At 36.1% G+C, this 72,089-nt stretch overlaps 2 protein-coding genes across 4 annotated transcripts; both read right to left on the reverse strand.

Moving 5' to 3' along the window:
• Window positions 1-38,659: 38,659 nt before the first annotated feature.
• Window positions 38,660-46,466, reverse strand: LOC149685506 (uncharacterized). Of its 3 annotated transcripts, XM_089871137.1 has the most exons (8): window positions 46,375-46,466; window positions 46,229-46,293; window positions 41,082-41,415; window positions 40,879-40,997; window positions 39,287-40,132; window positions 39,157-39,220; window positions 38,915-39,089; window positions 38,660-38,852 (listed from the first exon to the last, which is right to left on the reverse strand). In XM_089871137.1, exons 3-8 carry the CDS (start codon window positions 41,413-41,415, stop codon window positions 38,756-38,758), a joined length of 1,635 nt encoding a protein of 544 aa, XP_089727263.1. In that variant the 5' UTR covers window positions 46,229-46,293; window positions 46,375-46,466; the 3' UTR covers window positions 38,660-38,755. The 3 variants fall into 3 exon arrangements, with proteins under 3 accessions (XP_089727263.1, XP_089727262.1, XP_089727261.1); XM_089871136.1 differs by lacking the exons at window positions 46,229-46,293; window positions 46,375-46,466 and having other exon boundaries at window positions 39,287-39,921; window positions 39,979-40,132; window positions 41,082-41,595; XM_089871135.1 differs by lacking the exons at window positions 46,229-46,293; window positions 46,375-46,466 and having other exon boundaries at window positions 41,082-41,595.
• Window positions 41,954-44,329, reverse strand: LOC149685507 (uncharacterized). Its single transcript, XM_089871039.1, has one exon. It carries the CDS (start codon window positions 44,327-44,329, stop codon window positions 41,954-41,956), a length of 2,376 nt encoding a protein of 791 aa, XP_089727165.1.
• Window positions 46,467-72,089: the final 25,623 nt, after the last annotated feature.

Consider the following 72,089-nt stretch of genomic DNA (forward strand, 5'->3'; position numbering starts at 1 on the left):
CTGGAAAACCTTCGCTCCTGGTGATAAAATGGAAATTTTTTCCCCCAACTGGGCGAGTTTCAGAGCTTCGTCAGCCATATTTCCACCTATTCAAAAATTTTGGTGCCTTCGGTGGAGGCTTTAGCCTGTCGTAGGAACACTTCGTGGAGGGTGTAAGACATGCACATCACACTCTTCCATTGTTGGTGGAACTGGGATGTTTCGTCTTTTCTAGTGTACATTATTTTGTCTAATGTCGAAAAGCCTATAGGAAGAGTACGATAAGTTAGTCTCAACTTAGTAGCATTCGCACATCGTTAAAATTACAGTTTTCAGCTTGGGATGATGGTATTTCCCATGTTTTCCCTTGGTTGTAAACTTCAAAAGCCGTTGGCGCGTCCATTATCAGAACCGAGTATTTCTGCAGAAATACATATGATAAGTAGTTTTCCGGAAACAAAATCATATTTGGTGATCTTCTTATTCCACTTACTTCAGCCGTTTAAGTCCACTTTCTTCCAGTGTCTCTTTAATTTTCGCCCAATTGCTTTCAGACGAAAGTGCCTCCATTTCATCCACGTTTCAAAATCCAATCGCAATAGTGTGTTGCTGCCAATTTTCATCTATGAAATTGCATTTTAGTTCTACAATTTGGCCTCAACGAACGACAACAAAATGTTCTTCGTCCTCATTTGACTAGAATGACCAAAAATATTTAATGGTTATGAGAATAACTATATAAATATAAAAAACACATAAAAATATGAAAAGCACAAACCATTTTTGGTTGTCTGTTTTTCACCAATTTTTGGACTCCGGCTAGCAGTCACGACGAAGATGGTACGGTAACCTGAGGCCCTCCTCTGGCGATGACCTCTCGAAATCCCGGTAGGTCCACCGTGGAAAAGGGCCACCATTGTCATAAGTGCTCTTTCGAAGTTCATCTGATTCGGCAAGTCAGCCTTGAGCTTCACCACTTTCTTGACTGTAGCCAACAGCTGCTCGCCGGACCTTTTGGCCTTCTTTTCTCTCAAAATGCCTTGGTGAGTTTTCTTTTGGAATAGATAAATCAAAAATTTGTAGGAATTGGTAAATGTGAAAATATATTAACAATAGATAACTCATTACCTGGACATGACGCTCCAAGTTGCCTGCAGTGCTTTTCTGTACTTTGGTCCATCGACCACATTTTTCCCATTTGCACTGCACCACGATATATTTCGTCACAGCACCAGTATTGCCTAAAATATGTCACAGATACTCGTTACGACGTAGTGATCCTGTATATTGCGCACTCCCACACCAATCTCTTTGAATTTCAAAGCAAATGCTTTGACGATTCTCCAAGGTAAAGGTGCCTTCGCAAACGGCTGTACAGAAGCTCAAACTGATTTTACACTTTCTCCTTTGTGCTTCAGAATCAGAAATCCGTTTCTGATTGTTTCCTACAATTATCCACACTTAATTTTTTCCAAAGATATTAAAGTTTGCCGTCCAACGCACCATCTAGTTAAAGAACGTAGATTGTAAAGATGGCTAATGCAAGAGATAGGCCTTTGTTAATGTTAATGTTCCTTTTAAAAAGAAACGCACTGTAATAAAAACATTGAAAATTAGGATCAGTTCTCGTTGGTGGGTCTATCCCATTTGGCGAAATAGAAAGAAGAAGGGGATTTCCATATTATTTAGAATATTATTGGCTATGCAAGGTTTTGTAAATGCATATATATATATGTATGTACATATTACTTTCGTTTTGCTAGAAGCAATGAAGAAACACGATCCTTGCAATCACGCAAAGATGTGTCCCATACTATTTGACAAGCTTTTAGCAATGGTTCAGAATTCATTGAAAAAGTATCCCACATCACGGGAACCCATACCTCCTGCGCACAGATTGGCAATAACATTATGGTGCAATGACTATACTATGTTTGTCGTTGTACTCCAACTCTCATCTACAGCTTGGTTATCTTTAAGCTTTTTATCGAATTTATTCCATATACTATACTTGGAAATTGTGTAACCACCTCGATTAATTTTTCCCCATTTTCCACCACCCGTGGCAGAAAAATAGCTCTACTAACTAAATATAGACTAAAATGGAGAATAAACAGAACGACATGATAATAAAATGACGTAAATCGGATGTGGGTTTCCTAAATTAACTCTTAATTGGTCAAAATTAATCACGTGGCCCCAAGAGGAAACTAGAAAATCTAATTGAAACAGATATAAGCTAAAAATGGGATTCAGCGCCTGCTTGCGCAACCGTTTAAACAAATCCACGTTAGCCTAGTATGCGAAAAGCCACGCTGAAACTGAATACTTCAATCTGCTTCCGCTACCGCTTTCAGTTTTCACTTTACGCTCGTTGAAATTATGAGCAAGGCATCCGCCAAGATTTGTTTTGTTTTTATTTAGTTAGGTGTGTATTTTACTAACCCAGTTACTGGGTCACGAGTCCTTAGAGTACGACCTCCAATTTTAGATGGTACCGTAATATTACAATCATCGGCCTGTGATCTCTGTCACTATAATGTCCCATATCGCTATCTTTCAGTAAAAAGGTATTCCTTTTATTGTATGGTTTTAATTGGGAAACATGATAAGTACCACGAGGGCGTTTCTTATTCAATGTTTCCAACCTATACGTTAATTTCGATAACTTTTGGGCAATTTTAAAAGGACCGTCAAATTTCGGAGCAAGCTTTCGCGAAAATTTTTCAGTGGCATCTGAAAGTTAGTGAGTGGCCCGAAGGACCAAATCACCTTCTTCACATTCAAAATCTCTATGACCTTTGTTATAGTAATATTTTTTTTTGTAATCTGAGCTTCTTTAATGTTACTTTGCGCTTTTGCTATGGCTCGGTGCACCTTTGGAATTAACTGCAGAGCATATTGTTCAGGGGCCTGATAGGCATATGGCATTTTATCGGGTATTACACTAGTAGCAGTTCGGTTGATTCTTGTACCGCGGTGCGCATAGCCATCGCGTATTGTTGCAAGCCTAAGTCCCAATCTTGATGATCATCTTGTTTATAGTTTTATTAAAGTTTTCTGTTAAATTTCCCTGTGGACCATGTGAATCTTTGTTTTACTTTTAATTGTTCCATTGTTTATTTAAAATCTTACTGAAAAATTGTCCTCCGTTATCGGAGACAATGCAAGACGGTAACCCAAAACGAGTAAACACGTCGTCTATTAAATGTTTTATGATGGATTTAGTGGTTGCTTTACGTAACGGCAAAATTTTAGCCCATTTTGTTAAATAGTCGGAAACTACTAATATATAGCGGTAACCTCTTTTACTTCTGGGATATGGCCCCTTCAAATCTATTGAGATTACCTCAAAGGGTTCTCCAACATTACTGGATTTCATTAACCCTGCCGGCTTCTGGGGAGACTTCTTATGTCTTTGACATATCTCACATGATTTACAGTATTTTAATACATCAACTGTCATTCCAGGCCAGGTAAACTGACTCTCTATTCTTTTTAGAGTCTTTATCATCCCAAAATGCCCAGCAGATGGTATATCATGGCATATATGGAGAATTCTATCTAGTATAATTATTTTAAAACTATCCCAAACATGTTCCGACTTTCCGGTATCTTGGTATAATATGTTATTTCTAGCCTCACAAAGAGGGGTCATTTTGATCACGTATGATTTTATATTGGCATCTTTAATATCTTCAATTTGTAAATTCATATTTAGATACTCTATCAAAGGACCAAGTTGATTATCTTCAGTTTGATAATTTTCAATTTCCTCCTTCTCATAAATCAAACAGGTGAGGCGATCTACTGGGGTAGATCTTATTGTTGCTAAAACCCCTTCTGTCGCTTCATTTATATACCCTGGGTGTTGTTCTGATATTCGCAAAAGAATATCCGCGATTCGATTTTCTTTACCGGGTATAGGGGTGATTATCGTGTCAAATATCTGTAATTTTGTATTCCACCTAGCAGATTTACCGGTGGGATCTGGCGCGGTGTAAAGCCATCGCAAAGCACTATGGTCCGAATATACCTCAAACTTGGTTCCTTCGATATATGGTCGAAACCTTTCAACTGCCCATACTACCGCCTTACATTCTTTCTCTGAGCGATTTACTCGCGTATTGTACGTGTATTTTTCCTTTAATTCTTTGGGACAATACAGCACCGAGTCCAACGTTAGATAACTAAAAGCCCAGCCTTTCAAATAATCCTACAACCTTCGTCCAAGAAACCAATGCTGTACATGGTGCTGATGTTCCAGTTTGTGATTCTTCAGCCATGCAGCAACATTCCACTAAAAATTAAATCGAGAAAGCCAACTAGCCGGAAACCTCTATTGGGTCACCGATTCATTCAGGGATTTATTTCAAAAGAATTATTTGAGTCTCTAGTCAAGAAAGAAGTCATTCTTGAGGAAAAGGATATTTAAACCAAGCCTGAAAATGTTCCGGATCCCATAATTGATATAACCCTAAACAATGAGATAATGCAAGAAATAAGGACTCTTTTGGACGACGATGCTTGGCGGGTTATAATTGAAGTATTAGAAATAAAGAAGAAATTATGGTCCTGCAATAGATGTTAAAATAATTACAAAAAAATTAAACATGATTTCATGCGACACATGCCAAAAATGGTTTCATTGCATATGCCCAAATGTTTTAACTGAACCATACGAAGAAACCTGGGAGTGTAAAAAATGCTTAGTTCCTTAATTTTTAATTACAATGTCTTTCAAAGTTGTTACTACACCCAAAGAAAGAAACTTAGGAGTGCTAAACGTGATTAGTTCCTTTATTTTTAATTAATATATGAACGATTAACAAGTTTGTTACTGCACCCAAGGAAAGAAACTTGGGAGTGCCAAGCATGCTTAGTTCCTTCCTTTTTAATTAGTCAATAAATGTTTTACAAACTCGTTACATAATTAGTTCCTCTTGAAGAGAACAAGAATAAAAATTCTAAAATGCACGCACTTTGTTCCTTCATTTATAAATACACTCAATTATTTCTTAACACTTTTAAAATTGAGGCTAACGTTTATGATTACTTACCGTTTTTGGTACAATTGCATTATATCTATTTACTTGAAACAATTAACAATCTTAACTGACTAATTAGAGCACAGGGAATTGAAAACCTTAGTTAAAAAATATCCGTTTGCCGCAAGTTGGTGAAAAACTACTTTGAAATATCAAAAATCCCAATCTTTAACCTCTAATTATTGTCGGTTTAGGCACAGAATAGGATAGGTTAGGTTCAGGTAAGGTTGTATTAGGTGATTTCAAAATTGTTTTTAATTAACTTGCCGCAGACGAATACCTTTTAGGGAGTGTGTGGGAATAGCCTCTGCACTGCTGCCACACAATGTCTGGCAATAGCCAATCAACAATTCCCACACAGTTCCCTTGGACAAGTTAGTTACATTTTCAAATTAAAATATGTCACATTTTGTGTGTGTCAATAGTGATGAGCCTATCAGTACGGTGGCCCGCCTATCGAGGTTAATTGAATCAGGGACGAAAATGAGCAAACACTTTTATTGGAATTTCCTAATCAGCCTTGAAAATAGTGACCCCAGACATTTGAAATAATTATACAGGATCGTAGAACCTATGAACTTTTATCTAAATGGAAAAATTTGATTAACTAATTGTCATAGGTACAAATATGTGTGTCAATAGTCCCCGCGCTTGTATTTTATGTTCCAATAGTATAGCACTGTTTGGACTGACATACTCTCTTACACATTTTCTGTGAGTGTTGTTCTGTTTTACCTATATGTCATTTTCTATCATTCAACTTTTCAGCCAAAACCATATCATTTTGTAACGCCACCTATGAAAACTCCCGAGCAGAATAATTACAGGCTAGAACTGGTCGTGACCAGCAATCACCTCATTCCCTCAATTGCACATTAAAGTTATTGTTTTCTTAATTAATCAACATGTGTTTTAATTTAGTATAGTTAGAAACATAAAATTGATGGCGGAGCTCTCTCTCGTTCCCGCGTGGAAAGCCCTTAGCAAAATTTATCCATTTTCTCACCATTTAACCGCCGATCAACAAAGGCTTATCGATTTTGGCTTTATCTCTACCAGCCATATTACCTTTCACGCTCCGAACCGACGCTGTCAAAATCAACACTGCGTGGAAAAAATGGACAAATTCGACAATTATATCCTGTAAACATAAAGGGGTCCCTCGGAAGCGTTGGCATTGTGCCTGTTACATCAGTTAAAATGTTTTCATATCTCTTATGAATAGTTGGAGAAAGGGAAGACGTGGCGCTATAAGGGAAGTGTCCAACGGCGGATCCCAAGGTATATTTGACATGGAATTTTCAGAGAATTTACTTCATTATTAATTTCATTTATGCCGTCGTTAATTTGGCAGTCCCCTTTTTACGCTGACTGGGAAGCAATAGAGAAGCACCAGCTTCTCCTCACCTCTTCTCCCCCATGGGGCACTGAAGGAGGACCGTCCAAAGACGTAAAAATAATAATATTAATGTAAAATTTGCATTAAGAAATGGTTTCTTTTTTATTTTATTTTTTCTCTATAAAATGATTGTAAGAATTATTATTGTCACAAAATATCGGACAGCACCGTCCCCCGCGCCAGCGCCATGGAATGTTCAGAGAAAATACTTCATTATTAATTTCATTAATGTCGTCGTTAATTTGGCAGTCCCCTTTTTATGCTCTCTGGGAAGCAATAGAGAAGCACCAGCTTCTCGTCACCTCTTCTCCCTAGAGGTGGGAACCCGAATACCAGAAAAATACCATTACCCACCCACAAAATGAACACCCAGTTCGGATATGCCCACCCACTCCGTAACAGTTAAAACTCAACCCAAACCCGCCTAAATCCATACCCACCCGCGGGATACCCATGAATGCCCACTGAATTTTTGGGAAATGAGTGGTTTGGATCGGAAAAACATAGGTTTTATTGTCACTATTGAGTATAATTGAGGTAGTTTTTGTGTACATATGTTAGATCCGATAAGGTTGAACCACTGAGTTCAGTACGTCTAATGTTTAACGTTGCCCCAATGCTGGAAAACGTTCTTTCGTCAGTTGCCTCTGACGCAGGAATAGCCAGTACCCACGAAGCTACTCCTCGCAGTTTTGGGAACATAGTCAATTTCCTACAGAATTCCAAGAGATCAAACTCTTCACCAGCTATATAATACGCGAAAAGAAAGAATCAGCATGGTAAATGTACAAGTATGCTCGAAAGGCTTGTGTATCTATGTCATTTAACTACCGAGGCAATTGAGCATCGTAAATAAAAGCTGCATCGCACGGGTCTAGTGGATTACAGATACATTCAACTGAGAGGTAGTTGCACGGGAACGCTTTAATGTTTTAACCTGAACGTGGTAGCGAGTGTCCAATATAAACGCTGAGTTCATCGTCGTTTTCGTTACACTGTAAATAAAAGGGTTCTTCCAGGGTTTTTAATAGAATTCTTACGTTCTTGTTTTAACGCTAAAGGTTCCGAGACGTGGATGAAGGTTCACAGTAGAACAGGAAGGTTCTTAGCAGATCGTATCTAATTTAAATGGTTCTTGTAATAACGTGTAGGGTTTTAATTGATCCTTGAAGGTTCTTAAAAGATCATTTGGATTCTTGCGAGAGCCTTCAGGGTTCGTGAAAGAACATTCAGGTCAGGGTTGGCAAAAATTGAGTTTTTTTAAAAAAAAACAAAAGTTGTGTTTTTTATTGTTTAAAACACGATTTGTTGTTTTGAACTGTTTTTTAAACAAGTAGAAAAAAACAGTAAAAACACAAAAAAAACTAGTTTTAAACATGTTTAAAATCACTCTAGCAGAACTAATAGCCTATACAGGGTGATTCAGAGATGTATGCGTTCCTTGTAACAGTAGATTCCTTGCAAAATTTGGAGTCAAAATTTCCTGAGCGGTTTTCGTCTAAATCGAACCGTTACAGAGTTACAAGCCCTTAAACTCCGGGCCCATTTGGGCCCTAATACCCCATTCAGACGGTGCGTAAAGTCTTGGTCTAATAAGACATAGCTTGTGTAATACTCTTGTTACTTTAAAAAAAAACAAACAGATCGTAAAGCGATTTTGGTTAAACGAAATTCAGGTTTTCAGAAGAAACTCGCGATATCTAACAATGCGTCTCACTATCTTTCTCAAGCAAGCAGTGGTTTTAACGCGTCGTCTGAAGAGGGTATTAAACAACAGGTAAATAGTAGTTTAAAATGAGCTATCATCGGTGATTGCCAAATTAAAAAGTTCTTACAAATTCCCATTTTTGCCTCCAAGCTTCCGCTGATAAACAGCTAGAGCTTTTCACTCTCTTCAGACGAAGCAGAAAAAGTACTTCAATACGTCAGAGTTTAAGTTAGGATGAAATTCAGAGGCCATACGTGCAAGCTTTACTTCGGTGTAACAAAAGAATTAAATTGAAGAAAAAAGGTCTTCAACGTCATATTAAAGTAGTTGCTCAAAATGAGCGCCGTTGGCGTTGATGCATGCCTGAGCCCGACGTCTAAAAGACCCTTGCACACTGTTCAGCATTTTCGGATTTGCTCGAATGTTCGCCACAGCATGTTGAATGCGCTCCCAAAGAACGTCTCTTTTTGGCACGGGTGAAAAGTAAACCATGACTTTCACGGTTCCCCACAAGAAAAAATCCAGTGGATTTAAATCTGATGAACGGGTAGGCCACAGCACTGTTCCAGCGCGTCCTATTCATCTTCCTGGATATTGTTCGTTAAGAAATTCCCGAACCACACGACTGTAGTGCGCGGGAGCACCATCCTGCAGGATCCACATGCGTGCTCGGGTAACCAAAGGGACATCTTCCAATAGTAAAGGTAGATCTTGACGAAGAAATTCTAAATACGCTTCACCAGTTAGAAGCGTTGGAAGCAAAAACGCACCAAAAAGATGGTTGCCAACAAGTCCGGCCCAGATATTTATGGATGCTGATGACTTCATTCTCGAGTTAGATGAAGGCTTTCTGCATTCCAGTAGTGCAAATTGTGAAGGTTTATTTTGCCTGTTCTGGAAAGAATGCTTGACTGGAAGTTGGGATCGTTTGCGTCGCGTTGTAATAACCAACGGCTGAAATTAACTCGCTGTGGATAGTCATTTGGTGTTAACTACTGAAATCGCTGGTAATGATAGGCCCTTAGTCCGTTCGATTTAACAAATCTTCAGACGCGGGATTATGGTATACCCGTGAAATGAGCGATTTGTCGGGTGCTTACCGTAGGGTCTTTAATGACGTAGTTCATTATCTCGTCTTCTTGGGGATCACGAACAATACCGGGATCCCTAACGCCGAGGCCACGATTAACCGCGCCTGTTTCCCGTAATCGTCGAAACGATACCAACGTCCTATTAATGATTCTTTCCATGGATGAAGCGCATTTTCCCAGAACGGGCATAACAAACCTACACAATTTGCACTACTGGAGTGCAGAAAAACCTCATCTAACCGGAAAGGGAAGTCTTCAGCATCAGTTTTCCATAAATGTCTGGGCCGGTCTTGTTGGCAGCCACCATAATTGGACCGTTTATGTTTCCCCCACGTCTAACTGGTGAAGCGTATTTAGAATTTCTTCGTCAGTTGGAAGATGTCCCTTTGACTACCCGAGCACGCATATGGATCCTGCAGGATGGTACTCCCGAGCACGCATATGGATCCTGCAGGATGGTACTACAGTCGTGCGGTTCGGGAATTTCTTAACGAACAATATCCAGGAAGATGGATAGGACGAGCTGGACCAGTGCTGTGGCCTCCCCGTTCTCCAGTTCCCAAGATTTAAATCCACTGGATTTATTCTTGTGGGGAACCACGAAAGCCATGATTCATCTGTGCCAACAAGAGACGTCCTTTGGAGCGAATTCAACATTAATTTTTTTCAATTTAATTCTTTTGTTACACCGAAATAAAGAAATTTCAAAAAAAATTATCGTTTTTTATTGAAAGTAAAGCTTGCACGTTTGGCCTCTTAATTTCATCCTAACAAATAGCATATCGACTTAAACTCTGACGAATTGAAGAACTTTTTATGTTTCGTCTGAAGAGGGTGAAAAGCTCTAGCTGTCTATCAGCGGTAGCTAGGAGGCAAAAATGTGAATTTGTAAGAACTTCTTAATTTGGCAATCACTGATGATAGCTCATTTTAAACTACTCTTTACCTCTTGTTTAATACCCTCTTCAGACGACGCGTTAAACCCTCTACTCTCTTGAGAAAGATACTGAGACGCATTGTTAGATATCGCGAGTTTCTTCTGAAAACCTGAATTTCTTTTAACCAAAATCGCTTTACGATCTGTTTACGTTTTTTTGTTTTCAAAAGTAACAAGAGTATTACACAAGCTATGTCTTATTAGACCAAGATTTTACGCACCGTCTGAAGGGGGTATTTGGGCCCAAATGGGCCCGGAGTTTAAGGGCTTGTAACTCAGTAACGGTTCGATTTAGACCAAAACCGCTCAGGAAATTTCGACTCCAAAATTTGCAAGGAATCTACTGTTAAAAGGAACGCATACATCTCTGAATCACCCTATATTTTACATCGCGGCTCTCCATTTAAGCCACTACTCCCTCTAGCGCAAGGCGCTTATTTTCACAGCCTGCTTGATTGAACAAAATGGTCTTGGTTTGGACCAAGACAGAAAAAACAAACGATGAGAGTGACGTTTATCAATTGACTGAAGATCCGATATTGCGATTTTTCTTTATTTATATTAATTTATTCCTTAATCACAATTTAATTCAATCAACTTATTTAATTGTTAATCGATTTATTCCCTGCAAATTAATTGAAAAATAACATATTTGAGCTTTTTCAAGAACAAATTAGATTTTCCGAAATTATTTTAAGATATTAATTATTTTGAAGAGAGTGCGTGTTAAGGATCAATACAGTATATGTGAAATATACTACTGACTGTTTAAAAAGAGCAAGAGCTCCTTAAATTTAGAATTTCAAGGTGTAAGAAATTGTCCGTGTGGAATTAGAACCAGGGACCACTTGAACCCAAAGCCAGTATCATACAGCTTGACCAACGGACCACGAACACGTATTGAGAAGAAAAACTCGAAAAGACGAAATCAAGAGCTCCTAAAATTTAGAATTTGAAGTTGTAAGAAAGGGTCCTTGCCAGGGTTGGCAAAAATGTAGTAAAAAAGTTGTGTTTTTATTGTTTAAAACACGATTTAAAATTAGATTTTCCTAAAACATTTTATCAAGAAATTAATTATTTAAAAGGGAGTACGTGTTGAGGGATCAATTTTGAATATTCGAAATGTTCTACTGACTGTCTAAAAAGAGCAAAAGATATTTTCAAAACGAAAATGTAATTTTTTAATAGCGCATACAAAATGAGGGTGATGGGTAAAATTGTTCATTTAACCCCAAATGTCCAAATGCTTGATTTCTTTTTTGGCCACTATTAAGGAATTTTCGCTTCCAAACTGCAGAGTCTCTTGGTCAGAACTCATACATTTGAAACTTCACCACCCCTTTCTACTTTGTAGGCGCTTCATGTTTTCCGTATACGGATTAAGCGTATTAATTTTAGCTCTGTCAAGGGCCTGCCTTTAAATATTACGCGTAATCACTTTAGAACAGTAAAATGTACCAACAGTGTAGAAAAACGTTGTTCCTTTACCTTAGTTAGAAGACAAAATAAGTTATTCTTAATCAAATTATTGAATATCAGTCTTCAATACAGATTGGTAACGGATAAATCAACTGGTAGGGTTTCCAAACAATTAAACACTCATATGAAACAGTCAAATTATTGCAAGGTTTTGACTGAAGCTTATTATTTCTATTAGTATTCTATTATTTTCGCTCATTTTCAAATAAATTCCTCTCCATAAAAAACATGTTTTAAATTGTTTGTTTAAAACGTTTTAAACAAATTAATGTTTTTTTTTCATGGCTGTTTAAAACAAGTTTTAAACCATTATTCTATTATTCTATTATTTTCGCTCATTTTCAAATAAATTCCTCTCCATAAAAAACATGTTTTAAATTGTTTGTTTAAAACGTTTTAAACAAATTAATGTTTTTTTTCATGGCTGTTTAAAACAAGTTTTAAACCAAAGTTTAAAACAATTTGTTTAAAACTTGCCAACCCTGATATCGGTGCATCCCTAATTTTAACCACAAATTGAGGGTCCAAATTTTAGTTCAGAGGCAATTTTTCAAAACAGTAAACATAATACGAAAAAAGTTACATCCAATCAAAAAAAACCCTTATACATTAAAGGCAGTATGAAATCTTATCATGAGTTAATAATGTGTTAGCTCCCTATAAGTTACTCAGGCTCCATAGGCGTAATGTATCCAGCGATTTCTTCTCATTTCGCCCGCGCGGGGAAAAATCCGAATGTTGCGCTCTCTCTTGTCGTCAAAAAAATCCCGCTCGTACGGCTTCTCGACCTCGAGTCGCCGGCTGCTTTTTCACCAAGGGAGTGTTGTTTTAGTCGTGAATGTTTATGTTTTAACAATTTAACATTAAATCATGGCGTTTGTGTCAGTACTGAGACAAAAAAAATGCAGGAACTCAATGCAATTTACCGATATTGATCAAGAATGCTAAAGATAAGAGTTGTTATAGTGACTGGAAACCAGAAAATTATACAACTGAGCTAAATCCAATGCACTAAACTGTTTTCTTAACCGATTCTACTGAGCGAAATATTCGGCTGCTTAAATAGCTCCGATATCATTGGCTAGCTTCCACTACACGCGCTTCCGGGGAAAATTCGGAAAGAAGAGTAAATAAGATTTTCGTTCACGTGGCGGCCGCAGAGCGTCGCATATAATTGGGAAGGCGGCGGCGCGGGAGAAAACGCTGGAGTATAAAAATGAATTGCCTGAGTAACTTATAAGGAGCAAACCTATATTATTAACTCATGGTCTTATCTAAGAGAACTACCGCTCTCTCAAAATACGAAATATTTAGAATTGTAAGAAACCCATTTAGAATTATACGAAAACCTTTTGGAATTATATGAAAACGTTTTGGAATTATATGAAATTTTTTTGGAATTATATGAAAACGTTTTGGAATTATATGAAAACTATTTGGAATTATATGAAAACTTTTCGGAATCATATGAAAACCTTTTAGAATTATATGAAAACCTTAAAGAAATTTTTAAAATTATATGGAAGCGTTTTAAAATTATATGGACGCGTTTTAAAATAATATGAAAGCCTTTTAAAATTATATGATATTGTTCAATATCGTAGTATGATTAGTTAAGGTTTTGCTTTGTAAGCCACGCGAGACGTAACTTCTCCCTTCCATTTTGTTTGAAAAATATATATAGCGATTTGAAATCTTTGTTTCATGGCAATGTTTATTATGAGTAGAAATGTTTGAGATATAAGGATTAGAACATTTTTTAATATTGCAAATAAATAGGAATTTAATCTAGTTTAGATATATCTTGAATTGGAAATAATAGAAATATCTTTGACTCGAAATCGGTTTTGAAAAAAAGGAAATATATGGGATTTGAAGCAAGTGTTCTTCATCTGCGAATATCTGGGCGTTAAGACCCATTTTTAGCCTGGAAATACCTGGGATTAAAACCTAGAGTTGGAAAACTAGGAACGTCTGGGTTTTTGAAACCTAGTGTTGGAAAACTAGGAACGTCTGGGTTTTCGAAACCTAGTGTTTGGGAACTGGGAATATCTTAGTTTTCGAAACCCAGTTTTTGGGAACTGAGAATATCTGGGTTTTCGAAACCCAGTTTTTGGGAACTGAGAATATCTGGGTTTTCGAAACCCAGTTTTTGGGAACTGAGAATATCTGGGTTTTCGAAACACAGTTTTTGGAAACTGAGAATATTTGGGTTTTCGAAACCCAGTGTTTGGGAACTGAGAATATCTGGGTTTTCGAAACCCAGTGTTTGCGAACTGAGAATATCTGGGTTTTCGAAACCAAGTTTTTGGGAACTGAGAATATCTGGGTTTTCGAAACCCGGTGTTTGGGAACTGAGAATATCTGGGTTTTCGAAACCCGGTGTTTGGGAACTGAGAGTATCTGGGTTTTCGAAACCCAGTGTTTGGGAACTGAGAATATCTGTTTTCGAAACCCAGTGTTTGAGAACTCACAATATATGGGTTTTCGTAACCCGGTGTTTGGGAACTGAGAATATCTGGGTTTTCGTAACCCGGTGTTTGGGAACTGAGAATATCTGGGTTTTCGAAACCCGGTGTTTGGGAACTGAGAATATCTGGGTTTTCGAAACGCGGTGTTTGGGAACTGAGAATATCTGGGTTTTCGAAACCCGGTGTTTGGGAACTGAGAATATCTGGGTTTTCGAAACCCGGTGTTTGGGAACTGAGAATATCTGGGTTTTCGAAACCCAGTGTTTGGGAACTGAGAATATCTGGGTTTTCGAAACCCAGTGTTTGGGAACTGAGAATATCTGGGTTTTCGAAACTCAGTGTTTGGGAACTGAGAATATCTGGGTTTTCGAAACCCAGTGTTTGGGAACTGAGTATATCTGGGTTTTCGAAACCCAGTGTTTGGGAACTGAGAATATCTGGGTTTTCGAAACCCGGTGTTTGGGAACTGAGAATATCTGGGTTTTCGAAACCCGGTGTTTGGGAACTGAGAGTATCTGGGTTTTCGAAACCCAGTGTTTGGGAACTGAGAATATCTGAGTTTTCGAAACCCAGTGTTTGAGAACTGACAATATATGGGTTTTCGTAACCCGGTGTTTGGGAACTGAGAATATCTGGGTTTTCGTAACCCGGTGTTTGGGAACTGAGAATATCTGGGTTTTCGAAACCCGGTGTTTGGGAACTGAGAATATCTGGGTTTTCGAAACCCGGTGTTTGGGAACTGAGAATATCTGGGTTTTCGAAACCCGGTGTTTGGGAACTGAGAATATCTGGGTTTTCGAAACCCGGTGTTTGGGAACTGAGAATATCTGGGTTTTCGAAACCCAGTGTTTGGGAACTGAGAATATCTGGGTTTTCGAAACCCAGTGTTTGGGAACTGAGAATATCTGGGTTTTCGAAACTCAGTGTTTGGGAACTGAGAATATCTGGGTTTTCGAAACCCAGTGTTTGGGAACTGAGAATATCTGGGTTTTCGAAACCCAGTGTTTGGGAACTGAGAATATCTGGGTTTTCGAAACCCAGTGTTTGGGAACTGAGAATATCTGGGTTTTCGAAACCCAGTGTTTGGGAACTGAGAATATCTGGGTTTTCGAAACCCAGTGTTTGGGAACTGAGAATATCTGGGTTTTTGAAACCCAGTGTTTGGGAACTGAGAATATCTGGGTTTTCGAAACCTAGTGTTTGGGAACTGAGAATATCTGGATTTTTGAAACCTAGTGTTTCGGAACTGCCGTTGGTGGCTTCTAATATCTGGGATTTGATCACCTGCCGTTGGGGGCTTCTAATATCTGAGATTTGATCAACTGCCGTTTGGGGGGCTTCTAATATCTGAGATTTGATCACCTGCCGTTTGGGGGCTTCTAATATCTGAGATTTGATCACCTGCCGTTTGGGGGCTTCTATTATCTGAGATTTGATCACCTGCAGTTTGGGGGCTTCTAATATCTGGGATTTGATCACCTGCCGTGTGTGGCTTCTAATATCTGGGATTTGATCACCTGCCGTTGGTGGCTTCTAATTTCTGGGATTTGATCACCTGCCGTTGGTGGCTTCTAATTTCTGGGATTTGATCAATATTTTTTAGGTTACGTACACTACGAGATTTCTGAAAACCATTAAGAGTTTCAACATATAACGAGGGGCATTTTTCAATATAATTATAATTTATATCTCTGTTTCATAAAAACAAATATTTTCATTAATTTAGATATAAATTCGTGTCCCTAACATTTATGGGCTATATTTCAAATGGTTGCCTTTTCAATGCATAGATGGGTGGGGACTAGCGCCTATTCCACGCCTACTGACAGTAATCTATAGTATAAGGTTTTATTTAAAAAATATAAACTTGGAAACACAGCGGAGGAAATCCAATTCAGTGTTGAAGAATCCATAACATTAAGGGGCTATATCAATGGATTCCCATTTTAAGGCATTGACCGCTAAACGTCATTAACATAGCATTTGTTGATATAAAGGAGATACCAACTGTGTAGTGAAACTACATCAACAAGAGAGAACTTGCAAACTCCCCAGAGAAACCTTTGTTTCCACGTTTTTCCTTCAATGTAAAGTCCGGATTTGAGCCCGTGACTCTTTTGCTAAGAGGTGAAAGCGATAACGACCCAACTTTTAAAATTCGGATTAACTGTATATTATGAAAAAATAGTCATTGTTCATTAAAACCATGGACATCTTTTTCTGCTAACATAATATTTCACTGTTTTGCCTCTGCGGTGTTATATGTAACCCAAAAATATGCATAAAATAGCAGTTTTAAAATTAACATGAATAAGACTTTTATTTCACTTACACTTTGTTTTTCAATTTCTTTCACACAACGATTTAGTGTAGTAGCGGTCATGTAATTTTCTTTCCTCAATTTTTCCGTCACTTCGGAAACCGAAGGTAGTTTATTGACTTGTCGTTTTCTGTAGCTGCAAAAAAAAATAATATCAGCAAATTTAAGTAGCAATTAGTAAAAAAAAGTGTATAAAAACTTCACCAACACAAACCTTTGTGGAAAATCCCCATTATTTCCAATGGATGACGTCACTAAACTAAATTATAGTCGTTTTTATCAGAGTGTTAATAAATACGTTTTGGAATTCAGGTTTTTATTGTGTGCAAATGAGAAGGCACAAAAGAATACTGGGAATTATGCCTGAATGCAAGAAAATATTTTAAAACGCGGTCCCACGATTAGCTTTGGAATTTTGGCAAATTGCAATTTATATAGTAAATGTTTTATGTGTCGAACAATAGGGTGCAGGGACACAAAATGATTGTCCATCCATTTCCAGGGTTGGGTTTTTCCCAGGACAATGGGAAAAAGTGGGATAAACTAGTTTTCCCACCTTTTGCCCGGTTTTAACCGGTCAAAACCATTTATGACAGGAAAATCTTTCGAAAATCTCTTACAACACAGCATTAGATAGCCTATATCCCAGGCTTGTCTTATTACTATTAATTATATTGAGAGTTAATATAAAAGTTAATTTATTGAAAGTTAATTTAAAAGTTAATTTATTGAAAGTTAATTTAAAAGTTAATTTATTGAAAGTTAATTTAAAAGTTAATTTATTGAAAGTTAATTTAAAAGTTAATTTATTGAAAGTTAATTTAAAAGTTAATTTATTGAAAGTTAATTTAAAAGTTAATTTATTGAAAGTTAATTTAAAAGTTAATTTATTGAAAGTTAATTTAAAAGTTAATTTATTGAAAGTTAATTTAAAAGTTAATTTATTGAAAGTTAATTTATTGAAAGTTAATTTAAAAGTTAATTTATTGAAAGTTAATTTAAAAGTTAATTTATTGAAGGTTAATTTATTGAAGGTTAATTTAAAAGTTAATTTATTGAAAGTTAATTTAAAAGTTAATTTAAAAGTTAATTTAAAAGTTAATTTATTGAAAGTTAATTTATTGAAAGTTAAAAGTTAATTTATTGAAAGTTAAAAGTTAATTTATTGAAAGTTAAAAGTTAATTTATTGAAAGTTAAAAGTTAATTTATTGAAAGTTAATTTAAAAGTTAATTTATTGAAAGTTAATTTAAAAGTTAATTTATTGAAAGTTAATTTAAAAGTTAATTTATTGAAAGTTAATTTATTGAAAGTTAATTTAAAAGTTAATTTATTGAAAGTTAATTTAAAAGTTAATTTAAAAGTTAATTTATTGAGTTAATTTAAAAATAATTAAAAAAATATTTTCTATGCGACTCGAATCTTACTCATTTATAGTAGAAGTGCAGTTATCCAAAAATAAAACTAAAAAAATATTCCAAAACTAACAGTCTTACACTCGGTTTTCACTGGGCGATTTCCTTCGGGTTTAGAATTTCGCCAAATGAGCGAAAAGCGTAAAATTCTTTTTCGTATTTCTATTTTTCGCTTTTGGGTTTTCACTGCGTAAAAGCCGAAAAAGAAAAACGTATGGCATAGCCACCTCTATCACTCAACGAATGCGCGTGATTGAGTTTGCTATATGGAATAGGGAATCGGAACTGAACTGACCTGGAATACTTGGAGTAATATGGAGGACGACAATACTGTTGAAGTTATTAATACGCTCAAAGTTTACTTATTATATCGAAAGTGGAAGAAAAAACAATACACTAGACGATTCTGGGTTCGTGATTTATATGCGAGAAGGTCTCGTCAAGGAGATTTTGCGAATCTCGTACAGGAAATGAGGCATTCTGACCAGGAAAAACACTTTGAGTAAGTTAAGCCTTGGTTTGTCAGCTTAGCTAGTGGCTACACCGCTACCCATGGCTATGGTCATGCTATGGTTATTTAGAGAATGATGCAAGTTATGAAAATGTGATATTCATTAGGTACTTTCGAATGTCTCGGGAACAATTTGACCACGTGTTGTTTTTGGTTCGGGACAAAATAAAAAAAGCGGATACAAACTTTAGATATTGTATTGCACCTGAAGAACGATTAGCTCTCACTCTACGGTATTATTATTGATGGTATGCGTTGGTTATTGCTTTCTATATTGATACCATTTTCTTTTAGCTTTTTGGCAAGTGGTGATATGCAGGTGAGCATGTCATACAGCAACCGAATGGGAAAAACTACTGTTTCCAACATAATTAAAGATACGTGTAATGCCATTTGGCAAACCATGGCTGCTATGTATGTGAAGATGCCCTCTTCAGAAGAGGAGTGGATAGAAGTGGCAAAAGGGTTTGAAAGCCAATGGAGTCTTCCTAATTGTATTGGCGCAATAGACGGTAAACACGTTCAAATAGCTAAACCATCCAACTCAGGATCGATGTTCTACAACTACAAGGGAACATTCAGCACTGTGTTGCTAGCTCTCTGCGATGCACATTATCGTTTTCTGATGGTGGATGTGGGCAGCTATGGTTGCCAAAGTGATGGAGGCATTTTTGGAAATTCAAGAGTTTGGTGTGCAAAAACAAAACAACCAACTAAATATTCCTGAAGGAAGAATTTTGCCCTTCTCACAAACAAGATTTCCGTACTTCATTGTAGGAAATGAGGCATTTCCTCTGTCTCGTGAAATAATGAGGCCGTATCCTGGCAAAGTAAATTTGACAAAAAGAATATTCAATTTTCGCATGAGTGGCGCTAGAATGGTGATAGAGAATACCTTTGGTATCTTGGCTGTACGTTGGAGGATATTTTCTCGTACTCAGTATGGAACGCCAGATAATATTGATGGACTAGTTAAAGCAACAATATGTCTTCAAAACTACCTCATGACGGATGAAAATGGCAAACCTTCAACAGCAAGAAAATATTTTCTTCCTACCACACCTTTCACATTAGGGACACCCCAAGCTTTAGATTTCTCGGTACACGCTTGGTCATCAGGAATAAATTTGAGTTCTTCTCTAAGACAATCTAACATGTGCCAAAGCAAAGCCGAAACGTGAATACATCTACCTCCCTGCCCAGCTTTACAGGTACAACTCCCCTTTTCAACTGCTCCTGTCAAACGACTGATTTTAACAGAAGTGTCATATTTACGAGATAATGTAAATGAAGCTTGAACGTTACATTTTATATAAAGTTCATTGTTGACGTTGTCACCAATGCTGAGCAAAATTTTGGATACTTTTCCTGCCTTAAACATGCGATATCCATTTTGAAAATGTTTTGTTGCCTTTGCTCTCGTAAAATGTGTTTTTATACTTCTCTCGCTTAACTTATCAGGGAAAAATCGCATTTGTTTTGTCCAGTTACCACGAGGCATACCTTTATCAACTTTAGGAAGTACATTTTTGTCACTGTAATGATGAAAAACATGTATTTAGCTCGAATTGATCTAATTATGGATTAACAAAGTATTAAATTGTTTATAGGTGGTATTTATTAATATCAATGATCTAATAGCCAAAATAAATTCCTTTGGTTACGAAATAAATATTAATATCATTACAATAAATTATATAATCATTACAATAAATTATATAATCATTACAATAAATTATATAATCATTACAATAAATTATATAATCATTACAATAAAATATATAATCATTACAATAAAATATATAATCATTACAATTAATTGTAATATTATTACGATAAATTATAACATTATTTCTATTTATATTGTTAAAGAGGACACAAACCTTTTAGCTGATAAATCCATATTCACTGAGCCAACATAACCAAGTCTTAACACATTTGAACAAGCAGACAGCTTAATCTTAAACCCTAGTCTTAAAAATATTGAGTTTTACCCTGAATGATGTTTTCCCTGCAATAAACCTATGACGTAGTAGTGACGTCGCGCAAACACTAAAACAAGCTGGAGGGTGCTGAAATAGTTTGCGAAATCACCTATTTCGAATCTAAAGAATAAAAACGTTTACAAAATTTCGATACATTGAAAAAAAAATACAAGCAAATTACTAGATTTAAACAAATTTAGAGATTAATAAATCATAGATTTAGTGAAAATATCTTTCTACATTAGCTGATCCTGAAGCTTCCAGTTTTGCCATGAAAGTGCTCTTATAAGCTCATTTGAATTGTTGAGCAGTTGGATTGTTGTTCCATCCACTTTTCCCACGTAGGGTGCAAAAAAAGCTCCAAATGCTCTTGCGAAAATTTGTATGTAGCAAGGTACCTGCAAATGGAAAGGTTTAGTATTTAATTTTCTAGATAACGTGTCAAAATAACCTATAAAACAATAAAAAACTGTAATAGCGGTCTGTTTAGCCATGACAATAACCTTTTAAAAGTTACAAGGACTATATAACCCTTTCGAGACTAACAGGACCTGAGCAAACTATAGCTTAACATGCTACTAGTACGTCCAGGGAGAATTGATGTAAACTGCGGCCCTGAAACTCTCCCATAGTCCCAGTGTGTGTAGATCATAATTTTTTCGCTGTTATCTGCCAAAATCAATCTTTCTAGGTAGTGCCGCCTCCTCACTTGAATTTTTCATGATATATTAAGGTTTGAACGAACAAAATTGTAGATTACTATTTTCACTACCATGTCCCTCTGCTACCTTGAAGCTACCTTTTTGCTGCTCATTACCGGTGCCATTCCCTTGACCTTCTGTTCGTTATAGCTACTATCATGAGTTTATTTATTTCAAACCAAAATATAAAAAAATGGATTGTTTTTCCTTTTGTGCTACTTAGAATTTACAAATGTATTTATCGTTGTGCCGTGCCATATCAAATAGTCTCTAACCATTGTTAGAAACTAGAGAGAGAAATTGGGCAGTAACACTGATCATGCCCTGAACTATGAGAAAGAACAATACGACGGTTGACTAAAGTACACTTAATATTACATCATTTTGCAAAATCGCGAGTAAAAATGTTACTGTCCCTATTGAATTTGGCGCCATTGGTTTTAGAATAATTAAAATGTTCCACTGCGAAGCGTGCCGGTCACGAATGGGGATGTAACGTCTTTAGTAACCTTTTAAAACGAAAAAAACCATACACGTACTCTCCCAAAAGTAATTAATGTAATGATGAAATGTTTTCGGGGAATGGTATTGTGGTCGAAAAGCTGAGATAAGTAAATTTTTGAAATTGATTACCAGTAAAATAATTTATTTCAACGCAAAACGGTAATGGAACGCTGTTTTTTCTTAAGCATGCATTTAAGTTTCAATTAAAAAGAAAAATTAATATCTGATCCTTCAGACAAGTGATAACCTTAGTCTTATCGATACTTTTTAGGTCTTGATTCTAACCAAGACATTTTTGATTAATTAATTAATGATATCATTACTCGTCCTTTATTAACTTTGGAAAGAGTTCCCGTAATTTTTTAATGCAATGGGGTAACGTCTTAATACGCCGTCTTCGGGTCAACGATAACAGGGTGAAAGACATTTGGGTGACGACAACTGGGTGTTCGATAATTGGGAGTGCGTCAATTTGGAGGGCAGACAATTGGGTGAACAACAATTTGGAGGGCTTACAATTGGGTGGGAACAAAACCAACAAAGCGTCAATTGGGTTGATAAAACATTTATTTTTCAAAAAGTACACATTTGTTGAGAAACCATCAAAGTTTGGTCAGAGACAAAGCCTAAACAAACTGAAGCAAACCTAACCCCTCCTGACCTAACTCCACCTAACCTGACCTAACCTGACCGAACCTATCCTCAACCTGAGAATGAGCTAACTGAACCAAACCTAACCTTACCTGACCTCACACAACCTAACCTTACCTGACCTCACACAACCTAAAATTTGGACCATCCACATTTTGTGGTTCCTAAGAAATATGTATTTTCACAAAATGAAGTTTTTATTCACACAATAGGGTGTAGGCCGCGCAAGGCTTTTATGGGTAGTTTTAGCACAAAGAATCGAAGGCATCCATTTTTGGATTAAAGCTAGCATTTTTGGACCCTTATATCTCTTGCCTTCCAAATTTGGACTACACTGTGCAAATTTGGATAGTTTTAGCGCCAGGAATCGAAGGCATCCATTTTCGGATTAAAAGTACCATTTTTGGACCCTAATATCACCTGCCATCCAAATTTGGGATACCTTGTGCAAATATGGATAGTGATTGGACTCATTTTTCTAACAGTGTATGTTGTGAGCCTGTGACTGGAGATGCGGGGGATTGAGCTGAAGCTGTAGCTTGTTGTCCTTGTTGTATGTTATGCACAATATCCGCAAAATAAATATGTAATTCCTCCAGTCTATTGATAGCTAAATTGTGTTCTGTCTCATGAAAGGAATATTCGTCTGGATCACATATTTGAACTATCTCTTCTAGTAGTTTATTGTAACTAGTAGTGAGTTCATCGATCTTGTGTAGATACATGTTTGCTGCTACTAGAGACACAGTCTGATTTCCGAGATTAGCTTTCACCGTTTCCAAGCGTGTTACTCGCCCTTTGTATGTTGATCTCTTTGCTTTTAATGCATCCATGTTGAATAAGAACAGCCATTACAGCCTAGTGGTTCATATCATGTTCATGCTGTACTATTACCCTAACTAGACGTTGGTTTTGTTATGTGGCTTTTGAGAGGTCATACTAGTTTTTCGAAATGAGAACTGGAAAATTTGATTACTCGGTTTGATCAGACGAATATTTTTTTTCAAAACGATTAATCGTTTTCTTAATTCAAGTTGCAGTCCAAAAATATTGTACTTCCCGCATAAAATGGAATTTTTCATTTCTCTCTGGTTCCCACGTTAAAACTGAGTATTTCGGTAGAGAGAAATAAAACACTGCGAACTGGCAAGTGCGCATTGGCGTTGAAATTCCAAAAAAAACCCTTTCATATATGTCATGTGACCATAGTCCCATTTCAATCGAATACTCTTTTTCTATTCGTATTTATCCCATTGGAAACGATTACTCGGTTTAGGGAACTGTATTCGTATCTGAATAGGTTATTCGAATTTCTTTTCAAATAATCGTTTTGTGATTCGAAATTTTCGAATACTCGTTTTTCTCCAAATGGCAAATTTGATTCAAATTAAACGAATACTATTCGATTCGAATTAAACGAATACTATTCGAAAATCCGAGTATTCGCACAGCCCTACTAATGGAGCTCTCGCACTCTGGCTTACTGATAGCGAGAGATGATATAGCCACCGAAAGGATGTAAAACGCAATAAGGATAGTTCAGAAAAGGATGAAGAACTACAAATATCATTTGACATGTTGATTGATATTTAGTGGCAACTAGTCGGAAAATTTTTAACAGTTTTTGATTTTGATATGGTACTTTTTCGTAAAGTAAAAATTCAAAATCAATTAGAATTTTCAGCTACTTTACTTTTGTTTCTTTACGCGCTTGTTATTCTCACCAATTTAGAAATTTAATTTATAATGGGACCAGGAAAAAATTATTAATGCAAGGGTAACTGGTCCCAAGGACCAGTTTAATAATTCCAACATGAGGGGTCACTGGTCCCGAGCACCACTAATAAAATCGGTGTACTCCTATTGGATAGAATCCCGTTGGACCGAATTCAAATTTCTACAAATGTAGCCAAATTTAAAACAATTTATAGCCCAAGGAGCTATTTTTCTGCTGAATGGGAATATTTATATGGAAGAGCTTTCGACTGACATATAAAATCATAGCGTTTTCCTTGATTTGCCAAGCTCCAGTAGCGCAATGGATTAAGTGATTTGGATGATCGAAGAAGTTAAGCAGCATCGAGTGCCGTCAGTACTTGGGAGGGAGATCTTGTTACGTTAGGTAAGGTTAGGTTAGGGTTAGACAATTTCAAAAATTATTTACTGAAATTTATTGAAGGATGTTATTTGTGAACATACGTATTATTTGCTCTAATATAGAAGTTTAATATGAATATCAATTTTATTGTCTGGTTAGGTTAGGTTAGGTTAGGCTAGGTTAGGCTAGGTTAGGTTAGGTTAGGTTAGTAATATTTTATAATTCATTTAACAATGTTACGCCTTTTCCAAAATATTAATGTTTAGCTTCATTGACTTCTTAAATAATTTGCCTTTTCCGAAACATTACTTTTATGTTAGGTTTGGTTTGGTTTGGTTAGGTTAGGTTAGTAATATTTTATAATTCATTTAGCAATGTTACGCCTTTTCCAAAATATTGATGTTTAGCTTCATTGACTTCTCAAATAATTTGCCTTTTCCAAAACATTACTGTTATGTTATGTTATGTTAGGTTAGGTTTGGTTTGGTTTGGTTTGGTTAGGTTTGGTTAGGTTAGGTTAGGTTAGACAATGTCCAACAATGAAAATTAATTACTAAAATTTATTGAAGAATGTTATTGGTGAACATAAATATTATTGGAAAACCGCCCAAATTGCGGTATTCGGTCTAATGGGATTCGGTCGAACAAGACATTCGATCCAATGGGATTCGACCCAATGGTAGACAATCATAAAATCAACCTTATTTCCAACCCTGTCAACAACCTACGTTGAAGCAGACGACAGTATAATGAAATCAATGGGCTGTAAATAAGGAATTTTCGTACTTTTTCAGAATATTAGAAAAAGTAATATCTTTGGAAATAAAAATATTACCTTGGTGTTTTTTGTGATTCTTATGTAAAAAAGAGCGGGGAATTCATCGTGTTTTAAGCTCTCCACTCCTTTGAAATTTTCAATATGGCCGTGTAAATTATGGCGGGACTGTCCAAAACTAAAAGCTGTCTCAGACTAGAGAATATACAAATGGTCTCTTACACATTGTCCCAATTCCCCCATTTTAGGGCACACATTTAGGCTAATCTAAAGAGGAAGCCCTCAGATGAGCGGTTCCCGTATGAGCGGATTCCTAAATAGCGGTTTCCCGAAATGGCAGTTTACCCGTTACAACAGTTACCGATACAGCGGTTCTCGTAAACGCGGCGTACCTTTACAGCGGTTCTCGTAAACGCGGCGTACCATTACAGCAGTTCTCTTAAGAGCAGAAAAACAGGAATGCGAAAAACGACTGTTCTTTGTTATGGTGTACGCTGTGTAAAATGAACGTTAAAGGGTGACAAGCAGCAAAATCAAAAAAACTGAGATTTTGTGCCTAAAAGGTAGAGCAGAAAAAATTATCCAAGAAAATATATACTTTTAGTACATTCAGAATACATTGTATAGTCGCAAAATTGCAAAAACCAAAATTGGCAAAATTTAAAGTCTGAGAAATTTCTGGGGGGCTCTATTTTAAATAGAGCCCCCCCCCCCCACGCGCCAGCGATCAGAGACATTGGAGATTCTCGGTCCGATTTCCCGCGATTACTGCCTTGAGCGCGTGACCCGGCCTGCCGATCGCGAGGCTCGCGCTCTCGAGAGGGCAAAACATATGCTTTTCTACGCGCCAGAAATAGTTTTTAGCCACGCCCCTAAATTGAAAATTTGAATTTCGCCGGGAATTTTTTTGTGTAAAAACGGTGTTTTGTAATTCTTATTGTGAAAAAACGACTGAATATTTTTAAGTGAAATTTTGTATGAGCACGTTTTACATCATTCCTCACCCAAAAAATAGGTTTCAATTAAATTTAATTATCTGCACCTCCCCCTTTAAATAGAACTAGGTCAGATATGGTTAGCTTCAAGTTGATTATTTGAACCTCCAATTGTGTTAGGTTACGTTAGGCTTGGTTAGGTTAGGTTGGGTTGGGTTGGGTTAGGTTAGGTTGGGTTGGGTTTTTTGTTTTGATTGGTTAGACTTAGGTTAGTAATATTTTGGAAATGGTGTGACAATGTTACGCCTTTTCCAAAATATTGTTGTTTATCTTCTTTCACTTCCCAAATAATAATATGCCTTTTCCAAAAATTTTACAATTATCTACTTCCGAAATAAAATAAGCTTTCTTGAAATATTTTCTATTCTGGTATTAGAATTGTAAACTGATACAGCCTGAAGAATAGTGTAATATTAAAGCGTAGCCTACGTTAATCAAGGCCCGCGCATCCTAGCTTTCGAGGATTTATTTTTGGCATTTTGGTTCGCCGCTTGTCGCCGCTTGGTGCGCTCTTAGGATTACGGTTTTAAATTTAAAATCTGCTTTTCGCGGGTGATTGGAACACGTGTCGCAATCCAAATCATGTTTCGTACGGGGAGAAAGGGCTCAGAGGGAGAGAACAAGGCGCGTAAACTGCCTGGAGCGTTATAACAGCATGGAAGAAGAAGGGTACCCTTCTTCTTCCATGATAACAGCTGGGTGGAAAGGGCATAATTATAAATATTGTATTTCTTACATAGTTATTATTTTATCTCTTATAATTATTTTAACTTTCTAATAAAAATAACATGATTTTCATCTTTCTAATTTAGTAATTATAAATTTTATCTTTCTAATTTAGTAATTATAAATTTTATCTTTCTAAGAATTATTATTATAAATTTTTTTCTTTCTAATAATTATTATTATAAATTTTTTCTTTCTAATAATTATTATTATAAATTTTATCATCTTTTTAATAATTATTATAATAATATATAAGAAATGCATGACTTTCCTATATTTAAATAAATATTTTAGTCCAAACATTTTTATGCATGATCCCTCTAATCTTCCCGCTCAACAAATTCAAATAAATGGAAGATCCCTTGACATTTACTATCTAAAAGCGCCCCTTTCGAGAATCAAGTGCAAACAACAAGCAGGCGCGTACTCTCAATGCCGCCCATAGCCAGAACACTATGCGCGGGCCTTGATTAACGTAGGCTACGATTAAAGTGTACTTTAAAAACACGATCCGTTAGTAGGTCACATTACTGACTAAATGATCACAAAAAATGGTAGATTTCGAAAACAACGAATATAACTGTATTGATAAGAAATACTCGAAACTGAAGAAAAACACTGCTATTTACCAAAACAGTGGCCGCTATTTCTAAAACAGCGGCCGCTATTTCTAAAACAGCAGCCGCTCTTTCTAAAACAGCAGTTTTGAAGAACGCCGCTGTTTTTTTGGAATCGCGGCTGCTCTTTCGAAAACTGCTCTACCGGGAACTGCTCATACGAGGTACACCCATCTAAAGTGGTTTGTTACTTCCTTGTAGTTCTTCTTATAAACACGGCCATATGGGATCAATTTAATATAAATATTTACATATTTTTAAAAGGTTTCTCGACAACGGTTACTTTAAGTTGATGCACAATTGTCACGCAATTAAGAAAATCACAGTTTTAAATTAGCGTGTAGACTTTTTCCAACATCGAAACAGTAATGCGTAGAAGCCAGTTGAACCAATTCTTAAAAATCTTGTAGCAACGTGTCTTCAGTCTTCACTCTTCAAGTCTGAGGCAGCTTTTATGTTGGGGCTGAAGCTAAGGTGTAGGTCAATTTTCAAGGCCATATTGAAAATTTCAACGGAGTGGGAATTTTGAAATATTGCCTCCTATATCTATCAAGGCCCGTGCATCGAGTTTTTGTTCTCTTTTACAAAAGTGGTATAGTTCAAGCGCTTAAACATATTCTGGCCATAAAAGCGCCGTTTCTCAGGGTTTTAAAAATGGGCTTAATACACATTACGGGAGAATCTGTTGACAACAGCGCCATTTAGGTTGCGATCTTAATACAACAAAATGTCCCCCACAACCATATAACCAAGCACAATGCGATAGCATATTCTATCTCATTCACCAAGCACGGTCCTTGATAGACATAAGAGTCAGTGGTTAATAATTACCAATATGGCAGCTAGAATCAGGTATCACCAAGATTGCTGTGATGAAAATTATTTAGATTAAAGGTTATTAATTACTACTAATGTCATCCATTTTTAATAAATCTTATTTACTTTCAGACGTAATATTTCTTGTATGGTTTTCGATTTGAGATTTCATGGCAGTTATTTTGAGGTTAGAAATCGTAATAAAGAATCCACTTCATTCTCTATCACCGGAATTCAGTCTTTTTTTTTGGGATTCGTGGAGAGGAGTTACGGAAAGGAAATTTTTCATCTGCTTCGATAGTGTTCATTTGGAAAACTGGTTTTTAAGTAAGGGTTCATACAAATCTGGAAACCGGAAAATGTCAGGGGAACCAAATTTGTTCGCGAGAAAGTCGGGGGGAGAATAGTTGAAGTCCAACAAAATGGTTTGCAAATATCTGATACTACAGTTACTTTGCATTTTAAGCTGTGCATCCCATTTCAAAGTTTAATTTGGCCATTTTAATACTGACTTTGTCTTCTTTCGTTTACTGTTTTAAAATTAAGTCACTTTCTATTTCATTTTAGTATATGTGTATCATAACTGCTTATTTTCTTGTATTTTGTATCCTATATTTTCCATAATTTAAACTTTTATAGCTTAATTTTCCTGCAATTTGCCTCTAAGTTTACCTTTTTTTTCAAAAAAAATCAAATATTTCCCTGATAAGTGTATGGAAGTAACATAAGTAACATTCGTTTTTGTTGTTTACGTTTTAAAATATTTATTACGCTTGCATCTGGGAATATGAATGAAATGTATAGGAGAAAACCTGGTTATTTCAGGAAAATCGGTTTACCAATTCTAGGAGAGCGGTCGCTCTCTTAGATAAGACTTGATACTCCCTCTAATGCTAAAGGAGGGTTCTTTGATTAGCCGTAACTTTTTTCGTATTGTGTTTGCCGCCTTGAAATTTTGCCAGTGAACTAATATTTGGGCCCTACTTTTGTGGTTAAAATTTCAAAGAGATCCAACTAATAGTTAATTCTATAATGAAAAAAGTTGTTAAGGGTGGTTTTAGAATCCATAAAATTATTAAGACATTTGGTGAAATATACAATATTCTTCCATAGTGATAACATGGGAATTTTATAAAAAAGAGCATTTTCTCAGAAGGCACATAAGGAAAACTATTCTTTCGTTACGTTTGGGAACCATCTTAAATGAAAGATAATATTTCAATGTACCGACTTTTCAAGTTTCATAAAGATCAATTAAGTTTAAGTATTGATTTTTATCATTATTAACACATACTTTGACTTACGTTGTTTTGGGTTTTGGAATTACGGCGTTTTACCACTGTTAGAGACACGCATTTTAGCCCCAATTTTTTATATTGGACTTACGACGTTTTTGTCGTGATTCACGCTGTTAGAGGGATATAAAACAAGAAAAACATGGCGTTTGACCTCTTGTAGGTGCTTTGCCCGGGTGCTTGTGGGTACTTGTAGGTGCTTGTTGGTACTTGTGGGTACTTGTCGGTGCTTGTGGGTATTTGTAGGTGCTTCTGGGTATTTGTAGGTGCTTGTGGTTACTTGTAGGTACTTGTGCTTACTTGTGGGTACTTGTAGGTACTTGTGGGTACTTGTAGGTACTTGTGGGTGCTTCTAGGTACTTGTGGGTGCTTGTATGTACTTCTGGGTACTTGTATGTACTTCTGGGTACTTGTATGTACTTCTGGGTACTTGTAGGTACTTCTGAGTACTTGTAGGTACTTCTGAGTACTTGTAGGTACTTGTAGGTGCTTGTGGGTGCTTGTAGGTACTTGTGGGTGCTTGTAGGTACTTGTAGGAGCTTTTGGATGCTTGTAGGTACTTGTGGGTGCTTTTGGATGCTTGTGGGTGCTTGTAGGTGCTTTTGGATGCTTGTGGGTACTTGTTGGTACTTTTGGGTGCTTGTAGGTACTTTTGGGTACTTGTGAGTGCTTGTAGGTACATTTGGGTGCTTGTAGGTACTTGTGGGTGCTTGTAGGTACTTGTGGGTACTTGCCCCGGGTACTTGTGGGTGCTTGCCCCGGGAATCACCATTTTTAAAAAATTTCTAAAACTGTCAATCTGGTCCTATTTCTGGAATTTTTAAGGGGGCGCCTCGCGTTTCAATAAATGATTGCAAAAAAATTGTATTATATTAATTACAATGAGAATACAAACTTTTATTGATTTACGTTTTTTTTTGAAGTATCATTATAAATAAATGTCTAATTGAGCTAATGTTATGGTCCCTTTTATATATGTTTCTGCTTAGTGCAGATTTTCAAATGTAAAACAGTTTCTTAACCTTCTTAATTAAAATGAAGACTGAAGGAACAGATATTAATCAAAAATGTCTTGATTAGAATCAAGACCTAAAAAGTATCGATAAGAATGAGGTTATCACTTGTCTGAAGGATCAGATATTAATTTTTCTTTTTAATTGAAACATAAATGCATGCTTAAGGAAAAACAACGTTCCATTACCGTTTTCCGTTGAAATAAATTATTTTACTGGTAATCAATTTCAAAAATTTACTTATCTCGGCTTTTCGACCACAATTCCATTCCCCGAAAACATTTTATCATTACATTAATTACTTTTGGGAGATATCGTGTCAAAATATCCTATAATACAATAAAAAACTGTAATAGCGGTCTGTTTAGCCATGACAACAACCTTTTAAAAGTTATAAGGACTATATAACCCTTTCGAGACTAACATGACCTGAGCAAACTATAGCTTAACCTGCTACTAGTACGACCAGATAGAATTGATGTAATCTGGAGTTGAAATTTCATCATGTGCGACCTGCGGCCCTGAAACTCTCCCATAGTCCCAATGTGTGTAGAACATAATGTTTTCGCTGTTATCTGCCAAAATCAATCTTTCTAGGTAGTGCCGCCTCCCCACTTGAATTTTTCATGATATATTAAGGTTTGAACGAACAAAATTCTAGATTACTATTTTCACTACCATGTCCCTCTGCTAACTTGAAGCAAATTTTCCTCTTTTTTTGCTGCTCATTACCGATGCTATTCCCTTGACTTTCTGTTCGTTATAACTACTATCATGAGTTTATTTATTTCAAACCAAAATATAAAAAAATGGATTCTTTTTCCTTTTGTGCTACTTAGAATTTACAAATGTATATAACGTTGTGCCGTGCCATATCAAATAGTCTCTAACCATTGTTAGAAACTAGAGAGAGAAATTGGGCAGTAACACTGATCATGCCCTGAACTATGAGAAAGAACAATACGACGGTTGACTAAAGTACACTTGATATTACATCATTTTGCAAAACCGCGAGTAAAAATCTAACTGTCCCTATTGAATTTGGCGCCATTGGTTTTAGAATAATTAAAATGTTCCACTGCGAAGCGTGCCAGTCACGAATGGGGATGTAACGTCTTTAGGAACCTTTTACAACGCAAAACCATACACGTACTCTCCCTAAAGTAATTAATGTAATGATAAAATGTTTTCGGGGAATGGAATTGTGGTCGAAAAGCCGAGATAAGTAAATTTTTGAAATTGATTACCAGTAAAATAATTTATTTCAACGGAAAACGGTAATGGAACGTTGTTTTTCCTTAAGCATGCATTTATGTTTCAATTAAAAAGAAAAATTAATATCTGATCCTTCAGACAAGTGATAACCTCATTCTTATCGATACTTTTTAGGTCTTCATTCTAATCAAGACATTTTTGATTAATAGTTGTATGAACTCTAAATTAAGGCTAACTTCCGGTGATAGGAAAATAAGGTGGTTTAAGTAATTGATACTAACCAAGAATAATTTTATTATAAGAATGCCAAAGTCACTAGATTTTACGCTTCTACGCTTACGCCGCTGTCAGCGGACAAATAAGCCCCACCCCTTTCATGCCCGTCATTGCTCTGCGCTTTCCTATTGGATCCCGTGGGGATAGGTCATACAGACGCGATTGACGTATTCCGAATAGGGAAAAAAACCTCGAACAAAGCAAACAGAAAATGGAGGATGCCAGCGGTGCTGAAACGGTACGCGAATGGTTTTTAATTGCCATTAACAAGTTAGTTAACGGTTTTGAACCAAACTTGATGGATTTTGAATATGTGTCTCTACGTGAAAATCATTTAATAAATATTTCTAAATCGAATCAAGTGTACTGTACTTATAATTTCGTTAGTTCCAAAAACCAAACCAAGGCTTAACGAAAAGGTAAAAGAGATAGCTGGTGGAAAATATCGAGTAAGATAAAATATTAAGTCCCGCCTTGGTTTCCAGCCTCCCCCCACCCACGAGGGGGGATTGTCGATTATCACGCGCACACCGGACGCGTTTTTAGGCCTTCTTATAGTAAATTCCTTCTTGTACTAAATAAATTATTGGTATATTTATTATAGACCCGAAACACCACCATTTTTCCAAAAAGTAAAGGTTGGGGAAATAACGTGTGATTGTCTCATTCGAAGTGATAGATATTTTTCAAGACTGTCAGCAAAGCTTTGGGAAAGGCTTGGCAATTTCCCGTTTGATAGATTAACAGAAAACATTAAAGCAGTCGAAGATGTAACAGACTGCATTGGAATGATATTCGTAAATCTCAAACTAGAAAATAAGCAATTGAAAGGACATAAAATGTTATTTTCGACTAAGGAAAACTTTGTGGAATTAGGCGCCATAACTCTCTGTGGACTTGGTGCAAACATAGACTTTAGAACTAGAATGTTAAGATTAAACAAGGCGTCACCCCTGAATGAAATGCAATTAAATAATATATTCAAGACGAAACGAAGTACGGTGAACCAGATGACGTACCAATTCCACCTATTCCATCTAGAACATTCTCTAAACGATCAAAATGTTTCGGTTGCGGGAATTTAGGGCACTTTGTAGCTGATTGTTCTAAAAACAAATCCAAGCATAGAGTAACTCCATACAACCGCGTCAACAGTTCTTCTCGGCCTCTGCCCAGCACTTCTGCGGGAAAAAAGCTACGGACGTGGAAGAAATTTTCGTTGACGAAGAGGACTTAGATTTTGACCTTGCGACCTTAGCCAGAATTGAAAAGCAGGTATTATATCTACTACTGTCAAGTGTAGTTCGGGAGGGAACCAACTCTGGGCTTGAAATAATTTATTACTTTCAGTGCTACTTATACACAATGTTTTTAGACTAGGAGCATTCATACCATTTACACAAGGGGACCTGACACGGTGGTGGAGTCAAAAGCCACGCCTCCTTGTGTAAATGGTATGATTCCTCCTAGTCTCAAAACATTGTGTCCACATGAATCGAGTCCGTTAGCAGTGTGTCTTGATTCGGAATGGCCCCACTAGAACTTAAAATTGTAATTTATTTATCAAGGTTTCCAGTTATATTGCGCATTCCAAGTCTGGACCACCCATTGCTCCCGCTTTTCCACGTTTGACGCCAAATCAGGATGTTCCTGTTCAATCTAGTCAAGATGCGCCTGTTCAATCTAGTCAAGATGCGCCTGTTCAATCTAGTCAAGATGCGCCTGTTCAATCTAGTCAAGATGCGCCTGTTCAATCTAGTCAAGATGCGCCTGTTCAATCTAGTCAAGATGCGCCTGTTCAATCTAGTCAAGATGCGCCTGTTCAATCTAGTCAAGATGCGCCTGTTCAATCTAGTCAAGATGCGCCTGTTCAATCTAGTCAAGATGCGCCTGTTCAATCTAGTCAAGATGCGCCTGTTCAATCTAGTCAAGATGCGCCTGTTCAATCTAGTCAAGATGCGCCTGTTCAATCTAGTCAAGATGCGCCTGTTCAATCTAGTCAAGATGCGCCTGTTCAATCTAGTCAAGATGCGCCTGGTCAAATTAATCAAGATGCGCCTGGTCAAATTAATCAAGATGCGCCTGGTCAAATTAGTCAAGACGTGGTTGCTCAAAATAGTCAAGATGCACCTGGTCAAATTAGTCAAGATGCACCTAGTCAAAGTAGTCAAGATGCACCTAGTCAAATTAGTCAGGATTCACCAAGTCAAGTTAGTCAAGATTCACCTAGTCAAATTAGTCAAGATTCACCTAGTCAAATTAGTCAAGATTCACCTAGTCAAATTAGTCAAGATTCACCTAGTCAAATTAGTCAAGATTCACCTAGTCAAATTAGTCAAGATTCACCTAGTCAAATTAGTCAAGATTCACCTAGTCAAATTAGTCAAGATTCACCTAGTCAAATTAGTCAAGATTCACCTAGTCAAATTAGTCAAGATTCACCTAGTCAAATTAGTCAAGATTCACCTAGTCAAATTAGTCAAGATTCACCTAGTCAAATTAGTCAAGATTCACCTAGTCAAATTAGTCAAGATTCACCTAGTCAAATTAGTCAAGATTCACCTAGTCAAATTAGTCAAGATTCACCTAGTCAAATTAGTCAAGATTCACCTAGTCAAATTAGTCAAGATTCACCTAGTCAAATTAGTCAAGATTCACCTAGTCAAATTAGTCAAGATTCACCTAGTCAAATTAGTCAAGATTCACCTAGTCAAATTAGTCAAGATTCACCTAGTCAAATTAGTCAAGATTCACCTAGTCAAATTAGTCAAGATTCACCTAGTCAAATTAGTCAAGATTCACCTAGTCAAATTAGTCAAGATTCACCTAGTCAAATTAGTCAAGATTCACCTAGTCAAATTAGTCAAGATTCACCTAGTCAAATTCGTCAAAATGTGGTTGTTCGATCTAGTCAACCCCAACCACAGAAAACTGGGAAAAACTTAAATCAAAAAAAAAAACCTTAAATAATGATGAAGAAGAAAAAATGGACATATTTTCTTAATAATGTTGGTATTTGAACGAAAATAAAGAAAAATACACTGGGAATGCCTAAAGAGTTTTTTATGCTATTTGGTTCAATGTTTAAAATTTGTGAGTAGTTCCAGCATTGCCTAGTTAGGGGTTCCTATGTGCTTCACCATAAGCATATCAAACCACCCGGGTGGTTTGATATGCTCATGGTTTCACATGAAATATAAGAAAACAAAGATCAGAAGAAGATTTTACATTTTTGAAGAGACTTTCCTTAGACGTCATCCCACTCGACCACTAAATTCGGTCGGAATTCTGTCGCATGTGAAATCAAACTAAACGCTTGCAGTCAAAGGCTTGCGGAAATGGCCATGCAAAAGTTTTAGGTCATTATTTTGGTTAAGTGGGAGCCTAGCTTATGTGTGATTGGGTTGTGGCTTCCATGTTTTGGGGACATTTGCTTTTTGTGTGTCGAGATATGATTCAGCTTTGATATGGACAAATGTTACAAATCATACTGGTAGACTAAGAATATGGTTGAGGTATAGCTAGAGAGTAGAGTTTCCACAGCAAGTGAGAGATATTGAAAAGGCTTTAACAATTGCCTAATTTAAAATTCAATTCCTGCACTTGCAAAGAATTAAAAAAAGCGATAGATGCATATATTTAGGTTGTTTAAGGGGTAGTGATAGTCATCTCCACTCGGAGAGGTAATATTTTGGTTTTCCCAACTTGTTTCCAAAGGCGCTCCTGATGGCGAATGGCGCGTTCAGTCGCTCTAGTTATCCACGGGCGGGTTTGGTGTGTGTATAGCGGGACAACAGAAGAAATTACAGTGGAATAACTGTTCCTTAAAAAAGACCAAGATTGTTCCATGGGTAACGCATCTAAGGGTGCCCAGTTTACTTCCCCAAGTTTGGTATTGAGTGTAGTAAAGTCAGCTGGCGAGTAGTCAAAGTCATGCCGGAAGTGTCGTTGCACGTGAGGTTAGCAGGTAAGGGGAAGGACCGAAGAGATAATGACGTGGTCACTACCACCGAGCAGGGGAAGACTAACAATTTGGGGTAGTACTGTTACGGGCGTGAGGATGAAATCAAGGACATTAGAACTGAGATGTCGCGATTGGCTGTAGCGTGTAGGAAACGTAAAATGTTGAGTTGGAGTTGTGTCAGCTAGCAATTGTAAAAATTGTTCGTGTTCGGGGGAAGCTCGTGGGAGCGTAGAGAAGGTATCCCAATTAATTAACGGTAGGTTGAAGTCACCGGTAATAATAAAGTCAGTTTTTGTAGTGGAAATATGGAGTAAATTCTGGTAGAGTTGCGACGTTTGCTCCTTTGCTGTGGTAGGACTCCGGTAAATACAACCCAATGTTACCCATGACTTGGAGGTGGGAGGTTTAATTTTAATCCACAAGGATTCGTCAAATTGGTTAGGGACAGTTAGTTCATGGTATATTAGAGAGTTCTTGATATAAATAATTATACCGGCTCCTTTGTGAAGCGCGCGGTCTTTACGAAGAAATAAATAGTTAGTCAAGTTAAAAATGGCATCGGCATGATTGGTGGAGGCCCAAGTTTCACAGATACAAATAAAATCAGGTGTACCAGTAGATGCAAGGGTAAGTAGTTCATCTCCCTTTTTGAAGAGATAATGGGCGTTGAGTGAGTAAACACTTAGACTTGTGTCGCGTGATGGTAGGGAGATTGGTGAAAACAGGGCGGGTGTGGTGGTAGTTTAACGGTGGTGACTGATCTAGCAGCAAAGAATGTGGGAGCGAGACTGGTGAGGGCACAGGGCGTTCGTTGAATAAGAAAAAATCTTGCCTTGACGAATACAAAGGTCATAACGGCCTTGGGCTTTCAATCGACGAAGGTCCGCGAGGAGGGAGCGATGAGTCTGCCGTTGGACAGGGTTACGATCATGGGTAACGGCATACGGAAAATTATTATGGCGTCGCCATTCCAAGATGCTTTGCACAAAATATTGTCGATGCGACACAGTTAAAAAGGTTAGTCGAAAGGGACCGTCATAGTTCTGGCGAAAAGGCCCAACTCGGCGTGTAGAGACAGAATTGTACTCGGCTGGTTTGAAGAACATGTCTTTTTGGAATTGGCGGACGAAGTTCATGTCTTCCTGGGGATAATTGTGGTCAGGAACGTGAAAGAAGAATGCATTTAACTTTCGAGCGGATGAGGTATTTTGTGGCTTGCCAGACAGTGGGACTGGCAATGCAGAAACAAATGTAATTGGTAGGTCATTTGAGAAAGTTTTGACTGTGCGTTCGGCCGTGTTGCGTTCGTTTTAAGGTGTTTCACCTGGTGCCATCGGCCAACGACAGCCGCTAATTAGGTAATTTGTTTAAATTAAATCAATTTTTGTTTTTTAAAGTACACTGAGAGAAAAATGCACTGTCAAATTTACAGAAAATTACTGGAAGCATTGGATGCCAGAAGTATTCAGTAATTTTTCCAGAAAAATTATGGTATTTTCAATTCCAGAATTATTTCTGTATATTTTACTGATGGTAGGTTTTGTAAAAAGTACAGAAAGTTATCCTGCAAATTTCCCATGGTTTAGTGTTATATCCAGGACAGTTTAAGTAATTTTTGAAGTAACGTTTACGTAAATGTCACTGGAAAAGGTTTGTAGATATCGCAAAAACAGTTAGGTAATTTATACATGATAATGTATGTAATTTCTATGCAAACCGCGCAGCATATTTTACAGTTAAATTTCTGCCAGTTTTGAAGGGAAACTTGGGTAATTCGGACATAATAATTTCTACAGTTTCCGCAGCAAGCCCTATGTAGTTTGAACATAATAATTTCAACAGTTTTCGCAGGAAGTTCTATGTAATTTGGACCTATTAGTTTCTATAGTTTCCGCAGAAAGTCCAATGTAGTTTGGACAAGATAATTTCAACAGTTTTCGCAGGAAGCTGTATGTAATTTGGACATAATTTCATCAGTTTTCGCAGAAAGCTCTATGAAAAATGGAAGTATCTCTAGAACGTTTTTTTTCTACTTTTCACAACATAATATTTGTGGACTGCGCAAATAAAGTTTCGTTGTAATTCACAAAGGACTATTTCTAAAAATTTCACAGGAATTGAATTTTCCTGAAGTCCTATTTTTTACACTGTGTTGAGTAGATTAAACTTTTTTTAAATTTAATTTAATTATGAACGGTTTGAAGTGCTATTTAGGTACTATTTGGCAATAAACCACCAAATTTCATGGAAAACACAAGCATTTTATATGCAAGTTCTGTTTTCTATGCAAAGCATAAAAAACCCGCTTAATATACATGTATTAGTAGCTACTTAGTACTTATTTGCTGATGAATTATAGTCGAGCATGCAACACTTTTCATCTATGGCTAGGTGAGGGTGTGTGTTTTTTAAAATAGCATTTTATTTGCATCAAAACAACTTATTTAATTTCAAAATCCACGAAATGTATCTAAACAATTAATATTCATTTGTGGAACCCAATAAAAAGAAGTAAAGAAAAATTCACGCTCCAAGACAACAACCAAAGAAATGAAGTGATTATCCCGCCAATATCCCATTCACAACAGTTCTTATTTTAAATTTCATGACTAAAAATTATAAAATAAAAATAATAAAATAAAAATAATAAACAGTCCTTTAGAGACTAGTAAATTTTTCATCCGTTTTCGTGACCCTTTTGATCTCGCATTTAAAGTACATTGTTAAATATGCTCAGATACAAGAAAAAGCCACTGTCCATAGGCACCTATTCCATCCAATCAAATTCGAAGAACTTATTTAGCAAGTGTAAAACTTTTGAATTTATTTCTTTGCCTTTCTTAGGATTGAACCTGGCAATGCCCCTGAAATGATTAAATTATATTTATGTGAATCTACACAGATTCCTTTACTAATTTATTTATACCTTTGAAAGAATTCCAGAGTAGCCACACATTCTTCAGGGTATTCAACATTGAACATATAGTACATAGCAAAGAACATGGCTAATGCGCCAATGATTTCTTGTCCTCCGAAGTGGTCATTCACTATAATTTTATCTACCGTCACCCAGAAGGTAGAAGCACTAGCCATATTATCACCTATTTCGATAAAATATCGTTATGTTTTGCTAAATCGAACGACATAGTCTTGTCAACTATATCTTACCAAATATGACCAGACAGGGATGTAATGGAATCTTCTTAATTACCTCGCTCTGAGGAGTACCAGGCTGCAAATTTTGTTGTTTTATATGATTAACTCCGAGAACTTTTATCTTAATTCTGATTCACCTTACCTCGACAACTGGAAAAATAGCATCGAATTTTTCACCAAAGTGGTTCAATACCAAGGACACCACCCCTGCAACCAAAGCCTGTTTTACAGGGCTACTATCTTGAATTTTGCCCCCCGATTTTATTTCAGCCAAAATTGCTTGAGTCGAGGCCTTTTTGCTTCTCGAGAAATACTGGCAAAGGAGATTGCTTTTTTTCTCGAAAAAGTTAATAAATAGTTCAGGAATGTTTTTCATTGTTAACATCTCAAGGTGGATTGCCAAACCACGTAGCTCAAAGAGGAAAGGCCATTTTTCTTTAAAATCCGAAGTTACGATCCCCTCGCTAATTTGTTTCCTTTGAAGTTTAAAACACATCTTTAGCTTAAGATCAACTTCAGCCATATTTGGATCAGCTTCCATCCAGAGTTTTCTAAGCTCTTCTTCCTCATAAACTTGCCGTTTCAAGTCTATTTCGTTAATTTCCACAGTTTCAAGGCGTGGACTTTTAGATAATTTAGGAGAGCATTTTGAAGACCTCTTCACTGGCGGCATCGCTCCTTCCGTTCTGCGCGACAGGTGATCTAGCCTTCCATAAAGTTGCACAACTAGGCTTTGATAGCCAGACCCAATAACTTCACCATCTATTTCGTCTTTGACTGCATTTGGAAACTTTTTGGTGAATAGTTCAGCAACTACGCGCATGTCACCCCTACTTGGCCTGCTGCATTTTTTTAAGGTATCATCGACTAATGCACGAACTAGTCGCCTTCGGGTTTTGGCATCCAGTTTTGTATTTCTTCCCAGTTTTTCTTGCGTTTGTTTGTTGAATATATTTGTCGAGATTTTGTACTTCTGTACCCATGTCTCCTACGTGGAAATAATAACACCTTTTTTACTCTCTGTAGATACGAGAAGCAAATATTTTAAAATCTTTAAATCGGTTTAAACCGTAAAAGTGGTTTCGTGACCATTTTAAATTCAGATTTGGATACTTTTTAAATTAATGGGCATGTTCTTTGGGCGATTTTGAGTCCAAACTTTTCTATGACATTTTACCATCCGGGCCACTGTTTTCGAGTTAAGAATGAAACATTTTACGGATGACCTCTTAAATTTTACTAAGAAATGTTAATTAAATTTAAGGGGTCATAAGTAAAATAATCCAATCCATACTTGAGAACAATCAAACCCGAACGGCAAAATGTCATAGAACATTTTCGACTAAAAATCGCCCAAAGAACATCCCCTTTATTCTATGACCGGCTTATCAGATACACTCTAAATATAGTAGGCCTAGTAAAACAATCCTTTAATAGACCAATGAATGAACATTACATGCAGGGAAACAAACTTCCAGGGGCACGCCTCTATAGTGGATAATTTCAATCATGTCAGGAGACACCGCTAGAGGCATGACCGAGTTGGCTAGCCTCTCAGACGCAGTGAGCTTGGGCTGCCTCTAGTGTTGCCTTGTGGCGACAGGGAAATTATCCAGTATGTAGGCGTGCCCCTGGAAGTTTGTTTCTTCCCATAGGTAATATTCGTATTGGTCTATATTTCCACGAAAATACAACAGTTTCGACTTGAAAACAACCAATTTCTAGTATTCTTACCGGGGTAATTTGAGAAGCCTTTTCAGAGTTTCCAGAGGGAGTTTCCCTCGAGTGCATAGATAAGTCAAACGAATCTACGTCAATGAGTGGCATTGCTTTATCCATGGATAATGACGAAGCTTTGGATAAATAAAATCATAAACGTTTGTATGCCATTTCTCAAAATTTGGTTTGTGTACTAGCAAAGGAAACGAGCCTTATACCTTTTGTCAAACATTCTTCCAGCTGTTTTTTGGCATAAGTACAAATTTTTCTAGCTTGGACTGGTTTTAAAAACGAACATTTTAACATATTCTCATCTACTAGTTCCATGTCATTCAAGTTTTCAACTCCGAGCTCGATTAAATGATTAACAATCTGATCAACTAGGTTTGAAGGTGCTGATGGCAACGCACCTATAACCAAAGATTTAAGGCCAACATAGCTATTGTTTTCAGATGTCACAGGGTTGATCGCTGTCAGATCGTGAACCAACTGAGTAAAGGGTTGAGAAGTTATAGATCCTTCCATAGTTTGAGCTGCTTCAAATTCAGCCATCTGAAAGAAATTAGTTAATCTATGGCGTGTGCGTATACTTGCAACATAACTATTTGCATGAATTTTTCCATGTATGTACATGAGAAAAGACCCTTCTGCTTTTGCAATGGTAACCGCACTGTCATAAATTGGTTGGCATTAATTCCCTTGAATCTCGATTTTTAGGGGCTCAACCTTTTATGGACAGATACAGCAACCAATTGTTCTTAAGGTGTTCTTTACTCGTGTGAAGATATGAATTAATTCATGCTACTCGAAATAGCATCGACTTAAATATACTTTCAAATATAAACGGAGTATTATTAATGGCTATACGATATACGAGTCTAATGGTGATACACTGAGTGTTTTAACGTAATTATATCTTTCCCGTCAATTTTGTACAATGGAAGAGGATAATAATCAGATAAAGTTGACACTAATATTATCTTAGACTTGTTCATTTTTACCAATTCGAATGAGTGCAAATTAGGAAGGTATTTAGAGCTATACATGGAAACTATGCTGTATAAATTCGTTTCGAACAGCATCGATTCAATTAAACCGAAGTTAACACTGTCTTCATTAGCGTCCACACATAAACAAAGACCTTTTCGTACGTAGTTCCCTTATAGTCAACTTTTTTCATAGAAGTTGCTGCATTAGTGTTTATCTTAAGTCTCCGAATTTCTCTTTGCACATCATTATCAAACATTTTCAAATCAAAATACTTGGAATGTAAAACTTGAATATCGGGTGGAAATGGCGAACCTGAGCTTAGATATGCTTGTTGCAGTTGATGTTTCTCGCTCAGTGTTTTGGTAATGTTAATGAAGTTTTTTGTGTGTTTAGCGTATTTCTTGTAAACATCATGTTTGCTCTCAAATCTTAAAGTCCATAAACGAATTAGCGGGCCGAAATGTAATATAAGTTCTGGATAATGCTCAAAAAATATGTGGTGCTTGGGTTTTAGTTTGTAATCCGGAAATAAAGCTAATAAATCCGCCTTGTAATCTTGAAGGAGGATCATTAACTCGGCAACTTGATTTTTCGAAATTGCTGGAGCAGTTACAATTTCTAAAACTTGCTTTAGTTGCAGGTAAAGCCCCCAAACAGGATTTTTATAGTCTTGAACTTTGCCTATTAATATTAGAGACAAGAGCCTTAATAAACACCAGATTTGTGAAGCATCCCCATTCAGTTTCTTACAGTTTGGTTTTGCAGGACTTGGCTTATTGCCAGCATCTTTTCCTTGATAAGGAAACCTGCGCAGAAGCCAGTTAAAATAACACCAAGAAAACCATTTTGCTTTAACCCAATATGATATAAATAAGTAAAGATCATAGGAAACCACGCCTTCGAAAAGATCATGCGCTAAACACGGCGCTAGTCCTGGTTCGCATACATGAAAATTCTTCAAGTCATTGAAAGGGGAATTAAATTTAATACCGCGGCTCACATTCAAAGACGAATTACGATTAAGTACTTCAAGATCTTCATCGTATAAACGTTTGGTTCTTTTTTCAAATGACATGAATTCGTTTAGGTTTTCAGCCGATACTAAGCAAAAGCGACAAAAATTTCCATTTGCAAAACTCTTTTGAAAACCACCGATCTCGTTATTACCAAGATTGTCTCCAAGAAGGCTAACAAGATTTAATTTCAACTTTTGTCCTTGCTTAAGATGGAGTCCCTCGTCTTCTAATATTTTCAAATCGCTCACCAGTTTTTGGTAACATTTTCTAATCCCAAAAGTATTTATATTTTTGTCGTTATTGAGCGAAATAAGCTGAATGTGATCAACCGACGAACGAAATTCTGGGGGAATGTTAACAAGGGTGTAGTATACACCCACAATTTTGTGTTGGCATTTTGCTGATCCAAGTGGATTAACAGTTTCAAAAGCGTCTTGAAAAATAAGAAGCTGAATGGATTTTTCACCATTTTCTGAACAAGATTTTTTGAAGATCTTTCCATCACTTATATCTCTAAGAACTTGATTTTCACCAGTTCTATAAGTCGGCTTTGGAAACTGAATAATTTTTTGGACAGCATTATTTGATAATAGTGCGGAAAGGGACTCCTTAATGGGGACATAATGGTAAAACATTTTAACACCTTCCGAATAGCCCAAGAAAACCGGAATTGGGTCCACGTAATTCATTTTAGCTTTATAATAATTATGACGACGGTGAATGGATGAAAATTCTTGGTTGCACTGCTGCACGAGGCTAGAGGTTGGTAGTTTTGCCATGATGTTACTAATAGTTTCATCATCCACCCCTGAAGACTTTAGAATGCGAGAAACATTTTGAGCAATGAAAGCGTTCTCTACAGTTTTTAATTCATGCATTTCCTGTGCTATAAATTGAATAGTTGAACTTGGAACAAATTTTTTCGCTTGAAGTTTCAGATAAAATAGCCCAAGATTTTTCATGTACAGGTTATAATCTTCAGAATTTTCATCACTTGCTTCGCTCAATGGCAGGTTGTCTTGAGTTTCTAATTCTAACAGATTTTCTCCCTCCCATTCTTCTTGCAACATATCAGTCTGGTCATTAAGATTTATATCCGAAGTTTCAAACTCGTTGCTAATTATATTTCCTGTGACGAGCTCCGGTCGAATGTTAGAAATATCCTTTTTGTGGTATCGACTCAAATGGCAGGTAAAAGAGCTGAGTATATTATATTGTTTGTCGCAATGATTAAATGGACACAAAAGTGTGTAGCCTTTCTTCAAATGTTCTTTGATCAAATGTGATATAAGAAGTCTTGGGTGAAAAAATATGGCTTGGCAAGTCGCAAAGTTGCAAGTGTAATTCCCACGTGACTGTTCTTGGACTTGAACGCGTCTATGTGATTTAATACAAACGCTTTTATTTCTATGAATACGCTGTGTGTGACTTTTCAAGGAGTCAAAACAGGAGTACGTCATACCGCAGTTGGGAACGACACATGAAAATTTTACATTCGGTTCATGTTTGTGAAGTGAGATGTGACTAACATATAAACCCAGTTCGTTTGTTGAAAAGCCCTCACAGTCCTTTACGGGGCATTTAAAGTACATTTTGATTTTGCCGTAATGTAACGTATCATAAAAGCAATCTAAATTATAAATAAAAGAAGGAAAACCGTCCTTACAAGTCTGTCTAAATTTAAAAATTTTACAATTACACCCCTGGCACAGGGTGTAGAATTATTTAGCGTAAAATTCAAAATGTGTAAAAATATGTAATTAATTAATAAAACTGTAAGAATAAACTAGAATAAAAATGTAAAATCTAAACACTATTTAAACATAAAATATAAAATTGTTAACTATTCAAAATGTAATGGTATTAAAACCACAAAATTCAAATGTATTAAACCTTAAGAAACATTATAATTGTAAAGCGTGAAGGGCTTTGACCTTCTTTGTAAAGGGAAGCTTTTGGGACAAGAAAAATTTACCCAAAAGCCCCTCCAAAGCCTTTCAATGCTCAAGAGAAAACGCAAAGGTCACGGAGGAGTTCTGGGATGGATGAAAAGACAAGACCACCAAAAACCCACGGCGTCATTGCCACAAACTCCCCCCCCCCTGGCCTCCTCATTGGCTCAAAATAAATGCGGTTTCAAGTCGATAAAATTGTATAAATAACATGTATTATATTCTGAAAAATTTAGCCTGTTTAATAATGTTTAACCTAAACAATAATAATATCATCCGTTTTTCTAAGAAGCGTTAGAAAATAAGCAAAACTACACTCGCGTCGTCTTTTAGTTGTTGGAAAGTTAACGAAAATACCTTCAATGTTCTTACACTATAATGAGGCTTATGTACTCGCTTATGTACTAAAATATTTTTTGTAACATTTTCAAGACTACCCATGTAACAGTAAGTAAGAATTAATCAAATCCACCTTCGTTGTCTCCATGTTACGTAATTGGTTAACAAAAATTAAATATAAAAGATATATACAGGGTGTTTCTGGCAAGTCGGGGACAACCTAAGGGGGATATAGGGACTTGGCAGTACTACGTCATGCAACGTCAGGCTACCTTCCACTAGTGCTAAAAAACATACCAGGAGGAGGGGCTTATGTAGCTTTCATTCTGTTAAAAAAACATACCATAATGGCGCTGGGGGCGGAGTTAAGCCCGAATTGCCAAGTCCCTATTCTCTGGGTGATTTTTGGTCGAACATTTTGCCGTCCGGGCCACTGTTTTCGAGTTATGATTTGAAAGTTTTAGGGTTGACCCCTTACATTTAATTAGCATTGTCATTCAGTTTCTTAATTACTTTTAAGGAGTCATCCGAAAAATACTCAAATATTAACTCTAAATTGCCCCCATAATTTGTGCTAGACTTGCTAGAAACACCCTGTATATGATACGTTCGCATAAAGAGAGCGACTAGCAGGACTGTTTCGCGCCCCGCCCTACATTTTGGCGCGAAAACGGTTGAGAAGAGAAGGCGGTTCATAATGGCGCCATTTCTTCTTATTTGAACAACGTAATTTAAAGTGAAATAAGAGATATCAATAAATGATGTGAATCTGAAGAATTAACTTTGACTATACTATTAAAAAGAAAACCAACTGAATTTTATGACTACAATCGTTTGTTTGGTCTTGTTGTTCTATGGTATTACTGAAGTGCATAGCTAATATTCCTCAAAAAAACGAAAAATTTTTAATGCTTTTTCTATGGGACGCTAACCCTAAAAACTGTGAATTTTCCTTTAACATTACGGAAGGGTGTCATGTCATATCTACAAGGGCCTACCGGCCCTGTAGAATAGGGACTTGGCAACGGATGATTTCAGTTAATGCGTTTAACAACATTTTAAACTCACCTTAGACTTGTTATCATCTAATCTACCAATTTCGATTCACGAGCTTTTTGTAGAATATACTCCAACTAAACAACGTAAAACGATTATGAAATGTATATATTTATATAAATTTAAAATGACTGTATGGACAGCGTTAAATTACTTACCAGAATATTCACATAGGCAAACTTAATTTTCCTTTCCTGTTGCGAACGATAAAATTTCGTGAATGCGACACGTCTGTAGCCTGACACGCGGCGCCCAAGTCTACACTCTACACAGAGTTGCCAGATCAGTTTTGAAGATCTCGCCCAACCCAAGCGGAAATCAGCCCAAACAAAAATTTTGTTTTTGCAAAAAAGCGCCCAATACAGAAAGTCTTTTTAACAATAAGAAAAGTTCACCTTAGTTAAAAACCTTATTAAATCGGAAGAGCGACACATACATAATACATAAAAAGATTCAAAACAACTAAAAAAAGAAATCATTAATAAATACATAGAAATTAAATCTATCCCGAAACCCGCCGCTGCACGCCATTTTTAAGAAAATTTTAAATTGTTGAACGTCATTCTTTTTTCGGGTTTTCATTGGCCAAACTTTCCGTCCAATGACGGTCTTTCTTAGAAAACAACTGATACGCTTCGTCTGCTAGTTACGATTGACTTGATTCTCTTTTGTGTCCTAAACTAGTTATCCGAATATTTATTTAAAATGTCGTTTTGCATCATTAAAGGTTGTCGTAATAAGTATTCAAACAAAAATATAAAATTTTTCTCTGTTCCGAATTTTGTAAAAAATCCCCGGCTTGCTCTCCGATGGACTGAAAATGCCGAAGATAAAGTAAAAACTTTCTATCAAGAGGTAACAAAACCTAAGCCTTGGCCAAAACATAATAGGAAATTGGAGTTTGAAGAAGGGTTTGTTTTGAAGAACACCCCATATAAAGTGTGTGAGGTACATTTTAAGGAAGATTGCTTCGAAATTGACTTAAAAGGCAAGCTTTTGAATAAAGTTATTAAGAAGAAACTGATAGAAGGTGCTTTTCCGACACTATTCAACATTGAAACTCCTGATAGCGCTTCCATATCTTATGGGAATGAAGCTGCTAATTTTATACCTGACTCATTTGTTGAATTATCGCAGCCACGTGCTGTGTCACATCAAGAAACGCAAACTGATGGAGTTTTCATTAAAATTTTGAAACCAAGATTAACTTCAGTTGAAACTCAAACAACAGTAACAACTTCAGATTTCTCTACGGATGTGTGCGAGGCTCAGATTAAACTTGAAATTGAGAAATCAAAAGCTCTTAAACTTTCATCAGCGTTACGAGATCATTCTTATCCAGTTTTTCAAGCTTCTTTAAATCCCCTAAATCCGGTAGATAATCCTAGTCTATCTACAAAAGTCTGGGAAGATATGAATCGTAAAAAAAATATAACACAGTTTCAGTCTACTCCTATTCCAAAGGGAAAAAAGTCAGATTTTTTATCACCAATTATGGAAAACCTTTCTACTTCGGAATCTTTCAAAACTTCAATAACTGAAAATGCCTCTGAAACTTCGTTATACATTCCAAACTCCGATGATGATGATGATGAATATGACCCTGATGAATTTTCATCTCAAATTGACAATGAACATATTCCAGAACGGCTTGTAAAAGAGGCCAAGTTTGTGGTTTTTGAAAGCCATTTGGATAATTTGCTAAGCCGAATTATATGCGGTTGGGATTCATGCATCCGTGTGGTTGACAAAATACAATTAAAAAATCGCAAAATGAGGGAAGCCAGCTTACCATTACCTTTAATTGTTTGGATGGTCATACTAATATTTGGAAATCGCAACCAGTCCTTGGAAAAATGCCATGTGGAAACCTTCTAATTGCTTCATCTATCTTGTTAACTGGGGCCACTTATCATCGAATTAATTCGTTTTTTGAATATATGGGCGTGAGAGGGATTAGCAAAACTACTTTTTATTATCTACAGCGTAACTTCGTGATTCCAGAAATTAATAACGCATGGGTGGCAGAGCAAAGTGAGGTTTTAAGCAGTATTAATGAAAAAAACGATTTAAGTGTTTCTGGTGATGGAAGATGCAGCTCACCTGGCTATTGCTCAAAAGATTCCGTTTACACACTAATGGATCAGGAGAGTGATCAGATTATTCATTTTGAACTAATAAATAAATCTGAAACAAATTATATTTCTGGAAACATGGAACTTTTAGGATTAAAAAGGAGTTTGACAAGACTGATAGAAAAAGGAATTGAAATCAAGCAAATAACCACTGACAGACACATTCAGTGCAAGGCCTATCTAAGAGATTATCACCCAACAATTTATCATCAATTTGACATATGGCATCTTGCTAAAGGAATCCGATCTAAATTGTTGAACGCAGCAAAAAAAGAATCTGGAAAAGAATTATTGCCTTGGGTTAAAACTATAAACAGACATCTTTGGTACTGTTCTGAAAACTGCGAAGGCGATAAAGAAGTGTTGATCGATATGTGGAAGTCGGTATTATACCACATCAGAAACATCCACGAATTTCCAGACCTAGAAAATTATCCTAATTGTGGCCATGAACCTTTAAGCGCAGAAAAAGCAAACGTGAAAAAATGGTTGGATATTGAAAGCGATGCCTACGCAAAATTGGAGAAAATTGTCTTGGATAAAAAGCTATTAAAGGATCTTAAACAAATTAACAAATATTCTCACACGTCTGAATTAGAAAATTATCATAGCTTGGTAAATAAGTACTGCCCAAAGCAGTTGGACTTTGATCATAACACAATGTAGGCCAGAATTCAATTAGCAGCTTTAGATCATAATAACAACGTTGGTCATCAAACATTATTTGAACTAAATGAAGGCTTAGAAGTAGGCTCTCTTAATAAAGAGGAATTTACATATTACTTTTCAAAAGCTACGTCAGAGTGGCACGTACGCCCAATTAAAGAAGCTGAGACATATTTCTATATATTCAAGATTATTGAAAATATAGTTAAGAGGAAGATTCAATGTGCCAATGATAGTAAAGAACCAGTGGTTATGCCAAACATAGCTTCGATTCGTAGACCTAGCAAAACCGAATTAATAGCTGCCGCAAAGAGGAGAAGATTAAATTTTGACGTGTAAATCTTTATATTTAAACAATTTGTGAAGTCCTAATATTTCTTTTGTGTAAACAAAATAGTTATCAGAAATGTTAATTTTAGGAATGTTGCTTTGATATTATCACATTAAGGAATGTTCTTTAACAAACCTCAATTTCCATTTCTCTTTAATAAGTGTGGCATTAGAATAAAAATTGAGATCACTTGTCAAATTTTTGAAGAAAAAGTTAAAATTCTGTGTTTCTTAGGATTGGAAGCAGAAACGGTTAGTTTTCGACTTTTTAAAAATTAACTGTAAACTTTTCAGACAGTTCCAGAATTTTAGGTCTTTTGCGTGGAAAATACAGAGCCAGTGCAATTTTCGATTAAAAAAAAAATTCTGTATTTTTGAAGTACATAAAACCAGATATTTTAGAAAACAGAAATGTTTGTATTTCATTTTTGTATTGATCCTGTAAAATTTACAGTTGAAACTGTAAAATCCCTAAATTTAATGTGAAAGTTACAGAGCCTTTCAGCGGTTCAAAAAAACTACTGTATCTGTATTTTAAAATTACAGAACATACTGCAAATTAGATAAAATTATAGCTTCTGTAATTTTTCTCTGTAAAAAAAACATAAATTTCTCTCAGTGTAGATTAATGCAAACTACGCACAAGGGTTCGTTCCCTGGTTTCTCGACTGGTGAAACCAGTCAACGATAACCGCTATGAAGATAAGTTTTTTGTTTAAATTGCTTGTAAAATAAATGATATATTCAATCACACTATCACTAAACCCTGTCACCAAATCAACCAGTATTTTAAATTCAGGTCCTTTCAATCATTTGTGCTGGGTAACAATTGAATTATTAATTATTTTGCGCCCATTCTAACGTTACAATAAACAATGGCCAGTTTGCCAATGATAAACGATAGAGAGATTATATTTGGTGCCACGAGCCAACGATAACCACTGCGTAGATCATTTTGTTTTTTTAAATTAGTGGTAAAATAATTGATAGATTAAATCACACGATCACTAAACCCTGTCAAGAAACCAACCACTATTTTTTATTTCGGCTCTTCCAATCATTTTTATTAGGTGACAGTTTCGTTTTTAATTACTATTTATTAGTAACGATATTCGCTATTTAGAATAAACGTTTTTCTTTAAATTAGATACATTTTTGATGTTTCAAGTAGATTAGTTCAAACTACGCAGAAGGGTTCATTCCGTAGTTTCTAGACTGGTGCCACCAGCCAATGGTAACCGCTACGAAGATAAGGTTTTGTTTATATTGCTGGTAAAATAAATGATAAATTAAATCACACTGTCACTATTTCCTGTAACCAAATCAATATTTTTAATTTAGCCTCTTCCAATCATTTTTATTAGGTATCAATTAAATTTTTAATTATTTATTTAGTGCTTATTCTAATGTTACATTAGAAAAAATAAACAGAGGCCAGTTAATTTATATAATGCTCTTTTTAGTTCATATACCAAAGTTACCTAATTAAAACAATAAACAATGGCCAGTTTTCGTCTTTCACCAAGTGACAACGATAACAGCAAAGAAGATTATTTTTTTGCTTTAAATTGCTCGTAAAATAAATGAGTGATTAAATCAAACAATCACTAAACCCTGTCACCGAACATACCAATATTTTTAATTGTGGCTCTTCCAATCATTTTTATTAGGTAACAATTAAATTTGTAATTATTTATATAATGCTCATTTTAGTGCATATTCTAAAGTTACCTAAGAATAGAATAAACAATGGCCAGTTTCTTTCCAAGATTATTAGTATGTATTTATGACAAAATACAAGTTTTCTAAATTTATCATAAGCGCGAAATTAAAAATGCTTTTCTAGGTAATGTGTCTTATCCCTTCTATAATACCCCTGCTTTGGCAAGCACGCTGACAAAATGGTGTTTCCCAGTTTCTTGCCTCTCTCTAGTCTCTACGTTACTCGGCAGAAATTTCCTCATTTTTACCTCTCCGAGTGACGTATGTCACGGAGAGGTATTACACCGGCCGTGTCTGTGTGTCTGGGGGTGTGTCTGTGTGTGTCTGTCTGTCTGTGTGTCTGTCTGTCAGACCCCACGTGACCGCGTTCGCAGTTTGCGTATCGGAGCAAACGTGTTCCCAATTTCCGGACTGCATTGACAGTTCACGGAAATTTGGGTTTGTTTCCTCTGGCTTTTCTACTTGAGTTCCAACACCACCAGCTTTAGTTTTCGTCCACTCCACATGGACACTAGTCTGTACTTGCTAGCTTCCTAGCACAAACATCTTCTGATCTTCGTCAATTTCACCTTGCACCAGCTTCTATGCACCACCATCTTCTGTTCTTCGTCAATTCCACATTGACACCAGCTTATATGCACCACCATCTTTAGGTCTTTGTCCATTCCACATGGACGCCAGTCAGTCCATTCCGGCTTCTTTTCCTTCGTCACCGTTTGGTTTCAAGATATACGCGGCGATCGGCTAGGGTTACGAGAAACGTCTAGCCTCCCAATAGCAGGGCTTCCACCATCGGTTCACGCGAATGCGTTTTTATCTACTATTATAATGGAAACGAATCGTATATACACCCCAAAATTTGAAGAAAGCGGGTAAGAGGGGTACCCTTCACTTTAAACGTCAATATTAGCAAAGTTTCGAAAGATAATAGGAACAACTTTATTTTAAACGATTTAACTATTTTTAAAGTTATTTACTGGCGATTAAAAAAATTAATATCATTTATATTTAATTAATTATTTGAGATAAACTTATTTCTATGTAATGACACAAGTGAGAGTTTATATAGAACGAGTAATGAAGATTGCATCCGAATCGAAACACTACACGCACATCAAAGTTAATATAAAGCGAGTAGGGTGATAAGATCTCTTATAAAACGATAACATTTCCTTTTTGCAGAATATTAAATGGAAATATTTTAAATATTTTTCGGCATTACGATTCTTTAAGTAGTTGTGTAGCTATAAAGCTCCGTTTCATCTTAATATTCCAAGAACATCTTTTGATATTAGCATTTCATATTTGGTGTTTACTTTTTAATTCAGCTTTACTATATTTATATATATAGTGTAATCGCATTTCTTATATTCATTTGATAATATGGGTGTTAATTCTTCATCTATCCACAAGTGCTGAAACGATTGGGTCTGTGAAATAAGATACCCTAGATTTAAACTAGAAATGACCTTGTTTCGCCTCCTCTTATAGGAGGTGTTAACGGTTCAGAGTGAGCCGAAAGTAAAATACACCCTTCAGTGATACATTTTAGGTACTCATTAGAATAATTGAGGATACAAAGGAAATTGTTAAACGCATAAGCCTTTGCTAAAGACCTTGGCAATATTTCGCCAATTTGAACTATGTATTTCCGGTTTTGCTCATATGCTGGTGGACCTGTGTTTAGAAAGTAAATTCGTCTCGGCTCGGAGAGGTTTATTTTGGTTTCCCAACTTGTCATTTGTTGAAGGACAGCGGGAAACGTGTTACTCGATAGTCACCGTACCGTTTAACCTGGGTTAAAATGAGGTTATATTGTAATGAAAGTGACTTTAAGTTGATTACATTCAATTGAAGTGAAAGTATGAAGTTCCGATAGAAGTGCGGATTTCTCTGAGGAGCCTTGATGCGCTCCCGGAATGTAAATACGGCTTTCTTAATATCTGTACTTCAGGCAATTAATTTATAAACTTATCGCTTACTTTTTCAAGTCTTTGTCTGCAAAGACAGTTTTTATTAATTTAAGTATGATTAAGTTAAACAAACTGCATTAGAACTTTTTTGACAGTGACAACTGTTCTAAAACCTGTTATGTGTTCATTGGTATATGTATAAATTCTTGCTTCATATTGCAAAAAGTGAATTCAAATAGTTTTCATCGCTAAAACGATAATAGATTTCTCAGCCACAAGTGGCAGTGGAATTTCAAAGCTAAACCCAGAAAAATTTCTCCTATAGGGCCACTGGAGACGCGCTTTCGTTTAATTATCTTATATCACATTATATAAATTAAATTTTGGTATTAGTGAAAGACTATTAACGTGTTTCTTATTGAATATGGTAGTTCTAGATTTATAAAAACAATACCTATCTTAGAATAGAATTATAGCAGTTTTTATCTGAGTATTTAAATTAATTTTACTAAAGACAGTTGAAAATTGGACCAGTTTTAGTCATATGAATGTTTTATTTTATTCCAGTATTTTAAAAGGTGATACGCTATTTTTAACAACCTTATTAAGTTATTTTTATTAAAAGGAAGGAATGAGACTGAGCTGAGATCATTTTCGAAGCAATTTTAAACCCCAGTCAAAACTAATAATCGTTCTTCAGTATTTTATATTACTTTTTTAGGCTTAAAATGTAACAGAGGAAGAGAAATTATAGTTTATAATAATGGTTTAGGGCTAAACCTTTTGGCTAAAGAAATATTTCTTTGCATCACAATGTGTACACAAATTAGTTTGTTTAAGGTTTATACTAATTAATATAAATTAAAAATATAGACTTCATGAATATGAATGTTTGACCTTTTGTTCATGCATTGGTAAAGAAATTTGTCATAACTATACCAAAGATCACAAGATGGTCTCGCGTAATTCCTTGTTTCAAAGTATAATTTTTTGGTTCATATAGGTATAGCTTACAATGTAGCATGAAATTTTCTTGAGTCATGTACGACAAAGAATTTTTTATTTTTTGTAGACTGGCATTGTTTTGTTCATTGATTTCAGAGTTCATATTTTTAAAATTAATGTACTTATCTAAACAGGTTCCCTAAAGCACAGCCTGAAATATAAAAGTTCCTTAGAAAAATAGACTCTGTATACTACAATTCAACCAGCACTTCATAAAATGGTTAAAGTTGAGGCGTCAGAACATATGCTTAGCCTCATACAAAAGAAACTGGCGTTTCTGAAGTCGGGGTGAATTTGACTATAGTTCAATGCCAAAAAAATTATTATATTTACTTACCAGAATGATTTTTCCAATGCAACCTATCTATAAGGAAATTGGTGTTCTTGAATAACTGTGGCTCTCTATTCAGGTGTAGGGCGCTTGCGTGATCATAAATGACTGCACTGGGCACTAAAAATATTTCAAAAATCCTGAGAATTCTAGTACATTAGGCGAAATTGTTCTCTGTTAATATGGGAAGGGAAACCACTTGATAAACAATTCCGATTGCAGTCTGCTACTGTACATTTGGGTATAGTGTTACTTATTACATTTAGTCTCTAATTAAAATATTTTTGAAATTAATTAAAGGGATTTAAATTCATGTTTGCACCTTAATCCTAAGATTGGTTTTTCATTTTTATTGGTAAAAATTAACTTGTTTAAAACAAGAGATCGCTAATAGTTCAAAACACCCGTGAGCTCTGAGTATGGCATTAAAATGAAATGACGCTATACTTTAAAATTTCCCCCCTTTTCATCAAAGTTTCAAGTATTCAATTATATATTACTTACTTTGTCGGAATCGAGTGGTTAGTATAGTGAACGGAACATCCACTGACTCACAACTAGGCATCACTTGTAAACCATACCATATACCTTATAAAAATGCATTCTGATAAAGTTTATAGTTCAAAATCTTTATATGCAACAGTCATTACCATGTTTGCAATAGAGCGTAATAACTCCTGGAAGAAGTATAGGATGTCCACTGAAAGTTTTATTGCACGAACTGCTGTTTATCTTGTATTTTTGTCAGCATCGTAACTTTGCCTTCTGCATTGTAATTATCGCCATGCTGTTCGCGGATGTGTCTTTCCAACGTATATTTTATCTTAAATTTCCGATCACAAATGCGGCATTTAAAATCGTCATGCTGCTTGCATACGTGTTTTGATAGCATGTTTTCACTCTTATACCGCTTATCACAAGTGTTACACAGAAACATTTATACCAATTTTATGAAATACTACAACGTTTATGGAGTGTATCTCAGTAGAATAATGAGGAATATTTCGGGGGTTTATTTACCGACTTCACCTCGAACCACTTTGAGACTATAGAAATCTCGCACTGGCTATCTGGGGAGTTCAAATGTATGCTTAGTCAAAAAATGAAATGGCATTGTGAACTGACTCCTCGAACTGCTTTGAGACTTATGATATTTCATTCTGTCGCTTCTTTGAAGATAAAAGTGTGTTTAGTAAATAAATGAAAAGGTAGAGTGAACGTATTTTAAATTTTTTATTGCTTAGTATACAGGGTGTTTTTGAAAAGACTGGCCAAATTTAGGTAGCGTGTTCTTGGAGTCACTCCGAGTCTAAAATTCCAAAAAACCATGTACCTAAATTACGCCATTTCAGAGTTATGAGCTTTCAAAAGTAGCCCAAAAATGAACAAAATTTTGAAACTTGTATTATGGCTTGCTCATCTTGTTTTCGATAAAACGCTCAATTGCATAAGCCCACCGAAAGAAATGAGATACTAACAGTTTGGAAACAGAAGGGGGTGATTGTGTGTAGAAGTGTGCTATCGATAAGAAACATGTTTAAATTTCATTAACACAGGTTGTTTTAATGGTCATTAACACAGGTACTTTTAATTTTTATTAACACATGTACCTTTAATGTTTATAACCACAGGTACATTTAATTCTTATTAACACAGGTTGTACAGAGAGCTTGTAATGCAGTTTACAAGAATTTTCAAAGTGTTCACCATTAACGTTTATGCAAACTTGGGCACGTCTTGTAAAGGATTCTCGAACACGGTGAAAGATGTCTGGCGTGTTTCGGATACTCTCACATCCGTCAATTATGCGTTGTCTCAGGTCTTGGACATCACGGACTTCGGCGCTGTAGATCAAGTCTTTGAGATGTCCCCAAAGGAAAAAATCGCACGGATTTAAATCCGGAGATCTAGATGGCCGCTCAACAGGTCCACCTCGACCTACCCACCTCCCGGGGAACGTGTCATCAGTATGGGCTCTAACTTGACGCCTGAAATGTGTTGGCGCCCCGTCGTGCATGAACCACATTGCTTGATGCAATCTAAATGGTAGGTCGTCCAGTAGGTCTAGTAAATCATTTTGTAGGAAGTTCAAATACGACTCACCATTTAGTCTTGGTTGTAGAAAGACGGGTCCAATCAAATTATCGCCGACAGTCCCGCACCATATGTTTTGACTAAACTGTACATGGTGTGACCTTACGCTAGTAGCATGGGGTTTTGTTGCCTCTACTGATGATGATTATGCAAGTTCAGTATGCCGTCACGGGAAAAATTGAACTCGTCAGACACTAACAGAGTTCGTGGGAATTCTAAGTCGATCACCCGGGCCATAAACCACTGACAAAATCCTAGTCGTCTCGCATAGTCTGCTTCGTTTAAGGGCAAAGTGTATGGACAAAAGGGCTGTTTAATTCCGATGTGGCGCCTACTGAATTTGAAATTTGCAGCCGGACTTCTTTTTATCCTACATTTTGGACCTTTCTTCATAACCTGGTATTGTTTTCGTTTAAATAGGTTAATTGTTCAGTTAGTTATTGATTAATTGCCAAAGCATGTTTTTTGTTATGTTTTTCCTGTGTAGTTTCTAGAGAAACGTCGTCAGGTCTAAAAAACGTTTTGCATTACAAATACTAAAACTATATTTAGTACCTAAAATAATTTTCAAATTAATTTCTCCAAAACTTAATTAATTATCAAATAAAAACCATAAAACTTCTAATTGAAAATATGGTTTTTGTATTTCCTGTCCAGCACAAGAGGTTTACTGTTTAAGACTTCAACCTTGGTTTTTCCCAATAGTACATACCTTTCTTTGGTACCTAAATATATTTTCGAAAAATTCAAATCGGAAGATAATTTAATATTAATTAAAACTAAATATGAAGTTTTCCTGTGTATCTCATCGAAAAATATAATTAGACAGAAAGTTATTTTTTGGGTTGGTAGAGCATAATTAGACTGAGAACCTAAAATAAAATTGGAAGTTTTAAGTTTCAAACATAATTAGTTCTATAAATAAAACCGCTGTGGACCGCTAAAGGTGTGAAGCCAATAGATGGCAGCATGGACGCTTTTTTTTATAAAACTCGGAAAAATAGGGTGAAGATCTCTACAAAAACTACCATGGAGGGGCTGGTTAAGGGGGGGGGCTGTCATGAATACCCTTGTGGCCTGGTCATACGAGGCGAGCAAGCATATTTACAAAGAAAAGTAATTTTTGCCTGGGGGCCAAAGGAAGAAGAAAACATAGTTCAAGGGTGTGAGTGTACTGCAGTGTAACAATGGAAAATGAAAGAACAAGAGTGAAAGTTCGAGTATAGATGATAAACTATTGAAAGGGTGACTTAGAACCTATTGAGTCGATTCCGTTGGACACTGACGCGAAGAAGACTGCTTCATTAAAAAAAGACATTTGAGAGAAAAATACCATTAGTAAAGGTAAACTAAGTTCTCGTATTGAGTCTAGGTATTTCACGGAAAGTGTTACAAGTAGCTGTTCAACCCCCCTTTCCCTCCTAACTCACATTGGAACCCGTCCATTTGAAGAGACAAACCGAAATGAAACTCGAAAGATGGCTATTTTTGAGCTGTACTCTGAATCTGTTTGAATTTTCTGCATGGGCTATTCTATAGATCTCTAAGATCTACAAAATAAATAAATAGAGGAGTTTATTCTTGAACGTCCTGTAAATCAAATCGATTCAGGCTATACTATGCCTACAATTTTCTGTTATAGTACTTTTATTTCACCTAGGGATTGTTATGTAAGAATAGCCTGAGTTAGAACGTGTATTATTCGTTTTGTTTGTTTTTCAATACATTTTGAGATTACCTTCAATTCAAAAAGTGGGTAGCCCTTAAAAGGGCTGTTGTTTGATCAGTTTTATACATCGTGATCAGGATGAAAAATTATTGAGACAATGACTCAATAGTATTTCGTCTTCGTTTGACGAGCTCTTCTACCTAAACGGAATTCTGTTTGTGCGATATCTGGTTGGTTAGATTTTCAAGTAGGGCTCGAACCCTTATCCGAGTTGGTACGAGACCGCTTGCGTTGTTCGAAAACTTCTTCGCGTTTCCTCTTTTTCTCTGCTTTCACTTCATCGTGCTGCTTCTTTTCCTCAATCGCGTGTGTAAGATAAGATGGTTTGCGTATTTCCATATTACGAGGCAAACGTGGGTCGATGATTTCAGGAAGCAAACAATGGAAGTAAAACCGTTCCAGGAACGGAAGCATGTTTTCTCTCCAAAACCTGTGTTCCTATGTATCCGTTGCCACTCGATGCCCTTGGGGCTCCATACTATGAAGTCGCAAAATTTTTTTTCGGCGATATTGAGCTGCCCTTGTACTTGGTAATAGTACTTGTGCGTAGTTTAGAGGAAGATGCTATTATTTTTTGTGTGCAGTAAAAAATTTTTACGCGTTCCGTTGATTCAAAAGGAGTCATACTTGCTATACTCTTCGGGCGTTTCACTTCTATCAAGCCATCTTCGTCAATTAGACCGTCAGGAGAAGCGGCGAGATAAAAGTGTTCCAGGCTAACAAAGATACCGCATTTTGCAACTGTGGTTCCTGCCATCCTTTAGTAATCCGCGATTGCGACCTCCTCATTTGTTTTGCCGGATTACATCGCCGGAGTATTCACGGGAGGGGTATAGAGCAGTCACTTGACCAATGTCTTGCATCCCGTGGTTTTCTTACGTTTGCAAATTTCGCCAAGGTTGGAAGCGGTCAGGAATTTGGATGAATTAGCTGTAAATAGGCCTTGGCCCCTAACTTCACTATGCAAGTTTTATATTTTCCTATGTGCCTATTTACACGCCAACCCTGCTAACGTACCCTCAAGTTTACCCACTTTTATTATGAATGGAGGTTTAAGTATAATTCAAACTTTTCTGGATGTCATTGAATACATGAGAACCGTCCCTAGAACACCGGAAAACTGCCCTACAATAGACGAATTGGACCACCTAAGTAACTTAATTCCTAGACCCCTAAATATTTCTTACGCCGAACGCATTGAAAGTCGACGGAATGAACTAATACCCACTATCCATGAAGAAACCTTAATCGCCGATTTCAACAACCCACAGTACGATATAGAGATGGCGGCATTTTTGAATCAGGAATGTCAACAAAACGACCCTTTTGAGTACCTATCTCTGAACTTCTCCGACTACCTACCCAGTGAACAGGAGTCTCTCGTGGACTCGGAAGAAGCCGAGGCCGATGCGTACGACCAATGGGGTGGTGAGTGGCCACCTTCACCTATTCAGGACGTCCCACATTGCGAAATCTAGGAACAGGGCGAAAAATTCTATGACCAATTTAATATGTACGGTAGAGAATTAGTTCTAAACATTACTAACGACCCCGTAGATAGTATAAGTACTATTACGGGTCACGTATTAAGCGAATATCGACCCACTGATTATGTCCAAATAACATTGAGAAGTCTAGGTATAAATTGCAGGCCAGAATTAGAGTTGTCATTTAAAAGATTAGACCAAGTAGATCCCTCTATCTTCTTTGACCAACTAGCCGATCTACTTTATGACGATGAAATTGAGCATTTTTTTCAAGGCCCCGTAAAAATAATATTCCGTATAGTGAGAATTCCTGAAGGATACGGTCGATCTAGTCGTCGTCAACTTAAACCCTTCAATATTTTCTCTAAAGACAGGCGAGGAATTCGTCAGATTACGAGTACCAATAATCTGTGCCTAGCTCGTTCTCTCATCGTGACTACATGAACAACAAAAACAACGAAGAGGTCAAAACCCATTACAAGAGCATATCCAGAATAGGTCCCCACAACAAAATGCAAAAAACAACTGCTTTAGAGCTATGTCGAAAGGCTGGAGTCGCCCTAGACGAATGCGGGACCCCCGACTCATTTCAGAAATTTAAAGTTTATTTATCGGCTTACTCCATCTTTGTCTATAAATTCGAAAATAGAGTACCCATTTTAATATTAGGCGAAAACGATCCTACAGACACCAGACCCCGCCTCTTTCTACTTAACGAGAGTAATCACTACAACGTTATTACCAATTTAAAGCCTCTTTTTAGTCATGAGTATTTTAGCGAGAAGTGTCTCACTCCCTACTGGCGTATTCAATTTCATAAATGCAACGACTTTTGTTTCAAATGTATGCGTCCAACAGTTTGTCACGGTAGCGAAAAAACATGCGCGTCATGTTTGCGAAAATTCTGGGGCGACGATTGCTATAATAGTCACTTGGTTCCAACTGGTAACAAAAAACCTCTTTGTAAGAGGCTCTACCTTTGTAAAAACTGTTCTAAAACAATTGATTTCGGAAACCGCAAGACTAAACATACTTGTGGAGAAATATATTGTCAGGTTTGCGGAAAGCATCAACCCAGAGATCATTTATGCTACATTCAAGTGATTAAGGATAAAAACCCCAGCGTTATCCCTTCGAAAAAACCTCGTCGTAATATACCTGAACTAATGTGTTTTCTTTGATGTGGAATGCATCCAAACTAAAATATGTCAGGAAAAGTTGGGGGCGTATGAACATCAAGCCATCTTATGCGTCAGTATCTCAGTTTGCGAAGATTGTATAGAAGAAAAATCCCTAGATTTTAATTGTATGAGGTGCAACCAATTTGGACCTCGAAAACAACGTTTCTCAAGCGGAAAACCTATAATTTTATTCATGGACTATTTAGTCAGTTTGTTCGACGTGAAGAAAGTTATCGTTCTATCTCATTTTGGGAGCAATTATGACAACCAGCTATTAATTAGGGAAATAATCAATCGGGACGAGAAATTTGTCCCCGAAACTCTGAAAATTAACGGTACGCGCATTTTAGAAATGAAGCTCACTAATCTATTATTCCTCGACTCGTATAATTTTATCCCTGTAGCTTTATCAAAGTTTCCTGCGACTTTTCGTTTACCTAATGCCGCCAAGGGGTACTTTCCCCATTTTCTTTTCAACGTAGTCGAACATGAGTTCGATATTGATAGACAGGAAGAGACAAACTACGTGTTAGAAAATACTTTACCCCCCACAGAGGCTTACGGGTGCCAGTATTTCACTAGGAAAAACTTGGACGCCTTCATGAAATGGCACACTTCAGAAGTCTGTAAGGGTAAAGGCTTTAATTTTTGAAATGAGCTTTATTATTATTTGCGAAAACGATACTCTACTCCTATTTTTAGGATGTTTAACCTTTCGGTCACTCCTACTTAAAGTTACTAGCGTAGATCCTTTTAATTGCGGCTCTGTTACTCTCCCTGGCGTTTGTTCTTACGTTTTCAGGAAAAATTATCTCAAATCGAATACCATTAGCGTCATCCCATCAAACTATTACAGACTTGGCGAGAACCAGTCTTTTGGCGCCATTGAATGGCTTGAATGGACATCTCATGAGAAAAACATCCACATTCAATCCTCTTTTAGGGGTAAGGAAGTTAAAATCCTATGAAAAACATTAATATGTACAAAAATGGGCCAAGCCTCGCCTTGTGCCCTTTCCGCCGTAAAACGTTCTGAGATCCCATGTAGAGCCAAGTCTGCCTTTTTGTTCTTATTCAATCGCCAATTGAACAATTATGTTATAAATTAAGTCCTTTTCCTAATTAATAACCAATATTCTTTGACTCTATCATTATTATACATCTTTGTTCGTATCTAAAATATCGTGACTTGGCAATCGCAGGTAAGTAATATTAAAAGGGAGTCGAGGGAATATTCACTAAATCGTCGCCGATTTAAAATAATCGAAGGGATATTCACTAAAACGTTTATGGCCGATTGGATATGTACAATTTTATAAGATGAGTCATGCATAACCCTATGTACAAGTTTATAAGGCGAGTTATGCATAACCATATTTACAATTTTATAAGGCGAGTTATGCATAACCCTACGTACACGTTTATCAGGTGCGATTGCCAAGTCACGATATTTTTGATACGAACAAAGATGTATAATAATGATAGAGTCAAATAATATTGGTTATTAATTAGGAAAAGGACTTAATTTATAACATAATTGTTCAATTGGCGATTGAATAAGAACAAAAAGGCAGACTTGGTTCTACATGGGATCTCAGAACGTTTTACGGCGGAAAGGGCACGAGGCGAGGCTTGGCCCATTTTTGTACATGTTAATGTTTTTCATAGGATCTCACTTCTTTTTGTAGACCCTCTCGTTATACTTCGGTAGCTATATTAAAACAAGACCCAATCGTTATACTTCGGTAGCTATATTAAAACAAGACCCAATCGTTATGCTTCGGTAGCTATATTAAAACAAGACCCTCTCGGTGTACTTCGTTTGCCAATATAATTGCTAACGCTTGTTCATATTTACGCTGAATTACCCCTTTCGACCCCTAGAAAATATACAAAAAAGATGGTACGCTATATTCTAATATAAGAATGTAGCATCAGTTACGACCTTTACGTCCTTTCAACAAGAACACACACTATTTCTGTTGAAAAGACGACAGTGCCATCTAGTTTTAAAATAAGGAACTAAAGAACAATTTTATAAAAATTTCGGGATGTTTTAATTTTTCTGTGCTTTATAAAATAAATGAAAACTAAATCCTGAATTTTAAGTTTCTATCTGCCCTAGAAGTACCTTAGAATTTTGATGATCGGTGAGTGAGTGAGTGAGTGACAAAATAAGGTAGATTTCACCTTCGATATTTCGAAAAGTATATAGGGAAGGAACTTGAAATTTGGAAACTATAGCTAGGATTGACAGTCCTCGCGGCAAGCAAAATTTCAGACTTTTACCTATTCCCATCACGAAGTTACAGTGGTCTTAAAAGTGCCGTGAGTTGCTTCGAGAAAATGATGTCAGTGCTCGACTTGGCGGGGAGCACTGCCGTGCTCCCAGATACAGACCATGAAGGTAGATGGCTATTCCCCGATCAACAAAGAAGTGTTTGAATACATGGGCTGCTATTATCATGGATGTAAAATACACTTTCCCATCAATACACACTGAGAAACTAATGTCAAAGAAACAATAGTTTTCACCATGTTTTTGATTGTTTAATGCTGTTATCCAGAAAAACCTCTAACAAGCCTTAAAATATACAGGTAGTCGCTGTTTTTCGAAATTACATTACCTTAATTTTAAATATACTTCAACACATTGTTTTTTTTATGTTAACGACTGTGGAATAAATAGCTAGTTTTTATTTCTCAAACGGAAGTGCAGGATATGTTATTATTAATAGAACGTTGCTGTTTTCCGAAAAAAAAGTATTCTGCCGTGAAGAATACAGTAGTGTATAATTAAAAACACAGATAGTTACACTATTAAGTATAAATTAAACCTATATTTTACTGTATAATCCACCGTAAATTAAAGTTTTGCATACTATAATTTGAACATTAAGTACTTTACTTTAAACCTTGAAGCACTTTATTTTAAACCTTGAAGCACTTTATTTTAAACCTTGAAACGCTTTAATTTAAACCTTGAAGCAATATAACCTAATCTTACCTAACCATGCTAAGCCTTTTGGAAAAGGTCCGTGTTTATTATGAAAGGACCCATATGAAAATAAAAATATTTTGGAAAGTCAGTGAATTGCTAATTTTAAAACCAATTTTTTTAACTTTGCAATCTCTTCTTCATTAAAATTTCAACCTACTTATTTCTAAAATTGACCGAAAATGTACAAAACGTGTTAGGCGACAATCTTAAAAGCGTTATGCGACACTCTTAAAAGCGTTATGCGACACTCTTGGAGTGGCGTCGCTAGGCTTTTTATGGGGGCTATAGCGCCCCAAAATTTCAAAGTTAGCCCCCTCAAAATAATCCGTACACTAACTTCTAAATCGTCGACTTTAGTTATACAGTTAGAGAAATTTCCGCTCCAAAAACCTCGTTAGTGTCAAACTGTTCCAAGTTCTCGCACTTCCAGGGATTTTCTTTTCTTTAAATATGGTAGAGTAGATTAGGTCAAACGCGTTTCTGGTGCTCGAAAAACTCTTCGTGAAAAGAGATTATTAAATTTAACGAATACGTCTGTATATACTGCTGGGATATTAGGGCCTCCAAAACCAATTTAATACCCGATGCATTTAAACTAATTTATAACTTTCTGCCTTCTTCAGAAATTATTAAGTCGGTGAAAATGACCAACTTACCATGCAGTTTCAAGCTGGATTTGAAGTCGATCAAGTGGCCAACTTTTTATGTTGTTTCACATTAATGCGAGAACTACCCTTGCGTGTTAGAACTGTCCTCTTATGTTCTCTCAAGGTTGAACCTTGCTAAGCATATAGCGCTATTTGCTGATAAATCAACCACTCAGGAAGGTGTCATGCGACACTCAGAAAGCGTTATATAAACTCGGAAAGGTGTTATGCTGTACCCTTTAAGGAATTTCACAACACTCATAAGGGAGTAAAAATTAACTTTTATTTCGATATAAGAGTTAAAATGGTGTTAAACTGAAACTCTGTAGCACCATTTTATTCTTATCTTTGACACTAATTGCTCAAATAAGTGTTATTAAACCCTTTCTGGGGTGTAAATGAACACTTGTAATGGTGTCAAATTTGGACCCATATAAACTACTTTTAAAGGTGTTAAAGCACACCGCATTTTCTTAGAGTTTATAACAGCAACCAGTATAAATCTACCCTAATGGACAGTCTGTTAAAAACAGCTAGTCGTCTTATATAAATGACAAGTTGCATCTTAACCAACAGAGCTTAATGTTTTTAATAAAGGTTTGAGTGCTTTTAGTTTAACAGCAAAGAGCGTCTTTATCAAAATAAGCTCCGGGATTTAAAACTGTTCTAAGAGCTGTTATTTTTACAGCAACCCTATTTTTTTAGTGTACTATAAGCGGTTTGAAACAGCATGATGTGTTTTTATTTTGACAGCAATCCACGTTTTAATCCACAGTGCTTAGTGAGTTTAAAACCACATATTTTGCTGTTAGTTTTACAGCAGCAGAAATTTTATGTAACTGTGATTTATTGGTAGTAAAAAAGCATATAGTGCTGGTTTTTTCATTGACCCCTACAATATAATCAACGGTTAAGACTGTCTTTGAAACAACCTCTGAAGCGGTTATTTTAAAAACTACGAACGCCCCTGAATACACGAACAATTAATACTTAAAAATGTTAGTTCCACTGTTTAGAAAAACAGTATTGTTGACGGTATTAAAAACAGGGAGGATGTGCAATTAAATTAACATCATCTTGATGGCATACGCTATTGCCATTACCATAGTGTTTATTTTACAGCATTTTTATTCTGTGTGTAGAAACAAGATGTTACATGGTGACCCTACTGAAACGTTAAACACAAGATACACAAAAACTGAGAATTAGCAAACTAGAGTCACTAAAATATAAAGTAAACGTCAAATGGGAATGTGAGTGGCAACAAGACAAAACAAATAACCCCGAAATTAATGACATGACTTTTTAAAAAGGAATGACATTCGCGTTAAAACCTCCAAAAGGTTAAACCCTCGCGACGCCTTCTTTGGAGGCAGGTGTTGCGCTAACAAGCTATATCATAAAACAACGGGGACTGAAAAAATGCACTACGTGGATTTCACGAGTTTGTACCCTTTCGTCAACAAAACTGCAAAAATTCCTATTGGCCATCCTCAAATTATTCTAGATAATTTCCCCGATATCTTCTCTTTTGATGGACTCCTCAAATGCGACGTACTTCCGGCCCAAAATCTGATAAATCCGGTTTTGCCAGCTAAGATTAACGGGAAGGTCACCTTTCCTCTCTGTTACACCTGTTGTAAAACTCAATTCCAGGGGGACTGCACACACACACCTGATCAAAGAGAACTGCGGGGCACGTGGGTAACCGATGAACTAAGATACGCCGTAGAACGAGGATACAAAATCACTCGGATGTATGAAGCCTGGGCATGCAAAATAACCCAATACGATCCCGAGACCAAACAAGGCGGGCTTTTTAAAGACTATGTAAACGCCTTCCTTGAATATAAAACTCTGGCTAGCGGCTTCCCTGCTGAATGCGTCACCCAGGAAGACAAAGAAAACTACGTCAAAAATTACAAAAAAGTTGAAGGGATCGACCTAGACATCGATAAAATTGAAAAGAATGAAGGTTGAGATGCTTAAGTAAGCTCATGTTGAACTCTTTTTGGGGGAAGTTCGGACAAAACACCAGACACCCCTCAACAGATATAATAAAAGACGCCAAGACTCTATACGAGTAACTGCTTAACCCTGACAAAGAGGTCAAAACTCTTTTGATATTAAATGACAATACTATTCTAGTCAAATCAGAAGAAATTGCGGAAAACGAGATAGCTCACAAGCATACAAACGTAGTTATAGCTTGCTATACTACGACTATGGCACGCCTTCATCTTTTAAAACATCTCGAAATGGTGGTAGACCTATGTTTTTATATGGATACCGATAGCCTTATCTACCTCTCGCCAGATGGAGCCCCTATACTCCCCACAGGAGATTATCTTGGTGAGTTAAAGAATGAGTTAGAGCAAAGACGCCTATATTTGTGAGTTTGGAAGCGCTGGTGCGAAAAATTATTCGATGAATATTTACGATCCCGCAACAGAAAAGATCACCAACATAATTAAAGTTAAAGGTTTCTATTTAAATTCGTCAACAGAAAACCACGTAAACTTTGATATTATGAAGAAACTATTAGGTGTAAACAATCAGGGGAAACCCGAGATGAGCTCCGTACAAGTACCAATAGGCCCCCAAATTCGACGATTACCTAATCACACTTTAATTACAATTGATCAAACTAAAACATATCAGGTAGTCGTCGATAAACTAAGAGTTTTCCCGGATTACACCACGACCCCTTACGGGTATCTTAAGTAAAGGCTAGATTACCGATTAAAGGAAATAAGGCTAGATTACCGATTAAAGGAAATAAGGCTAGATTACCGATTACAGAAAGCTGGGCTACAATACCGATTACATAAAGCTGGGCTACAATACCGATTACATAAAGCTGGGCTACAATACCGATTACAGAAAGCTGGGCTACAGTACCGATTACAGAAAGCTGGGCTACAATACCGATTACAGAAAGCTGGGCTACAATACCGATTACAGAAAGCTGGGCTACAATACCGATTACAGAAAGCTGGGCTACAGTACCGATTACAGAAAGCTGGGCTACAATACCGATTACAGAAAGCTGGGCTACAATACCGATTACAGAAAGCTGGGCTACAATACCGATTACAGAAAGCTGGGCTACAATACCGATTACAGAAAGCTGGGCTACAATACCGATTACAGAAAGCTGGGCTACAATACCGATTACAGAAAGCTGGGCTACAATACCGATTACAGAAAGCTGGGCTACAATACCGATTACTGGAAGCTGGGCTACAATACTTATTACAGGTAAATTAAGCTAGATTAGCGATTGCAGGTAAATAAAACAGATTACCGGTTCTGGTAATTTAGTTAGTTTATCGATTAAAGGTAATTAAGCTAAATATCTGAGTTCTGGGAATTTAACTAGATTACCGCTTATGGGAAATTAAAAAAGATTACTACTTTCGGCAAACGGAAAATTAAACTAGATTACCGATTACGGCTAATTAAACTAGATTACCGATTACGGCTAATTAAACTAGATTACCGATTACGGTTAATTAAACTAGATTACCGATTACGGAAATTAAACTAGATTACCGATTACGAGAAATTTAAGTAGACAACTGATTACGGGAAATTAAACTAGATTACCAATTACCGATTACTGGAAGCTGGGCTACAATACTGATTACAGGTAAATTAAGCTAGATTAGCGATTGCAGGTAAATAAAACAGATTACCGGTTCTGGTAATTTAGTTAGTTTATCGATTAAAGGTAATTAAGCTAAATATCCGAGTTCTGGGAATTTAACTAGATTACCGCTTATGGGAAATTAAAAAAGATTACTACTTTCGGCAAACAGAAAATTAAACTAGATTACCGATTACGGCTAATTAAACTAGATTACCGATTACGGCTAATTAAACTAGATTACCGATTACGGCTAATTAAACTAGATTACCGATTACGGCAAATTAAACTAGATTACCGATTACGGCAAATTAAACTAGATTACCGATTACGAGAAATTTAAGTAGACAACTGATTACGGGAAATTAAACTAGATTACCAATTACCGATTACTGGAAGCTGGGCTACAATACTGATTACAGGTAAATTAAGCTAGATTAGCGATTGCAGGTAAATAAAACAGATTACCGGTTCTGGTAATTTAGTTAGTTTATCGATTAAAGGTAATTAAGCTAAATATCCGAGTTCTGGGAATTTAACTAGATTACCGCTTATGGGAAATTAAAAAAGATTACTACTTTCGGCAAACAGAAAATTAAACTAGATTACCGATTACGGCTAATTAAACTAGATTACCGATTACGGCTAATTAAACTAGATTACCGATTACGGCTAATTAAACTAGATTACCGATTACGGCTAATTAAACTAGATTACCGATTACGGCTAATTAAACTAGATTACCGATTACGGCAAATTAAACTAGATTACCGATTACGGCAAATTAAACTAGATTACCGATTACGGCAAATTAAACTAGATTACCGATTACGAGAAATTTAAGTAGACAACTGATTACGGGAAATTAAACTAGATTACCAATTACCGATTACTGGAAGCTGGGCTACAATACTGATTACAGGTAAATTAAGCTAGATTAGCGATTGCAGGTAAATAAAACAGATTACCGGTTCTGGTAATTTAGTTAGTTTATCGATTAAAGGTAATTAAGCTAAATATCCGAGTTCTGGGAATTTAACTAGATTACCGCTTATGGGAAATTAAAAAAGATTACTACTTTCGGCAAACGGAAAATTAAACTAGATTACCGATTACGGCTAATTAAACTAGATTACCGATTACGGCTAATTAAACTAGATTACCGATTACGGCTAATTAAACTAGATTACCGATTACGAGAAATTTAAGTAGACAACTGATTACGGGAAATTAAACTAGATTACTAGATACGGGATATTAAACTAGATTACTGATTACGGGGAATTAAACTAGATTGCTGATTACGGGAAAATAAACTAGATTGCTGATTACGGGAAATTAAACTAGATTACTGATTACGGGAAATTAAACTAGATTACTGATTACGGGAAAATAAACTAGATTACAGATTACCGGAAATAAAACTAGATTACTGATTACGGGAAATTAAACTAGATTATTGATTACGGGAAATTAAAATTAGATTACCGATTTCAGGGAATTATTCTAAATTACCATTACGGAAATTAAAGTATATTACCGAAAATTGGGCTTGGCTATTGATTATGGGAAATTAAACAAGATTTTAATTCCGGGAAGAAAACTATATTACTAATTACGGGAATAAAACTATATTACTAATTACGGGAATAAAACTATATTACTAATTACGGGAATAAAACTATATTACTAATTACGGGAATAAAACTATATTACTAATTACGGGAATAAAACTAGATTATCGATATCAGGTAATTAAACTAAATTACCGATTACGGTTAATTACGCTAGGTTACCGAATACAGGAAAGTAGGGTTGATTATCGATTAAAGGAAATTAGGCTAGATTGCCGAATAAAGGAAATTAGGCTAGATTATCGATTAAAGGAAATTAGGCTAGATTGCCGAATAAAGGAAATTAGGCTAGATTACCGAATAAAGGAAATTAGGCTAGATTACCGAATAAAGGTAATTAGGCTAGATTACCGAATAAAGGAAATAAGGCTAGATTACCGATTAAAGGAAACAAGGCTAGATTACCGATTAAAGGAAATAAGGCTAGATTACCGATAAAACGAAATAAGGCTAGATTACCGATTAAAAGAAATTTGGATAGATTACCGAATAAAGGAAATTAGGCTAGATTACCGATTACAGAAAGCTGGGCTACAATACCGATTGCTGGAAGCTGGCCTACAATACTGATTACAGGTAAATTAAGCTAGATTAGCGATTGCAGGTAAATAAAACAGATTACCGGTTCTAGATTAGCGATTGCAGGTAAATAAAACAGATTACCGGTTCTGGTAATTTAGTTAGTTTATCGATTAAAGGTAATTAAGCTAAATATCCGAGTTCTGGGAATTTAACTAGATTACCGCTTATGGGAAATTAAAAAAGATTACTACTTTCGGCAAACAGAAAATTAAACTAGATTACCGATTACGGCTAATTAAACTAGATTACCGATTACGGCTAATTAAACTAGATTACCGATTACGGCTAATTAAACTAGATTACCGATTACGGCAAATTAAACTAGATTACCGATTACGGCAAATTAAACTAGATTACCGATTACGAGAAATTTAAGTAGACAACTGATTACGGGAAATTAAACTAGATTACCAATTACCGATTACTGGAAGCTGGGCTACAATACTGATTACAGGTAAATTAAGCTAGATTAGCGATTGCAGGTAAATAAAACAGATTACCGGTTCTGGTAATTTAGTTAATTTATCGATTAAAGGTAATTAAGCTAAATATCCGAGTTCTGGGAATTTAACTAGATTACCGCTTATGGGAAATTAAAAAAGATTACTACTTTCGGCAAACAGAAAATTAAACTAGATTACCGATTACGGCTAATTAAACTAGATTACCGATTACGGCTAATTAAACTAGATTACCGATTACGGCTAATTAAACTAGATTACCGATTACGGCAAATTAAACTAGATTACCGATTACGGCAAATTAAACTAGATTACCGATTACGGCAAATTAAACTAGATTACCGATTACGAGAAATTTAAGTAGACAACTGATTACGGGAAATTAAACTAGATTACCAATTACCGATTACTGGAAGCTGGGCTACAATACTGATTACAGGTAAATTAAGCTAGATTAGCGATTGCAGGTAAATAAAACAGATTACCGGTTCTGGTAATTTAGTTAGTTTATCGATTAAAGGTAATTAAGCTAAATATCCGAGTTCTGGGAATTTAACTAGATTACCGCTTATGGGAAATTAAAAAAGATTACTACTTTCGGCAAACGGAAAATTAAACTAGATTACCGATTACGGCTAATTAAACTAGATTACCGATTACGGCTAATTAAACTAGATTACCGATTACGGCTAATTAAACTAGATTACCGATTACGAGAAATTTAAGTAGACAACTGATTACGGGAAATTAAACTAGATTACTAGATACGGGATATTAAACTAGATTACTGATTACGGGGAATTAAACTAGATTGCTGATTACGGGAAAATAAACTAGATTGCTGATTACGGGAAATTAAACTAGATTGCTGATTACGGGAAATTAAACTAGATTGCTGATTACGGGAAATTAAACTAGATTATTGATTACGGGAAATTAAAATTACCGATTTCAGGGAATTATTCTAAATTACCATTACGGAAATTAAAGTATATTACCGAAAATTGGGCTTGGCTATTGATTATGGGAAATTAAACAAGATTTTAATTCCGGGAAGAAAACTATATTACTAATTACGGGAATAAAACTATATTACTAATTACGGGAATAAAACTATATTACTAATTACGGGAATAAAACTATATTACTAATTACGGGAATAAAACTATATTACTAATTACGGGAATAAAACTATATTACTAATTACGGGAATAAAACTAGATTATCGATATCAGGTAATTAAACTAAATTACCGATTACGGTTAATTACGCTAGGTTACCGAATACAGGAAAGTAGGGTTGATTA

The sequence above is a fragment of the Phalangium opilio genome, unplaced genomic scaffold (genome assembly GCF_054372755.1).
Source record: "Phalangium opilio isolate 3A_F unplaced genomic scaffold, DU_Popi_V2 ptg000032l_1, whole genome shotgun sequence".
NCBI lineage: Eukaryota > Metazoa > Arthropoda > Arachnida > Opiliones > Phalangiidae > Phalangium > Phalangium opilio.

Coding starts and splice junctions, on each gene's coding strand:
- LOC149685507 (XM_089871039.1), bottom strand. CDS start 44,329: ATGACGTACTCCTGTTTTGACTCCTTGAAAAGTCACACACAGCGTATT.
- LOC149685506 (XM_089871135.1), bottom strand. CDS start 41,496: ATGTACATACATGGAAAAATTCATGCAAATAGTTATGTTGCAAGTATA. Junction 40,133..40,878: donor AGGCTTCTCAAATTACCCCG/GTAAGAATACTA, acceptor ATTTCCACGTAG/GAGACATGGGTACAGAAGTA. Junction 39,090..39,156: donor TCCCTGTCTGGTCATATTTG/GTAAGATATAGT, acceptor TTATCGAAATAG/GTGATAATATGGCTAGTGCT.